The 72,089-nt window shown below is 35.1% G+C and overlaps 2 protein-coding genes and 1 pseudogene across 3 annotated transcripts; 2 read left to right on the top strand and 1 right to left on the bottom strand.

Moving 5' to 3' along the window:
* The first annotated feature begins 28,364 nt into the window (after positions 1-28,364).
* LOC107867807 (5'-3' exonuclease) lies at positions 28,365-35,408 on the top strand. 2 transcript variants are annotated; one of them, XM_016714238.2, is made up of 6 exons: positions 28,410-28,920; positions 30,878-31,045; positions 32,160-32,394; positions 33,823-34,045; positions 34,161-34,324; positions 35,033-35,408. In XM_016714238.2, exons 1-5 carry the CDS (start codon positions 28,570-28,572, stop codon positions 34,300-34,302), a joined length of 1,119 nt encoding a protein of 372 aa, XP_016569724.1. In that variant the 5' UTR covers positions 28,410-28,569; the 3' UTR covers positions 34,303-34,324; positions 35,033-35,408. The 2 variants fall into 2 exon arrangements, with proteins under 2 accessions (XP_016569725.1, XP_016569724.1); XM_016714239.2 differs by lacking the exon at positions 30,878-31,045 and having other exon boundaries at positions 28,365-28,920.
* Positions 35,409-39,085: 3,677 nt separating this feature from the next.
* LOC107868857 lies at positions 39,086-40,664 on the bottom strand (annotated as a pseudogene).
* Positions 40,665-41,587: 923 nt separating this feature from the next.
* Positions 41,588-43,935, top strand: LOC124897962. Its single transcript, XM_047411588.1, has 5 exons — positions 41,588-41,780; positions 41,962-42,151; positions 42,303-42,606; positions 43,166-43,303; positions 43,480-43,935. Exons 1-5 carry the CDS (start codon positions 41,588-41,590, stop codon positions 43,933-43,935), a joined length of 1,281 nt encoding a protein of 426 aa, XP_047267544.1.
* Positions 43,936-72,089: the final 28,154 nt, after the last annotated feature.

Raw genomic sequence — 72,089 nt, 5'->3', positions numbered from 1 at the left:
AATTATGATAATGAATGATGAAGGACTTCGTAAAGGCTTTGATGACCATAAATTGAATTGAATTAAAAACTTAGGGGTTTGGTTGGCTCAGGGGTTCGAGTCCCATAGTGCCAGATTGATTTATGTTCCCTTTTGAACATTGCGTTTGAGTCCCAAACTGATGCAATATATGTCTTGGCATATTGTACGCTTGCAAGTGGGGTTGGTATGACGATACCAGCGGGATGCCTTTGGTAAGTAATTGGATTGATGACTATGATTGTGAAATAAATATTTAAATTAAGCTTTAAAACGAGATGTGTAGTCAGGCCGTGAAGGTAGTGGTCCTAAAGGACTAACACTGGACACCACACTAGCCGGTTTGGATGTCTAAATGACCGGGAGGTTTGAGTCCCCCGTATTAAATATATGAATGGGAGGTTTGAGTCCCCCGTATTAAATATATAAATGGGAGGTTTGAGTCCCCCATATTGTATACATGGGTGCTTAAGTCATCTTGACTATGCTGGGAGGTTCGAGTCCCTCATAAAGGCATGTATGGATATGGATATTCTTTGGTTTTATGATGGCTATTCTACATAACCCAGGTTAAGGTTTTCGAAGTTCATGCTAAACCTTGCTCCCTACCCCAGCATGTGGTATTGTATATGCATATGCATTTCATATGATATTAGGCATTGAATGCTGTGTTGGTTTTGAAATGTTATCATGACATTATTTTGTTCCTCTATTCCTAAGTTACATACTACTACTCCAACCGCTAATCGTCTTCAGACGTTGTATCCCCACGCAATGCAGGAACTGTCCATACTTCCACCTCTCCTGCTCAGTGACTTGAATTTGGGATCAGCTAGCGATTCTGATTGAAATTGTGATCTACATCCTTTGAAAAACCGCAGTTCATGTTGTGGTTTCATTTTTACATTTTGACTACCTTTGGATATTGGTTTTGGATATTATCGGAGGCAAGTCCCGATATTTTATTGACTTCGGTTTTGTAAAGGCTTTGTTGGACTACCGTGGACTTAGGTGGTTTGGTTGGTTTTTTGGTGACAGACGGTTGTCCGATTATCGGTGTTGGTATAGATTTATCATGAAATGTTATTATTTTTATTTTATGCTATCGTGTTATATGTTTGAAATTAATCTAATATTTGAGCATGTTGTGTTGGTTCGGTTAGGTGAAGGGGGTGAGCTTCGATCCACGTGGGACTTGAGATACCCGTCACGGCTAGGCCCTTGTTTGGGTTGTGACATTACCCCAAGGTAGGGCTTCTAGAACGAAGCCGAACTATACAAGTATGATAAATGTGGAAAGAAACATAATAATTCAACCATAACTCCCAAAACCAGGTGTCAACAGTATAAGAACGTATCTAGTACAACTCGAATCCAAATGAAATACATTAGATGTTCAAATTCAAAAGAAAACTTTGTCTTCGAAATGAAAGTAAAGACATAATTTATAAGAAATGAATTAGAATACAGCTGAATGCCTGAAGGTCAACCACTACCTTAAAAGTTCCAAATCTCACCCGAATCAGCCAAGTTTGAGAACATTGAACTAGGACCTGCACTGAGAGGGTGTAGGCATGAGTACGGTCCATTTGTACTCAGTAGGTATCATAGGCCGACCGATCAAAGTCGAAAATAAAGCATACAAAATACACACTAAGGGCACGCCATCGAAAATCAGAAAATATTCCACAATGGTAGTCTACACTGCTTGAACTAATAGTTCTAATATATATAGCACATATATTGCAACAACACACTGATGTACATCAAAGTGATGCTACTTCAAGAAGGCCCTCCACAAGAAGTCAAGTTAAGGACCTTCAAGTATATCAAGCTTTATGGATGAAGATGGAATCTTTGAAAGGATCCAATATGGATGACATAAAGATATTTAATATATCAAGCTTGATGGATGAAGATGGAATCTTTGGAAGGATCCAATATGGATTACATAAAGATATTTAATATACTAAGTGTGTCTACCATTTAACTTATCTTGTAATTTAAATGAAGAGCAATTTGGTCTTTCCTTACTTCTTTTAACCCTTAGTATAAATAGTTAGGTATTAGGGTTGAGCCACTAGTTTTTGGATATTGATATTTGTGCGTCCTTTGAGAGCTTGAAAACCCCTTGTTGAGTTTTCAATAATTGTCCTAGGATTTGCAAGTAGGTTGCTACCTTCTTGAGGATTCTAATAGATTAGGTGCTTTTGGTTCCCAATTAAAGGGTGTTTTGGTTAGTTTCACCATTACATCTTTTGATTGTTTGAATCTAATTGTGCCTATCTTTCTTTATTTTCTATCTTTAATTACTATCTTGCTACTGTAATCTTGTTTCACATCACACACAAAGATAGAACACAAGTATACATTATATCATATATAAGAAGACAAGGGAGACATATTTATACAAGTTCATCAATTACACACAAAGGAATATAGGAAAATTAGAGGGATAGCACGTCAATATAGCACTACAAGCATAACATAAACATAACATACCAAGTGTAATGTATATGACGATGATGATGATGCACGAGATCGTCGAACAACCTCTGAAATCATTGCACAATCCCCGTGTACTCCAACAGAAGCAAGCCTCTCAATGTAGGACCCATAAGGGACCCTTCCACCCATATACAATCCATACATCAATATCTCCTCCTCGAAACATGCCTCGGGGAGGGCTTATAAAACCCAATGTTCTCAGTGTTTCTATAATTTTCAGTATTTCTATTGTTTTCGGAGCACATAAGACACAAATAAAAAATGACAAATAACAACAAGTATATACAAAACATACAAAAAAACAAGTGAAATTATGTGTATTTTGCCATGTGGATGTAATGCTCACAACCAATCACAATGATACAAGTCTAAATCATCCGCATGATGTATTTCAATAACCAATCATAATAATGCAGTTCCACAACCACGTGAGCCAATAAACACTCATTATTTCTATTTATCCATGAAATTCCCACATATTTCACGTGTTAATAAGTTTGAATATATCCCAAAACACCAATGGTACCACAATAGGTATCTATAACAACAAAATATAATTATTCACATGTATTCAAGGCTATCAACATCACATAGCACCCCACACGATCACACATATCACATAATACCTCAATTTCACCAATTATATCACATATAGGCCCCCTCATGGGCACAACACATAAATAGACATTTTTCATAATTAGTTTCTACCCTTAACATGCATTTTGTACCAACATTTACTACTCAACCCAGTCTAAAAGAGTTAAGCCATAATCTATATAGAATGTTGAAATCGGTTTGCTACACCTCAAACCCACGATCTCACTTCTCATGAAACGTCATGAAATCAACTAAAACCAAGAAATATAAAATCTATTCTTCAAAACAAAGCCAATAATACCCATATTACCTACTTTTAGTTCGGGATCAAAACGAACTCTTGAAATGGATTTTCAAAAAAGAGGGCAAAATCGTAACTTTACTTCAAAAACATGTTTCCCATATTTTTAAAAATCAACACCTGAAAACCCAAATAAAATCGAGTAAAAAACGAGGTTCAATTTGAAGAAAAACCATTTTTAAGCTTTACCAGGTAAAATCTTTGAAATTTGTTAAAAATTCAAGAATCGATGATGGTATGAAGATGAAATCGAGAAAAAACAAGTAATTACAGGATTAGGGATGTTATTCAAGAAAAATGGAATAAAATTTGGGGATAAATCAAGTAATAATAAGGTTTTGAACATTTAAATCAAGAATTAAAGTAAGAAGAGGATGAAATCTTACCTTAAATCCGTAAAAGAATCAAAAAATAGATGTTAATCTAGCTTCCCAAGCACCCACAAGATTCACTTTTAAGCTCTCACATTATTTTAGGGTTTAAACTTCAAAAGGCAAGGTGAAAAATGAGCTAAAATCGGGTTAAAAGGGTTCTTTTATACTGCACTAGGTAAACTGACACAAAAAGGGCATAAATCGCAGTTTCCCAATGAGTTTTACCCTTTAAGACATAAAACACATTTACCAAGTGTGTTTTACCCTTTGTGCACCAATTATCCTGGTGCACCAAATTTTTAGGTCCCAGATGGACTTCAACAAGTGCTCGAGATTCGTTCAAAGTCTAATCTACGTAAATGAACTGTGCATCCCCACTAAATTAAATGTTACGAACGCATTGGTGAATTTGAATTTTTGAAAAGACATTTTAACAGAGTTGACCCCTGAAATTCAAAATCATAATTTTCTAAACCGGGGATCGAAATGAGATTTAGAAGTCGTAAAATCAAACCAAATATGTTACCACTCTAAAATCGATGTTCTGGCACAGTCCATTCAGCCATCCATCTCATAGATCAAAAGATAACCACATAAGTCCATAATAAGGTTCCCGAAGCCGCCAAAACCCACAATATCGTATAAATGTACCAAGATCATCGAGAATCATGTCAATCATCCCCACACTCAAAAAATACCATAATACGACTACAGAGAGGGGTAAAATAGTCTAATTACACAGAAACACACATTTCACATATTTCATAAAAAAGTTTGTCGTTAATCATCCACCACTAAAAATCTAGTTCATCCTTGAACTAAGGCAAAGAAATACCTGAATCAACGAAGAGCTGGGGATAAGAAGCATATCAGACTTGACCTCCTAAGTAGCCTCATCTATAGGTCAATGTTGTCACTGAACCTTAATAACAGGGATAAAACTAGAATGCAATCGTCTAACATCCCTATCCAAAATAGAGATCAGCTCCTCAACAAAGGACAGCCACTTATCTAACAGAACCATCTCCCAACGGATGACATAAGACTCATCAGGAATAAAGATGCGAATCATAGAAACATGAAAAACTAGAAGAAAAACTAATAGATTAGGAGGCAAATCCAACTCATAGACCACATCACCAACAGTCTGAAGAATCTCAAATGGACCAATATACTTGGGGACCAATATACTTGGGGCTAATCTTACCCCTCTTATCAAACCTCATCACACCCTTTATGGGTGATACTCAAAGGAAAACATGATCACCAAGACTAAACATCAAGGCACGAAGTCTACGATCACCATAACACTTCTGCCAACTCTGAGCCGCTTTAAGTCTATCTTGAATATTTTGGACTCTGTCCTAAGACTTACGAAGCAAGTTCATACCTCTAGGCCTAACCTTAAAAATATTAAACTAACCCACTCGGCAGTAATAATGCCTTAAAAGGATCCATGTCGATACTAGAATTGTTGTTATTATTGTATGCAAACTCTGCTAAAGCCAAATGCTTCTTCCACTGGCCACCAAAATCTATCATATAAGCACAGAGTATATCGTCCAAAACCTGAATAGTCCGCTCTGACTGACCATCAGTCTGGGGTGAAATATCATACTAAGATCAACTCGAGTACCCAACTCATGCAGAAAAGTCTTTCAAAAGTAAGATGAGCACACAAAACCTCGATCTAAAAAAATGGACACCAGCACACCATGTAGATGCACAATCTCACAAACATAGATACACACCAATATCTTGGCACTAAATGAAACCTGAACTGGAATAAAATAAAATAACTTTGTTAATTGATCCATGATGAACCACACACTATCAGAACCACGAGATATATAAGGCAAATCGGCAACAATGTCCATGGTGAACCGTTTCCACTTTCACTCGAGAATGGGTAACCTTTGAAGAAAACCCCCAAGTCTCATATACTCGATCATTACCTGCTAACAATATAGGCAATAAGCCATAAAATCTACTATATCTTATCTCGTACCACCCCACCAGTAGTGTTATCTCAAATCATGATACATTTTACTTACGCTGGATGGATGGAATATATGGAATAATGGACCTCCTCCAAGATCAACCTAATTCAATCACCCACTCTCAACACACAAACTTGGCCCCCAATCCTCAAAATTTCATCCGAATCAAGCAAGACTTCTTTCACCTTGACACTCAACACTTTATCTCAAATCAATCTTAATATAACATCATCAAACTATTGAGCTCAAATCTGCTCCATTAAAGAAGATCTATCCTCTAAAAATGCTAAAACATGCCCAGGAATAGAAATATCAAGCCTAACCAAGGTCTCTCCTAGGTCAAAAGATGCGCCAAGCTATTCATGCTAGTCAACTTTTGGCTCAAGGTATCCGCAACCATATTAGCTTTACTCGAATAGTAGAGAATAGTCCATTCATAGTCCTTAAGAAACTAAAACTAACACCACTGCCTAATATTAAGATCTCGCTGGGTGAAGAAGTACTGAAGGGTACGATGATCTGAGAAGATCTTGCAACGGACTTCATATAAGTAGTGGCTCTATAACTTTAAAACAAACATAACTGAGCATAACTCCAAATCATTGGTAGGATAATTCCTCTTATGAGGCTTCAACTAACGAGATGCATAAGAAATCACTTTGCCCTCCTACATCAACAAAGCAGCCAATCCAACACCTAAAGCATTACAAAACACTATAAAACCCATGCCCTCCTTGGGTAAAGTCAAGATAGGGGTAAAAGTCAATAAATCCTTGAGCTTTTGAAAGCTAGCCTCACAAGTGTTGGACCACTAAAACGAAATCTTCTTCTGAGTCAACTTGGTCAACGAAGCTACAATGGATTAAAAACCCTCAACAAAACACCGATAATAACCTGCTAAGCTAAAAAAACTCTGAATTTTGATGAATAAAATAGGTCTAGACCAATCATGGACCACGATAATCTTGGATGGATCAACCAAAATACCCTCCTTAGTTACCACGTGACCCAAGAAAGAAACACACTCCAATCAAAACTAGCACTTGGAGAACTTTTGATATAACTTTATATCCCTCAAACACTGAAGCACAATCCGCATACTCTTCATGCTCAAATTTACTCTTGGAATACACCAAGATATCATCTATAAATACAATAATCAAGAAATCAAGATACGATCGAAACACCCAGTTCATCAACTCCATGAACGCAACAAGGGCATTGGTCAACACAAAGGATATGACCAATGTCATACCCAATTTTTACCTAAGGTCAAAATGAGCATACCATTATGGACTCAAAAGAATTAATTTGCTACAGAGTCGCCACCTAATTTTTAAGGAAAAATAGGGAACCAACTTATTTATTAACAAGTATGACTTTATTCCAATCTATGAAACCAAAATTAGATTCTAAATAAGGGTTCAAATTATTTTGAAGGGAAGGGGTTAGGCATCCTTCAGAATCCATAACTGTGGTTCTCGACCAGACTTAGGGTATTATTAAATGAGGAGAAGAAAAATCAATATCTCTAAATGTGTATTAAAATAACATAAACAATCTAGCTATAAAGAACGTGTAAATTACATATGCTATCGTAAAAATGTGTATAAGAAGTGTACGAAGATAAACGGAAGTACATGAGAATATGTTAAAAAAATGAAAAAATTGCATAAAGAAACTTTTTTATTTTAAAGGAAAGATTAAGCGAGCAATATTTTAATGTAAAAAAAGTGTGAATTTATTTGATTAAATATCTAAATCAATTTAATTCTTTTATGTGGATATTAACGGCCTAAATTTCCCTAAGCGCGTGATGAATGTTGTGTAAGTTAAAGCATTCCTGCCCTACACCCAAAAAATAAAGTTTTCACTATGATAATATTTGTACAAATATTAGAATATAAAAATACAACGTAAAATTTAAAATCTTTCTTGAATGTCATTTTCGATGAATTTTTCCAATAACTTGTATAAACACTTGTAATAAAAATATTAGTAACAAATAAATAATTATAAAAAAATGAAAAGATCTGTGTGCATATAATTATAAAATGTAGAATTTTTCAGTAAAAAGTGTGGGCTCGAATTAGATTTTAGGTACCCCATGGCTAGGAAGTGGTTGCTCAATTTATTAGCCATCCTAAATCGTATTGCCAAGATACGAATCATAAAACTTGTGCATTGTTATAAAAAAATTTTGTAATCGCCCGAATTTATTCATTTTATTACGTACTTATATACATAATATCCGTCTTTTATTTGTGAAGGCCTCGAAAATCAATGAAAAAATTGTTCATTGGCCAAGCCAGTAACTAACATTCCTTGTCAATGTAAAAGTGTCAAAAGTAATCAATAAAATAGCTATTAACAAAGTAACAATGAATATTCAACAAAAACATTGATAACAAACAATAAAAAATAATTACATTAATAATGTCACCATGAATATATAAATAAATTAAAATAATACAAATAAATTAGAATAATAAAACTAGCACCATTAGCATAGTAAGATAGAATAATCAAGTAATAATCTATAATAAATAAAAGTAACAAAATAGCAACATAAAAAATGTAACAAAGAACAATTAAAGTAACATCACTAAAATGTTATAAGAATAGTAAAACCTGTAACATTAATATAATAACAAAAAATAATCAAGGCAGCATTAATAAAATTTGCAAAAAAACTTGATCACACTGATGAATGAGATTGTTTAAGAGACAAAATATAAACATAACATGGACACAAATAATAACGAACTGCAAAAATAACCAAATAACACAAAGGAAAGATCTAAGCTTTACCATCACTAACAATACATTTGGAGTTTTAATATGTCAAGAACAAATAGTAACGTTACCAGAGAAGATGAAAAGTTATCAGAGAAAATCATTCCAGCCAGATTCATGAGCTAACAGGTTTCAAAAGAGAAAATATTTCTCGGCTAGATTTGGTTGCAACAATGGGGAAGGGGAGGTGTCATTTCCATGGATTTTACCGAAGCAACGCTGAAAAACATAGGGATTTCACTAGATATGTCCCGTATTTGATGTAGTTAAGTGTTTCGTTAATAGAGGGGAAAGAGTACGGTAGGGGAGAAGAGGGGTTTGCTGATGGTGATGGTAGTTTTGAGGGGCTGGCGATGGCGCGGCTGGAGTTTGTCAGAGTTTGACCGAAGCTCGCTCGTCAGTGATCAAATTCGTTATAGTGCAGCGAATAGGAGGAAGGAGAGAGAAGAAAAATAAAAAAATAGGACAGAGAGCTGCCAGAGTGACTTTGGCAGTGGATAAATGTAACGCCCTGAAAGTACACCCTACGCGCCACTTGGTACTTACAGTCCCGAGGGACTACAAGCTAACCCATGAGCTGGTACCTGCTGTGAGCACCGAGTAAAATTGATAACAAAAGGTCATATGCAGAATAAAATAGAGGAATTCCACAAGGTTTTAAGTAATAAATATGATAAAATCTATAAACAAAACTGATAATACTAATAAAATATCTGACAATGACAACCAAAATATTAGAACTGAGTAACTGTCTGAAATGTTCGAAAGCCTCTAAATTGATTGGATGAGAGTTGATAGGACAGTCCCCAACTAACTCCAACTAACTACTGAACTAAGGACATGAAAATACATATAGTTTGTCCTCGAAGTATGAGGACTCACCACTGCTACGACAGATAATCTCAAAGGTCTATGCGTGATCTAGGAATTGAGCATCCGACCCTATGAGATAATGCATCATAGCGCAAGAAAAGAGTATGCGATCAGTACTTTGAATGTACTGGTATGCTAAATAAGGTAGGCTAATATGCATGGTTTTATGTGCATGAATAATAACTGCCTAAATATATATAGCATGACATACTGAATGAAACACATTGAAACTGTAAGTGCTGAAGATGCATGACCAAACATAAAACATATTCTAAATATAATATAAAATCTAAAATACTGAATACTGATAACTGAATAACTGATATCTGTATGCTATAGCTAAGACAATCTGAAATTAAATCACTAAACTGATGAATGGACTGAGACTATGGGAGATATCATCTAACCTACATGCCTCAATGAGCAAATTTGGGGTCCAACCTATGACCCCAATTGGAAGGGTGTCAATACCGTGCCATGGGTACTAACACTGGCTATGTGGATCCACTAAAGTGTTTTCCCAAAGGACTAAGGGTCACTCTTGTATGGCAGGGCCCTAATGAGATCAATCCTCAACTGGCAGGTTAATATCCCAAATTACGCTGGCTATGTAGTTTTGGAAAACAGGGACTGTTACTAAAGGTCGCACCCTCAATTGGCAGGAAAGCCCCCATCCCTAGGTTTGCTCAGTGCTAAGTCCTACTCCCAACTGAGCTGACTCAAAATACTGAACCGTTCTGAGATTATCTGATTATGATAACTGACTAAACTGATAATGCTCATAACACATTCTGAAACTATTTTGAACATATTAAGACTAAGTAAATACCAATGGTTTCGGGTATTCATAACCTCCAAGACTCGATAGTAGTAATGTTGATACGAGTACAATCATGATTGTGGACCAATATGTAAAGAACTCGTGCTCGAGTGGCTGCCCAACTAATGGAACAAGATTTAAAGTGTAGAGAACAAGTCCCAACACTCCAAAGCCATCCATATAGACACTCCAAGGCTGCCCCTTTGCCATGGCTCATTAAGGGTTTAGTTATTTTGTAATAAGTTGTAACCTAGGCTATAAATAGAACATATTAGGTTATTTTCTCATAATTTTGATGATATATTTTGAGATTTCTAGAGAGAGAGTCTTGCAAGGTAAATTCTTTGTAAACAAGTGTGGATATCACTTATGTTGGTGCTAGTTTTGAAACTTTGGTTGCTTGGGAATCCCGTTCCCTTGAGGTCATCGTAGATCTTGCTATTACTTGTATGAATTCTTGGGTCTTTGTGTTCAGTATACACTTAGATTCATAGTGTTTGTACATTCGTATGTCAAGTTACCTATCTATCAATCTATTTCATTGTTGTTGTTGTTCATTCTTGGGTTTGGTGTCTCAAAATTGAGACTTTGTGTTCTCCTTGTTCTTGTGCTTGTGTTGTTAATATAGTTTGTTGACTCACTGATTTAGAGGTGTTGAACACCTTAATATCTTGTTGTTATTATGTTTTCATTGTTGTTGTCGTGAATCTGAGAGTGGTCGCCAAAGGGGTCCTCAATTCTTCAAACTTGTGGACTTTTTTGGTGTTTGTTTTGTGTCTTCCATAGAATGTCTTGTATCATTTGGTATTAGAGCCATCTTTGATTTTATTTTAACAAGATAAATCTTGGGGTTGAGAGTTGAAAAAAAAAGTGAAGTGTTCTTGAGATTATTCTTGGTTGAAAGTTGGGTCTTGTTGTTGTCTTAGCCGAGACATGTTTCTTTGTGACTAGATCTTGTAGTCTTTTATTTTGTTAGATTGTTTCTAGTGTTAGTTTCTTTCTCACCAACACTAAAGTGTCTAGATATAAAGGTTTAAGCTTTTATTGTTAGCCTTGTTATTGTAAATTTAAAGTTGGCCGTGTGGTACAATTATTGTGAACTTGGAGATGAATATTGGTGGATTTGTTGTTGTTCTTGAGAAATTGTTGTTGTGATCTTGTTTCTATTGAAATGACTTGACCAATATAAAGTATAACATATATCCAAAAAAGTTTTAGATAAAGTTGAAAAGTTGTTGGTGAAGAGACTTGAACACATCACTTCTAAGACTTGTCAAGAACTTTTCCATATTTCAAGGACCTTGTTTCGTGGGAATAGTACAAGTCAAGTCTCACCTTTTTGAGTGAATTTGAAAAAGTTTCTAAGACTGGAATTTTTCCACCAAAAGGCAAACTCTTTCATTCCAAATTGTATCAAGACAAAAGCTTCAAGTTGCTGATTAAAATTATGTGGGACCGTGACCAATTATGTGGCTACCACATCATCATATTTTACTATTCACACAATATTATTTAGCTCAAATTTTTGATTTCTTAGTTTCTAATCTTTGCCTCTTAGTTTCATTTTGTTGATTCTATTACTAATTAACAAAATAGTAATTCTCTGCTAGGTTATAAGTTAGTTTTGGGTCCGTTTATTCGTGTCTACGTATCTTTGTGTGCTTTTATCTTTTTAAAATTCGTTGTAGTTTTTTTATTCAAGTCCGTACGCATTTTTTTGAGTTGTTTCTAAAGAGAATCTATTCCGACCTCGAGACCCAATTGGTACCAAGCAATCTCCTTAGAGTATAAACGAGATACCAACACTTGTGAGACCATTGAGTGATACTTGACAAAGTGTGAGCTTGAGAGTTTGTGAGTGTGAATTTTTTTTCTAACCTTTAACTTTTTATTGTTTGTGTTTTATTTAGCCTTTCTTATTAGGTACAATGGCTTCAGGTGAAGGTATTCCAAGGGCCTCGAGAGAGGTAACCATGGATGCTTTGTTGGCGGCCATAATGAGTGTGAAACATGATCTTAGTGGTCGAATGGAGGGGGTGGAGGGAAGGATGGATGGGATGGAGGGTTATTTTTAAAGGAGAATTGATAAATAGGAAGTTCATTAAGATTCCACCCATTCAAGTCCCAAACACTACCATGCCTGGACTAGTGGACATGCTACCACCCCGAATACACTTCACCAATTTCTCAATCCACCTAGACTAGGCCATAAACCCATCCACCAAGTCCCTAATTATCTAAACAACCGAAGTCAAGTCATTTAAGAAGCTCCTCAAATCCAAAAACCCCTTGATATGCCGAGAGCACCACTAAACCAAAACTAACCAATCCAAATTGATGATGTAGAGGGTGAGGGGTTAGATGAAGCAACTCTCTTTACAGAATTTCTATACAATAGAAGAGGAGCTAATGACGGGGGACATAGAGGCTGACAGGGAAGAGTTGGACCGACTCCTCATGGTAGGGGTAACTTGGGACACCGACCTTATGTTCAAGAAGTTTTAGTGGACCAAGGAGGCAATGTGGATAGAGACACGGGCCTAAATTCCATTAAGATCACTCTTCCTTCTTTCAAGGGGACTAGTGATCCATCTCTCTATCTTGATTGGGAATTATAATGTAATCGAATTTTCCAACTCAATTAGTTAACTTCCCTAAAGAAAGCCGCACATGCCATTGCTCAATTTAAAGGTTATGCCTCTACTTGGTGGGAGACAAACCAGTTGCAACGAGTAAGGAATGGTAATCTTGACCTCCCATATTGGGATGAATTGAAAGCTTTTATGAGGGAGATATGTGTCACGAAAAGGTACAAACAAGAGAAACTAACAAAGCTCTACAACCTGCGGCAAGGATATAGAAGTGTGTAGAAATATTATGATGAGTTCCAAAACTTGATCCTACATCTTGATATTGTCGAACCTCTAAATCATTGCCTAGCTCGGTTCAAGGGTGGCTTATGCTATGATGTTGTTTCTTAATTAGTTGTCCACAAGTTTGATCGAATTGAGGACCTTGTAGAAGCGACCATTAAAGTTGAAAGGAACAATCATGCTAAGAAGACCTTCGGGTGGGACAAGTCCTACAAGCCCTTAGAGAAGAAGCCATTTGATAAAATAATCCAAATGTATCTACGAATTGAAGGTACTAATTCTTCCACTCCTAATCCTAAGGGTATCGTTTGTTTTAAATTGAAGGTTGGGGTCACAAAGCTAGCGAGTGCCCAAATCGAAGGAACATTGTACTGGTGGAGGGTGATCTTTATTTTGTTGACCAAAATTGATGTTAGTGAGGGAACCTCTCAAGAAGATGATGGAGATGATGGTGAACCCAAGAGGGTGGTGGAAGAAGGGGAAGTTAATATGCCTTACGGATTGATGATGAGAACACCTCATGATGATGCTTGGCCCGATGAAGGTAAGGTCTTGATTCCACTTTGACCTCTTGATGATGAATAACCCGATAGTACATTATGGTCCTTGCTCCAAGGAAGTACATTTTTCTTTTATCTTATTTCTTGTCACACTTAGGTGGATAGACAAGTATTTCTTTTGGTTCTTAGAAGGGTGTCCTATTCCCTAAGTTCCCACAGCATATGTAGAATGTACACTCATGGTTGGATATTTTTTTTGTTGATTATGCTAACATTAACCCTCATGTCATGAGGAATATGTGTTTTTTTGTCTCTTCTACCATTTTGAAGGTTCGGATTTGAGGTCGAATCCTTTTTCAAGAAGGGGAGGATGATACGAGTACGATTGTGATTATGGACCAAGACGTAAAAAACTCAGGCTCGAGTGGCTTCCCAACTAATGGAAAAAGCTTTGAAGTGTAGAGAACAAGTCCCAACACTCTAAAGTCGTCCATATGGACACTCCAAGGCTGCCCCTTTTCTATGGCATTTTAGTCATTTTGTAATAAGTTGTAACCTAGTCTATAAATAGAATATATTAGGTCATTTTTTCATTTGATGATATATTTTCAGAGCTCTAGAGGGAGAGTTTTGCAAGGTGAATTCCTTGTAAGCAAGTGTGGATATCACTTGTGTTGGTGCTAGTTTTGAAACGTTGGTTTCTTAGGAATCCCTTTCCCTTGAGGTCACCGTAGAGCTTGGTGTTACTTGTATGAATTCTTGGGTCTTTGTCTTCAATATACACTTAGATTCATAGTGTGTGTACATTCATATGTCAAGTTACCTATCTATCTATCTATTTATCTATCTAGTTCATTGTTGTTGTTGTTCATTCTCGGATTTGGTGTCCTAAAATCGAGACTTTGTGTTCTTCTTATTCTTGTGCTTGTGTTGTTAATCTAATTTGTTGGCTCACTGATTTAGAGGTGTTGGACACCTTAATATCTTGTTGTTATTGTGTTTTCATTATTGTTGTAGTGAATTCAAGAGTGGTCACCAAAGGGTTCCTCGATTCTTCAAACTTGTGGACTGTTTTGGTGTTTGTTTTGTGTCTTCCATAGCATGTCTTGTATCTCATAGTAAAATAGTACTGAACTTTGGGGACATAATATGAAATCATTTATTCCAAATTCACTCTTGTAGGCATTTCATCAAACACTTGGTATTTAAAGTTTAAGCTAACCATGAGAATAGTATAAAACTTAGAGTAATAGTATAGTAACATCAATAATACTTAACAATGATTTAAATCAATGAATAACAACATTAAAATATGTGGGGTTTGATAAACAACAACAATTTCATGTAACATGGTATAGAATTACAATTCATGGGGGTTCATGGTTAAAATCATAATTTAAAATCATAATAACTTGTAAAGATCACAATTTTAAATTCAAATGTGGATACTTGGACTCCATGGGTGAAAGAGACCCATGAATGAACACTTAACATACCGTGGTTTATAAATTTATGAGGATTGATGGTGAATTCTTGAGATTTGACCTTGAATCTTGAGGGCTAAGGTTTGTTCTTGAAAGAGACTACTTTTGATTTGGGAGAAATTGAATAAAAATAATGACCTAATAGGATATTGGGGCTTTAATCCCATGTTTTTTACGGATTGGGATCATGGGAAAAAGACCAAACTGCCCCTGGGAGAATTTTAATTATCATCACTGAAAATCCCAATTTTGACCATTACCGCGACGCGATGCTAACGCGGTGAGTGATTGAAAAATGGATGATCGTGAAATTGCACCTTGGCGCGATGTGGCGCCATCGCGGTGCTTTGCTGGAAAGAGGATAAACGTAAACTGGAACTCCACCGTGACGCGAACTAATTGCGGTGCTACACTGGAAATCGAACAATTGCGAATTTGTCCTACACCAGCGACAGTGAGGTCGGCAATGGATAAAGGGGATGAAGGAAAGGGAAGAGAGAGTAAGATTAGGTAGAGAGAGTAAGAGAAGAAGAAAGAGGCAACTGATTTTGTGTGTGTATATGTTTAGTTTGTGCGACGGTGTGTATAAAAAATATACCCCTTCCCCTTTTTTATAATACAAAACAAAACTCCTTTTTACCCAAAAAATTAAAAACTAACCAATCTTCTTTATTCAAAAAAATAAAAAAAATATCTCTTTTAACCATTTAATAATATATATTGATCAAAGGGTAAAAGATCTAATCAGTCATCTCAATTGTCATCTTTAAAAAGTTGGACATGATTTGACTTGATTGATTCGTTGCTCTGCGTATTAAATAATTAAATCAACTTACATTTGTAGGTCGTATTAAATATACAAAAATATGAATCCCAATGTATAATTATAGAAAAATATAAACAATAAATATAAAATATATTTATCTTGAAAAAATGTATTATGCTATAAATAAATAAAATTATACTACGCGGTAAAGAATTGCAGTGCTATGTTGTGTACGTATGCTTATGACTGTGCAAAAATTTAAAATAATAATAAACTGATAAAAATCCTAAAATTTATCAAATTAAGGATAATTATCAATAAATTATACACAATTAAAATATGACAATAAATTGACAAAACATCTTAAAATAGTAATGATTATCAATAATTTGTTAAAAATTGTAAAAATGTATGAAAATATATATTTTATGCATTTTAACGATCAGGAAGCTCGAATGCGCTAATTTTAAGCATGGAGAGATAAAATTGGGTGTCAACAGTTTGCCCCTTTTCGTTTGAAGATAATGTAGAAGTCTTCAAACGAAAATGTTGACGTGTAGCCAATTTTGCTCGACAAATATTATTTTTGATAAAGAATCCGAGCAAACTCTAATTTAGAGTTGCTTACATATTTTGAGTTGCATAGGGATCAAGTCGGGCATAGTTCAAAAGCTATCCCAACAGGTTCTATTTTGGGTTAGACAAACCCAATGCGTCCTCAAATTCTATGCCTGCTAAATTTATAAAACTGAAAAACAGTAGACAAACAAGTAACTAAGCTTCATTTTTTTTGTTTTCAAAAAATTCAAAAAAATGACATGTAGTGCTTAACTAAATTAAAGATAAATAAATAAATAAAGGCATTGCAAGATTTTAACTAAAGACAAACAAAATATTCAATTAAGACAGACATGCATAAAAGGCCTTATTAAGGGGCAGACTGACCCAAAATATCTTATTTTATGGTGGACGTACCCAATTTATCCACAAATTATATGATTGCTACTACTCAATAAAATACGATTAAAAATTAAGCTTGATTTTTTTTAGAAATTAAAGATAGCATACAGTGCTTAACTAATTAAGAAAAAATGGTACAAACAAAGATAGCATCCAGTGCTTAAATGGTAAATAAGTACATTGCGATATGTGTAGGTAAAGACAAAGAATGCAGTGCTTAACTAACAAAATAAATGCATTGCGATGTAAAGATGACATGCAATACTTTATAAAAAATGCATTGTGATATGTGCAAGGAAATAACAAGATGACATGCAGTGCTTAAATGATAAAACAAATGCGTTGTGATATTTGTGAGGCGCGTAGTGCCTAAATGATAAAATAAATGCATTGCGATATGTGCGTACAATGCTTAAACAATAAAATAAATGCATTACGGTATGCGCCAACAAAGGAAAAGATGACATGCAGTGCTTAAATGATGAAATAAATGCATTGCGATATTTGCAAGACATACAGTGCCTAAATAACAAAATGCATTGCGATATGTGCATGTAGTGTTTAAATAATAAAAACAAATAATTGCGATATGTGTAAGGATAGGTCAAGATGACATGCAGTGCTTAAATGATAAAACAAATGCATTGCAATATTTGCGAGACGTGCAATTCCTAAATGATCAAATGAATGAATTGCGATATGTGCGTGCAGTAAATGATAAAATACATTGCGATATTGTGCATACAGTGCTTAAATGCATAACAATATGCGCCAATAAAGGTAAATATGACATGCGATGCTTAAATGGTAAAATAAATGCATTGTGATGCGTACAAGTAGAGGCAAAGATAGCATGCCGTGCTTAAATGATAAAATAAATAATTGCATTGCGATGCGTACAAGTAGAGGCAAAGATAGACTGTAGTGCTTAAACTATAAAATAAATGCATTGCAGTGCGTGCAAGTAAAGGCAAAGATAAAATATGATACTTAAAGGATAAAATAAATGCATTGTGATGCGTGCAAATAAAGACAAAGATAAAATATAGTGCTTAAATGATAAAATAAATACATTACGATATGTACATGCAAAATGAAATGCTAGTGCTTCAATAATAAAATAAATGCATTGTGAGATATGCAAATAAAGGCAAGGAAAGCATATGGTGCTTAAATAATAAATGATAAAATAAATACATTGCAATACGTGCAAGTAAAGACAAAGATAGCATGCGGTGTAAAAATAAACAAATACAGTGTAATATGTGCAAGTAAAGACAAGCAAAGATAAATATTTAATTGAAAAAAAATATGCATAGTTGTCTTATTGGAGGGCAGACTGACCCAATTGTCCTATTTTAGGGTGGACAAACCCATGTAGAAAAATGAATATTGAGTAAAGAATTATTTGGGAAAGAAAGTGTTCTTATATTTTCGATGTTTCTTTCAAAATTGCCCAGTATCGAGCTGTGAGATGCTGGGGAATACAAGATTATGTACTTGTTGGGGAGAAAGAATAATATGAACTTGTGATGACTGAATTCTGCATAGAGCTTCCTACATATCTCGAATGTCACGAGAATCAGGTCAAAGTTCAAAATAAGAAAATAGAATAAATTTTGAGGCAGTTCTTAAAATTTGCCCCAGTGTATGATTTATGCTGACATTGTCTCCTTTGAAAGGAGCTTTTAAAAAATATCTTGTTATTAAAAAAATACATGATGTCTTTAATTATTTATGAGGACTTAAAAATAAATGACGTCTTAGATTGTCTACGAAGACTGATGTTGGAGACTAATATTTATTGTCGTCTTCGATTGCCTACGAAGACAGAGGCCCTCAATTAGTGAGATGATTGAAATCTAATAGCCCTCTCTATTGGCGGGGCTAGTGAAATGTAAAAGGATCCAGATTGACAAAATAAATGTAATAACCTCTCGACTGGCAAGACTATAAAAAAATGTAAAACTACTCAAGATGGGTGCTTGACAAAAGAATAAAATATTGGTATTTAAAGGTATGTGCTTGAAAGAAAATATCAAATACCCGTATTTGAAAATTAGGCTCCTTGAATGAATCGTAAAAATACACTTATGTGAAAGTGGACACCATGAATGAAGGTAAAAAAATGCCCGTATATGAAAGTGGACGTCTTGGAAAAAAGAAAGAAACTTTTGTATTTTTTGGTAAAAAGTACTGAAAGATAAAGAAGACACGATCGTGTTTTGACTTCAGTTGGTACCAATAATTAGTAGTGTGCATAAGAATTCCCCCATCTCCTTTCCAGCTAACCTAGATTGACTTCAGGGTAACTCTTATAGTTTTAAGTGGTACCTCAGACACGCCTAAGTATCTGTAACACCCCGAAATCTCATCCCGAGACGTCACACGATGCTAAGGCTACAAGTAGCCCTAAGCTAACCCTTTGAGCCTACTACTACTCCTAACGCTTACTTTAGGATGAATAAACCACTCAATAATACTATATCATGCCAAATTTGAACTAAAATAACTGAAAACAAATATGGATAACAAAATACTGATAATCTGGAACTCCACTAACAGTACGACAAGCCTCTACTTACTAAGGGACTAAAGAGTCATTGGAAAAAACCCCTAACTGACTCAAACTGAAATGAAAACAATATACAACTTCTATCAAGACTAAAATCAGGAAAATAGGTCCTCGAACTATAAGGACTCACCAACTGCGAAAGTGTAGATAAGGTACTCAGAGATCACTGTCATTGCTGAGACTGAGCACCTGAACCTACATTATGAGACAATGCAACACATACACGTATATGTGGATCAGTACTTTGAGGATGTACTGAGTATATGGGGGTGTATGCATTTAAGTAAACAATATCATTACTCTTTACAAAACCATCCATGCAAATATAAATGACTCACATAGCTTGAACAAGTCTGAAATATAAGTCTCATAAATCATGAATAACGACACATGTAGTATAAATCTCGTGAGTCACTACACTTAGTTCTAAAACCTGTACCCCTCTTATCCTCAAAGCTTGTAAACAAAAGGAAACTTAAACAATAGCTTTCAAAGCATATACTTTTATCTTAAGGAGAATAAAGAATTTCTTTTGAAACTTAGGGACTCAAAGACTTGGAATTATGGAACTTTGTAGCTCTTTGGAAACTTGGGAGTTTCTTCTAACCGACATAAACTATGTCAGTTGACATGGAGTCCAATGTCTTGTCTACGTTGGGGAAAGTTGTTCTAACCTTGCCATCGGAGTAGAACCTTAACTTTAGTGATCACTATCTTAACCCACTTAGGGTAAATTATAATCCTATGGCGGCTCGTAGTTCTGGGGCATGAAACCTTGGAATCAAGCCCAACTCAATGCTAAATACTACTCTCATACCTAGGCTCAGAACTTTTAGGAAAATCCACCTTAAATAATACAACAATGTGAAAAGGAAGCCAACTAAGCTTCGCTCTACTTTAAATCATCACTGTATAGTTATTGTGGATTCCTATCTTTGCTTGGTTCAAATCTTTATCAAAACATAAGAATAGCTAATCATGGAACGCTTAAAATCATGATCATTCTTTGAAATATCAAAACTATACCTTAGGTATTTACACCCATGCTTCAAATTCATATCAAACACCACACAGTTCATGCTTTATAACACAATTATTCTTAATTCAACTTAAAATCTGGAAAATATAATCATGTGCATAAATATTCAAAAGTAGACATGTAGTTAAATATTCAAATCACTCAAAATCTTAAAATCATGCAATTAGTAACATGGGGTATAAACCCTAACTTAACTTTTATGGAAATCATAATCAAAATTCAGAAATTCATAACTTAAAGAAAGTTTTTGGGCACAAGAACGAAAGGATTGTTCTTGGTCAAACCCCACATACCTTATTTGGTTTGATTCGATGGAACAAGGAGACTTTTGAAGCCTTGAGAATGTTCTTGGAGGCTTTTCTTGCAGGTTCTTGAATGGGGATGCTTTGATTCTTGAGTTTCTTGAAGAAGGATTTGGATCTTGCTCTTGAGGGTTAATCTTGAAAGAAATCCTAATTTTGATACTTTGGATGAATATGAAGTTTTGTCCTTTGATCTGATATAATTAGATGTTAAAGGGTGGAAAAAAACCCAAAAGCCTCTTTAAAAATGGTTTTGATTTGCTGAACGGAAGTGTGAGATGGTCTAGGCGAGGTCCGTCGCTGGCTCGATGGTCTGTCGACTTTCCCGTTGTACGCTGGCCAGAAAATGGACTTTCTGCCTTAGTTGCGACGGTTTTGGTGATGGTCCATCGCTAGCTCGATGGTCCGTCGACCTTTCCGTCGCACTTAGATAGAAAATAGGTTCACTGCCTCAGCTGCGATGGTTTAGGCGATGGTCCGTCGACCTTCCCATCGCACCTGGGCAGTTCAGACAGCTCTCTGTAAAATGGCTATAACATTTTCCTTCGATGTCAGATTTTGGCGAAATTGGTATCGTTGGAAAGCTAATTCAATTTTCTACACGATAAAAAGTCAAAATTAGGAAAATTATATATGATTTAAACATTACTCACTTTGGAAGTCACCCCTTAATCTTCTAGAGATGAATTAGGCTCGAAGAAAGTTCGGGGTATTACAGTATCGACAAGACTTGCTCGTCTTGCTTCAAAAAAATATTTCAAGTTATGCCTATCGTCATGCTTCAGGTGCCATCTCTATAAATAAAGTCTCATTTCGCACATATTTGAGTAATTTTTCTTTTTGAATTTGGAGACATCTAGAGAAATACACTCACACTCAGAAATAAATTCAATGCATGCAATTGTGATACCATAGGCTTGACCTTATGTAAGTATCCACTAATGTGAGAACACTTGAAATAGGATATCGTAGGACTTGCTATCGTCTTGTAATGTAGGCTTGGTGACAAGTAGGATAATATTGGCATGGAAGTGACTGATCCCTCAATAAGCACTACACTGTATTTATGCTTTCGATATTTATTGCGCTTTGACGCGTGATCTTCTTAATTGTGTTTGTTGTCCCTCGATTTGCATTTGCTTCAACTTCATCTGAAATTTGTGCTATAGCCCCCCCCCCCCTTTTTCAAGAAACTATATATTTTTTTTATTCGTTTTTTTCTTTTCCTTTTTTATGGGGGTTTTTGCTTCTTTTGGAGTCATTTTTTATTTTTGTTCATCTGTAATAATATATCATTTGCATCTTTGATCTTCAATCTCCATCCGCAATTTGCACGTATTTAGTGCACTCAAAGAGGTAGGACTAAGACAGGAAAAATGCATGTAAGCACTTAAAAAAGGTATAGGCTCAGATGCGGTTGTCCAAAGAAAAGATTTTAGGCTTAAAAGAGGGAATGCTAGGGATTAATATCATTTGGTGGGCTATGAAAGGCTCAGTCGGGTCAAAGAAGGTCTATGATCCTTTCCTAAACCAAGGGTGACTTAGCATTTTGCCTCAACAAATATTTAGGCCAAGTTCTAGATCAACAATACAATAAATTAAACTAAAGCTCACCAAACAATTTACTTGAAACGACGAGGTTGGATTCGCTTTTGTCTTAAATGTATGCAAGGGAATTTTTTTCAAGCGTTACTCAGGTGTGATAAAAGGTACCAAAAAAATCTATGGTTTATCATGAAGTCGGTCCTTTCCAGCATAACAAGTTATTTTTTCTTGTTCACACTTCTAACTGTATTTGTACCAACCAAATCAAAATTTTATTTTTTATTTAAAAAAGAATGGGACCGAACCCTAACAAGGATTGCCTACATATCTTGTGAAAACAAGAATCAGGTCTGCGTCATTCAGGAAAATTTGTAAATTCGTATGTGCAATGTATGATTGTAAAAAAGTTATGGTCATCCTTGAAAATAATATGAAAAATGATCAGAAAAAGAACTACTTTTAACATCAAATTATTCTGATCAAATGATCGAGAGAATGAATGTCAAGCATGGGGAGAGCTTTGACACGACTTCAGTATGCTAACAAGATTGAAAAAGTCAGACATTGAAGAAATTATGACATTACTTTGCCGCAGTTGCAGAATTATTATAACTGAAAAAATATTGAACTCTTACTTTTGAAAGTGAGGATCGATACGCCATAAATTTAATGGTTTACGACGTTTGAAAGAGGAAGTTAGGTATTCTCAAATCAAAATCGGGTGAGAATCTGCAGGTAGGCCAGATAAGCACTAATGCAATTAAAATTTGGATTTGAGGAGCTATCGATTTGTGCTCTTGAAGAATTTGAAGAGCATTTCTGAACTGTTCCAGAAAATTGCTCTAGTTTAGAATACCGAAGAAATTATTCTGAGATAGTGAAGAGACTGAACCCTAATACAGGATTGCCTACGTATCTTGTCAAGACAAAAATTAGGTCAAAATATAGTTCAAACCCATACGCAGCTAATGGCAATGTTGGTAAGGTGTATCTTTTTATTGATTAACCATGCAAAATAAAGATTAGATTACACCTTCCCACAAAAGAATAAACAATTTAGAATAAATAAATATGTACAGACACAATAATCCTTCAAATATGTACAAAGACTATAGTAATGTGTCACGTGAGTTGTGAACCCTTCGAACATAAAGTTGAGTAATGATGCATGCGCCTAAAAAGGTGTTGTTTTAGCTCTATCCTATGTTCGACTAAGAGTGATTTGCTAGACTTGTGGTTCTCGAGTGGACTATTCGAGTGAGAAGGCTATACGGGCATATAGAAAAAGATACGAACACTCCACGCATACGCCAACTCTCCTAAAATTTAGGATTTTAAAAGAAATTTATAGGTGGCAAAACACACCTCACTTGTGTATGTGATTGTGTCAGCTTTTTCAAATGGAAGAACTATGAATGCGATGACAGTTTATATAAAGCAATAAACAAATAAATAAGCTATACAAAATAAATAACAATTTATGCCACACAAACAAGATAAATCAAGACAATTAGAAAGAAACAAATAATAATGTAGAAGAATATAAATATTTACCTATATCTGTAATGGTTCTAGATAAGAGTTCAAATTATTTCGAAGGGAAGGGGTTAGGCATCCTTCAGAATCCACAACTGTGGTTCCTGGCCAGACTTAGGTTATTATTAAATGAGAGAAAGAAAAATCAATATCTCTAAATGTGTATTAAAATAACATAAACAATCGATATATAAAGAATGCGTAAATTACATTTGCTATCATAAAAATGTGTATAAGAAGTATATGAAGATAAACGGAAGTACATGAGAATATATACAAAAAAAAATGAAAAGATTGCATAAAGAAACTTTTTTTATTTTAAAGGAAAAGATTAGGCAACCAATATTTTAATATAAAAAAGTGTGAATTTATTTGATTAAATATCTAAATCAATTTAATTCTTTTATGTGGATATTAACAGCCTAAATTTGCCTAAGTGCATGATGAATGTTGTATAAGTTAAAGCATTTCTGCCCAACGCCCCAAAAATAAAGTTTTCACTATGATAATATTTGTACAAATATAAGAATATAAAAATACAATGCAAAATTTAAAATCTTCCTTGAATACCATTACCAATGAATTTTTCCAATAACTTGTATAAACATTTGTAATAAAAATATTAGTAATAAATAAATAATTATCAAAAAATAAGAAGTTGTGTGTGCATATATGTATAAAAAATAAAAATTTTCAGTAAAAAGTGTGGGCTCGGATCAGATTTTAGGTACACCATGGCTACAAAGTGGTTGCTCATTTTATTAGTTTTCCTAAATCGTCTTGCCAAGATACAAATCATAAAACTTTTGTGTTGTTATAAAAATTTCATCATCGCCCGAATTTATTCATTTTATTACGTACTTATATACGTAATATCCATCTTTTATTTGTGAAGGCCTCAAAAATCGACGAAAAATTTCTTTATTGGCCAAGCCAGTAACTAACATTCCTTGTCAATGTAAAAGTGTCAAAAGTAATCACTAAAATAGCTATTAACAAAGTAACAGTGAGTATTCAACAAAAACATTGATAACAAACAATAAAAATTAATTACATTAACAATGTCACAATGAATATACAAATAAATGAGAATAATAAAACTAGCATCATTAGCATAGTATGATAGAATAATCAAGTCATAATAGATAATAAGTAAAAGTAACAAAATAGCAACATCGAAAAAGTAACAAAGAACAATTAAAGTAACATCAATAAAATGTTATAAAAATAGTAAAACTTGTAATATTAATATAATAATAAAAAATAATCAAGGCAACATTAATACAATTTGCAAAAAAACTTTATCACACTGATGAATGAGATTGTTTAAGAGACAACATATAAACATAGCATAAACACAAATATGTATAATAACGACGAACTGCAAAAATCACCAAATAACACAAAGGAAAGATCTAAGCTTTACCATCACTAACAATACATTTGGAGTTTTAATATATCAAGAAGAAATAGTAACTTTACCGAAGAAGATGAAAAATTATCGGAGAAAATCTTTCCAGCCAAATTCATGATCTAACAGATTTCAATAGAGAAAAATATTTCTCGGCTAGATCTGGTTGCAACAATGGGGAAAGAAAGTTGTCACTTCCACGGATTTCACCGGAGCAACGCCGAAAAACATGGGGATCCAACTAAATTTGTCTCATATTTGATGTAGTTAAGTGTTTAGTTAATGGAGGGAAAAAATAGAACGGTGGGGAGAAGAGGGGTTCACCGACAGTGATGGTGGTTTTGCGGGGCTGGTAGCGGCGTGGCTGGAGTTCGCCATAGTTAGGCCGAAGCTCGCCCACTGGTGATCAACTCCGGCGTGGTGCGGCAGAATATGAGGAGGGAGAGAGAAGAAAAAGTGAGAAGGGAGGAGAGAGAGCCGCTGGAGCGGCAGTGGATAAGGGGGAGGAGGGAAAAGGAAGAGAGAGTGAGAGAAGAAGAAAGAGGCGACTGACTTTGTGTGTGTGTAAATGTTTTATTTGTGCGTCGGTGTGTATAAAAAAATATACCTTTTTCCTTTTTTTTATAATACAAAACAAAACTCTTTTTTACCCAAAAAATTTTAAACTAACCCCTCTTTTTTATTCAAAAAAAAAAAAAATCTTTTAACCATTTAATAATATATATTGACCAAAGGATAAAAGATCTAATCAGTCATCTCAATTGTCATCTTTAAAAAAGTTGACATGTTTGACTTGATTGATTCATTGCTCTGCGTATTAAAATAATTAAATCAACTTACATTTGCAGGTCGTATTAAATAATATACAAAATTATGAATCCCAATAATTAAAATATAAACAAAAAATAAAAATATAATTATCTTTAAAAAATTTATTATGCTATAAATAATTAAAATTATACTGTGCGGTAAAGAATTGCACTGCTATGTTGTGTACGTATGCAGATGACTGTGCAAAAATTTAAAATAATAATAAACTGATAAAAATCCTAACATTTACAAAATTAAAGATAATTATGAATAAATTATGCACAATTAAAATATGACAACAAATTGATAAAATATCCTAAAATAATAATGATTATCAATAATTTGTTAAAAATTATAAAAATGTATGAGAAATTACAATTTATGCATTTTAACGATCAGGAAGTCCGAATGCACTAATTTTAAGAATGGAGAGCCAAAATTTTGTGTCAACAACCAAGAACACATAATGACCATACAGAGTTTGAAATGTTGTCTTTGAAATATCCAAAGCTCTAATTCTCAACTGGTGATAATCGAATCTCAAATCAATCTTCGAAAACACCGCAACACCCTGAAGATGATCAAATAAATCATTAATGTGAGGAAGAGGATACTTATTCATAACCGTTACCTTGTTCAATTGTAGATAATCAATACATATACGCATAGATCCATCCTTCTTATTCACAAGAAATACAGGGCCTAGAGACGGATATAGAATTTCAAACTTGTGGGTTTCCAATAAAATAAATTACTCCCTCCGTTTCAAATTACCCGTTTCAAATTGAGATGACACATTGATTAAGAAAAATAAAAATAACATGGCTAGTTTACCATAGTACCTCTATTAATTGATGCTCACATTTTAATTTAAAGAAAAAGTAATTAATGCAAAGGATAAAACATGAAATTTTTTTTATCTCTTCTTGATTAATGAAAAAAGACAAGTAAAATGGAAAATCAAATTAGAAAATTTGGGATGGGTAATTTGGGACGAAGGGAGTAATATGTAAAAATATAATAAAAAAGACAACTCCCAGCAGGGATCGATCCCATGGTAATGGGAACAAGCAATTCAAGAGTCCATTCCATGCCATCAAGCAAAATTTCTTTTTTGTTTATGGATTCTGATCTATAATATTATATTTACTTATTCTATTTTTTAATATATTTACTGGATCTACGATAGCGAGTGGGGGTTCCTCGGAACCCCCACCCAATATTGTAGATCCGCCACTGAAAGTAACTATAACTATATTATAGTAAGATAATAAAAAAAAATACTCATGAATTTGAAAATGTGTTTTTCTATCAAACACAATGAACGATTCCTCCATAATTTCAAAAGTTCACATGATACATATCATTACAAAGATTTGCACTATATTTAATTTATGAAAACAAAATTATTTACTCAGCACCTATTAAAATTAATTTAAACAACATATTTATGTAATATTAACTATCTCATGTTAAATTACCACGATATATATCATGTTAAGTTTTGTTAATTCTTTTGATTCTCTTTATTTGAGGGATGTAAATTTCCTCATCAGGAAGACAAATCACTTACTACATTAAATTGATCTCCTATTTTTAACGTATATAAGACAAGACATAAAGACAATCCTTTAACATTATGATTCATTAAAATGTTCATCCAGTAAATCCTTATTCTCGTTTGTTAAACACCCATAAAACGAATCTAAATATATTTAAAATCAATTTATGTATGGATTAGGATCCCTTATTGTTTCGTATGATTCTATATAAAATGTTAATAAATAGATATTTATAATTTTAATCTATTCTCTTGTATAATTTTTAAATAAAGTAGAAAAAGAACAACATTACAATTAGTTGTTTAATCTAAGAGAATATGTTTGACCCGATGTTAAAATAAGTATTAGGCTATATGATATTTTAATCTTAATTATGAAACCTTAAATAAGTTATAAGATATTATTTGATTTTGTAAAATAAGAAGTTATATTTTATTATATAATGTGATTTTTACTTACACTTCCTATTGTGTTTATTCAAAAATATTAATAATTATTTTCTTAAAAAAATTAATTAAATAGATATAAATATATTTAAATTTATAATATTGAGACCGTAAACAGACTCAACATATCTAGTTATAGATTATAAATTGTAAATATAAATTAGAGATATAGATATAGATTATAAATATTCTCATATAATATCACACAAACATAACAACTAAAAGTTCCTTTATCCACAAACTCATTATCCCAACATTAATTCACCCCCCTTTTATCTCAAATAATAATAATATTACTATTACTCAATCTATATGCCCATTTGCCCTTTTTACTTTTTTTTCTTGAAACTATATGCTTATAACAATAGTGTACTTGTAGTTCATTTGGTTGTACATTGGATGGATCAACACCACTTTACCGTATCATCCTAAATTCCTAATCAGTCCATTAGAGGTTTAGCAATTTAACAAGCATGGAGATTCAAAAAGCTCGCTCTACCATGACTCCTCGCCATTTCCACTCAATTCCAAACTATACCCACCACTTAGTTCTTGTTTGTCCACAACATACACTCATACAGCAAAGAAATTTGCGCCCTCTTTTTTGTTCTCATAGTGTTCAACCAGTTGTACAAGATCCAGTTATGCAAGAATCATTTGGGAAAGAGAGCCATTATTACAAGAATACAAGAAGAAAAAAGAGGGTGTTTTTGTTGGATGTTAATCCGATTTGTTATAAAGGAAATGTCCCCTCTTTGCAATCTTTTGCTCATTGGATATCCCTTTTCTTCTCTCAAGTTAGCCTCACTGATCCTGTTATTGCTGTAAGCTCTCTCACACACACTAATGGATGTGTCTCTGTCTATTTGTTGAGTTGTTTTAAAAAGTGTTAAAAATATATCTGAACTGAACTATTAAGAAAAGATTGTATTAAAGTTTCGATGGTTAATAACATGGTAATTGCTCCTGCCAGTATCGAAAGTGATAATTAAAGTGGGAATGATGTTACTAGAACGAACCACACAAATAAAATGAAGCAAAAATATCATTAGATATTATTTTGACTCAAAAATACCCCTCATTTAAATTTTTGGCTCAAACATAATTCTCTCTCCAACGTAGTGACACTAAGCATGACACATGGTAAAAAAACCCACATGCCAGTTCAGATCAGCATCCCTGTGGAAAATCACTCCATTTATCAGCTTATTTCTTGTTTATTTAAAACCCGATCATCAAGCTTGATTCTCATGTCATCAGATTAAGCAACAACAATTATACCCTTTAAGAATTAGAAAAACACCCCAAGAACAAAAGAACAAAAAAGCAAAAAAAAAAAAAAAGCTTTCTTTTGAACAAACCAACCTCAAAATAAGCAGCAGCACTTAGAATTGAAATAGATAAATCAGTATCCTTGTTTAACACAACTTCTGCTCTTAAAAAGTAGAGAAAATCCGAAGAACAAAAAGAGCGTAAAATAACATTCTTTGAACAATGAAAGCTCGTCAAAGTAAGCAGAAATTTAGTATACATGATTCAGTAATAGAAACTCAAAAGTAAAAAACAAGAAAGAACACACAAATTTTAAATTTCTACCATGAAAGGGTGCTGAGCAATGAAGTTTGGGAGGAGTACTGAGGAAATGGCATAGATACATTCTTGAAATTGATCTTAAATATTGTAATAAAAGAGTATGATGCCTTTGACCTTGTTGTCTCTTCAGAAACTAACACTGCCGGGAGCAATCAACTTTTGTGGAAAACATTGATTCAATGTGCCTATTCACATTTACAGTAAAGTCCAATAAAACCCCATAAATTTCTCTTTTAACAATGAAACCTCATTAAAGTAACTATGAGCAATTTAGTGTCCTTGATTCACTCAAGTTATGGTTTTATGAATTAGATAAAACCCCAAGAACAACTAAAGCTAAAGGAAGCCCCGTGCACTGAAGCAAGGGTCGACCATTTGAATCGGACATGAAAATCGACCTTGATGATTGGGTTTTAAATGGACAAAAAATGGGCAGATAAATGGGGTGATTTTCCACGTGGATTGGCCATATGACCTTTTTTTGTCCACGTGGCGAGCTTGGTGTCATTCTGTTAGAGAAAGGGGTATTTTTGAGCCAAAAATTTAACGGAGTGATATTTTTGAGCCAAAAAACTAACGGAGAGTATTTTTGCTCCATTTCGGATAGTTTAGGGGTATTTTTGGCCCTGTTCCGTTTTGCCTATTTTGTGGAGTGCAGGATAAAAGAAGCACCTAAAATGTCTTAGTTTTTTGAGTTTCATACCTCAACTATCGTATGTGAGTTTCCTATTTGAACTATCAACAACGATTTATGAAAATGCTCCTTGACTATTAATTGTTTGAATTTCATACCTGAACTTTCAGGTAGGAAAAGTGAACAATTAATAGTTGAATTGTGTTTTGATAAGTACTTGGTAATAGTTCAGATAGGAAATTCGAACACATGATAGTTCAGGTATGAATCTCAAAAAAAGAAATACTTTAGGTGTGTTTTTGACTATAAACTCTATTTTTTGTGTTAGTAGTTTCGGAAAGACAAATCATAGCCCATCTTAGTTAATGGGTTCACAGCTAAATTTTTGTACGTGTTTGATGGATTTCCTAATACAAATACAAAGTCTAAGAAAAAGCTTTTGGGTTCGTTTGAACTAGTACCGGATACTCTATCTATGACCCTGCTTGGAAGGTGAAGATGGTATCTGAAAGCACCATGAACTACACTTTGTTTGAAATAGGTTTGTTTTACAGGTTATTGATGGGGAAAGAGGTAATGAGTATAGAAGACAGTTGTTACCTTCTTACAAAGCAAAACGGAGGAAATATTGGCATCAGTTTCCAGATGCAGGAAAATCAAGGAGTACATTTGAAAAGTCACATAGACTCATTTTGGATATTCTTCAGAACTGCAATGTTCCTGTGAGTGAACATTTTCTTGTCAATACTTGTAGTTTCGGTATTGATGCAACCTTGAAATCTGTGTACTTTAGTAGTCTGAAGTTGACGGCTATCTTTACTAGAAATTGAGAAAGGTATTTTCTCTTTGTGCATAGAGAGGGTAGTTTACTGATATTAACTACAATGTTATTTCTAACTGGAGATACTAAGAAGCATGAACCATGAGATAGATTTAATTTTCCTTTTTGTTGGAGAAATTTTGCTTCCACAAAGTGAGTTGCTTATGGTGAAATGTGGCAAGCAAACACTCTGGAGATGCATATCTAGCAAAAGTTGAGTGGAGAAAGAAAGAATATTGGACCACATAAATAAATTCATGAACGTTAAATGGAATGATTAATACGAGCAAGTTTTCCCTCAAGAGAACAGTTTATGAGGTCTATTAATGTCATTTCAGCTGTAAGTTTGGGTGGGAACACATACAAAAACACAATGTCTTAGTAACAAAGAACATTATTATTAGAAAGCAAGTTTACAGATCCAGTACTCCCTTATGCTATTTTTGATCTTAGTGTTTTACTGCTACCTTGTGCATCTCCTGCCTCAGGTTTGACAATGATTGTTGTAGTTATAAGCTATGTTGCTCGGACTCTTTAGAAATGTTGCCGGGTTCATATCGGATCTTCCAAAAAAGTGCATTTTGGAGGATCTTGCATGGGCCTGGCAGCAGTTTTGGAGAGTCCGAGCGACATAGGTTATAATTACAGACTTGTAGATATAAATCTTGTTTAGAAGCTTTTTTCTGTGGGTTGCTCATATATTTTTTCTGTACCGGTTTACGGAAAATTGAGTATGCACTCAAACTTCAAGTTCTCAATTGGTAGCCCCTCCATTCCCTGTAGAGGTGAATATGTTTATTTGTTTTAGCTATAATTTCGACTTGGAGCCCTTCAATTACTAGTTATCCTGCATTTCACTTCTTGTTTCTACAATTTCTTCTGCATTGCAATTAGTAATGCACTTGGCAAAAATGCATAGCATTTAGTGGACTGTGTTTTTCTTTTTGCCATGGTTTTGCATAATGAGAAGGCAGATAAGAGTTGATTACTAGCTTTTGACTAGGTGTAGTATGCAGGTTGTTAAGATCGAATCACATGAAGCAGATGATGTCATTGCCACACTTGTAGAACAAGTTCTACAAAGGGGACATCGAGTTGTCGTTGCCTCTCCTGACAAAGACTTCAAACAGCTGATATCTGATGATGTTCAAATTGTCATGCCAGTACCAGAGTTCAATAGGTGGTCCTTTTACACCCTAAAACATTATGTGGCACAGTACAATTGTGATCCGATGTCTGATTTAAGCCTAAGTAAGTATGTCCCACTCCTTTTAGGTGTAGTTTCATCTTAATCTTAAGTGGCTTATATTTAAGTTACTGGTTCATGTACTTGTTGAAGCTAATAATATCTTATTCATAGCTGCAAATTAAAAGTCATTATTCTACTTTCTTGTTGGGCACAATTGGGGTGAGATTTGAAGAACTCTAGTTTAAGTGATTCCCTATTTTATATTAAAAGGTAAATATGGAGTCGTGAAATGAAATGGTCCTGAATAGAGCAGACCGAATGTAGAGGATTGATGTCACCGAAGTTTAGCCGTGTGTGATATGAAAGTTAAGAGAGGTGAAAGTAGGGAGTGGTTCTTTCCAGGAAGAAGGGTAAAATGGAAGGCCAGTGGGCGAATTTAATCTTGGGTAACACATCTTTTTCTTCAAATATTTACTATATCTACTGAACATTTTTCATAGCAAATAATTTTGAAAAGATCTTCCCTTGATATTAATATATGTTCAACACAGCTGTAACTCTTTATTATTCTCTTTTATCTCTACTTTCAGAAAATATTTCTTTACAATTTTATTGGCAACTAGGAATAAAGTGGGTGGGATAAGATGTGATAAAATTTCGTAACTTCCCATGGTCAATTCGTCATACAATTTCAGGATTCTTTAGATAATAGACTTACAATTATGGACTACAACAGGCCAAGACAGCTGTTTCTCCTTTCACTTGTCTGTTTCTTGCTATGGCTTGGGAAGCTGTGTTTTCTGATTGTTGTGTTTTCTGTAATCAAAATAGAAGCTTAATGAAGAAAATGGCTTACCTTTTATATAGAAATTTCTCTATCAGTCCTTTTCCATATATCACCTTCTGGGAATATCCTCTTGATCAATAATTTTCTCCTCGGAATACCTATTAAATTTTCCACAAAATGTCTCATAATTTAGACATATAAATAACTCTATTTTTAGCTATTTGAATTGTTTTTAGCCGAATCCTCGCCTCCTATCCGTACCTGGATCCTCTATCCCTACTCTTAAAATTTAGATCATGAAGGATCCGACCTCTAGATCCGCACCCGTATCGGACACGCGCACTCGAGCTCGAGCAACTTAGGCCAGGAACATCATGGAAATTGCCTTAGCATTGTGAAGAAAGGGGCATTATGATGCAGGCGGTATCTTGGTAGAAGGAAGAGCAAAAGCCTCTTTTGTCGCCATATAGCTTCGTGTGTTTCATGCTATCCTTTTCCCCTTGTAAGGCTTTAGCTTTTTTCCATGTCTGCATCTGTATACTGCAGTTCTAGGCTCTACCCAATATGGGCTAGCTACTGGAGGGGATGGGTGGATTTTGGATGCTTCGGTGTCAATGCTGTCGAATCATCTAATCATCAGTTTTGTTCTCGAGTGTGTTATGTTATTATGTTGGCTGCTAAATTTTGTGGTTTCCTGGATAAGGGTGCTTACTAGGTGATGAAGTTGATGGTGTTCCTGGAATCCAGCATGTTGTTCCTGGTTTTGGTCGAAAGACTGCTTTGAAGCTTTTGAAAAAGCATGGCACACTGGAGAATTTGCTTAATACTGCTGCAGTGAGATCAGTGGGGAGGCAGTATGCACAAGATGCACTTATCAAGTATGCTGATTATTTACGCAGAAATTATGAAGTTCTTTCTCTTAAGAGGTAACATTTTCATTTTTCTTTCTCTTCCACCGATAACAGCAAAAGTGTTATTCAGTATCCAAGCCCGTTTACAGCTTTGTAATTCTAACTATTCCTAAACTGAATGTGCTAAAAGGGATGTCAGTGTCCATATTGAGGAGCAATGGCTTAATGAGAGGGATGCGCGTAATGACTCACTAGTTTTATCCAACTTCATCACTTCTATGAAGGATAGTCGGAATCTTAATTTTCAATGCAGACCTCATTCAAATGGTTGAAATTGCCAGACAAAAGCACCCTGTGAGTTTTCTCCTTTACTATCTCATTTGGTCCATCTTATTCTTCATCTTCGACGAAGCGAAATATGAAGTATCTTCTGGATAACAAAGGCGCTAAAAAATGCTAGTTGAAAGGACTCTTAGCCTGTCATTGCACATACAATTATAGGTTCAAAATTATTGAAATTTTGGTAAACTGTGCATGTATATCTAAGCTCTGCATTAAAATTACTGGATTCACTTGAACCCATAGTTTGTTGGCTACATCCACCTCTGGTTGAAATGACAATATAATCGACACAATATTTTGCTCCTAACTTCATCGTTTCAAGTGGCAACTGGCAACTTTTTTATTGATGTTAAAATCAGCACTAAGTAGGTGCTGTATTTACACCAAGAAGATTACAAGTAAAACCAGAAAAAGTTCCCAGAATGCCTAACAAAAGATTCTAATGAACTGTTTTAGTGTTTCAGCATCATTTACCCATTCTAATCTACACCAAAAAGCTATCAACATAATCAATTTTGTTCCCAGCTTTAGGTAGTTTCTACATATTTAGTATTTCTGTAATAATTTCGTTTAGATTCTGATTTTAGTTACCACATTGAAAAGATTACTTTGTTGAGAAGCAAACAATGGAGAGAAATGGTCCCCCTGAAAAGGAACGGAAAATGAAATGAATGTCATGTTATTCAAATACTCAAGTGTTTAGTGTTCTGGTCTATGCAGTGCTTAAGCTGATGTAGTCTCTGAAATCTGAAGAACGGTGATCTTGATGCTTCAGCAGAACTATCAAACTAAACAAATAGAAGATTGCCAAATCTTGCCAGAAGATTTGACCAGATGGCCCGTGGCTGAATTGGAATATCCAAATTCACAGTGATTATAGATTTATACTCACTGTTTCATGTTTGCATGTTTATTGGTTCATAAAACACAACTTCAGTTTTCCTCATGTGGAAGGAAGAAACATACCGTAGAAAACTTAACGCAAAATGACTCAGTGGGTGCTGTACTAGGTCGGTTTTGTAAGTTGGACGCTTCTACTTACATGTTTATCATCTGGATCCTTGAACCCACTAAAAAACTATATTTTAAACCCTTTGACCGTTGACTTTGCCTATGTGGCATCAATTGGCTAACTAGGACGAGGAGAGTGTAGTCACTCGCTTGGGTGCGAGTGGGGGTTAATTTTTGGTCAATTTTATATTAAAATAATTAAAAAAATCGTTCAACTACAACTTTTTAAATTTAAATATATGTTTAAAAGTTAAAAAATAATAAATTTTCAAAAAATAAAATAAAAAGGACCCTTCCCCCAACCCCTCCCCGTCCAGCACCCCCACCCCACCCTACCACCGTCCACTAGTCCCCCACCCCCATCGGCTGCCATGGCCATTGTAAAATCACAATTGCAATTGGAAAGTGCAACTTCTCAAGCCTAAAGTACAACAATTCACAACATAAAAACAAACAAATCAACACAATCGAATAAAACTTTGAGCAATTTTTTTCCAAACAAATTAACACAATCAACACAACCAACAAGAATCAGAATCAGAAGATGAAGAATCAACAAGAAACAAATAAACAAATGACGTGGTTTTCTTTCTTCTTCGATTCTCACTTCTCAATTTTTTCCAAACAAACAACAAGAATCAAATAACAAGAACCTTTTTTCTTCGATTCTCACTTCTCAATTTTTCCAAACAAACAAAAAGAATCTAATCACCAGTTGTAACAAATTGAGTAATCCTGAGATTATCATCATCTTCAACAACTAAAGCTCAAACACAGATAAACAGGTGAACGAAAAGCTTCAAGAACCGCCAGAAATTGTGCAACAAAAGAAAAAAAATAGTGCTTTTCAGGAATAATCTTCTTGCTGCTACCTCTCAGCTCTACAATGGCAATCATAATTGAAGAACCGGATTCACCAACACCAAAGAAACAATAAAAACCCCTTGAACCCACTTCAAGAACTCCTCAATTAACCACCTCAACCCCCACAAAATCTACCAAAACAACAAATGCAACAACTCCCTTTCCCATGGCCGATTTCTCAATTAATTTTTTTTTTTTAGAGTAGATCGAAGGAAAGAAGCAAAAACATGAAGCTTTTGTCAGTGGTGAACATCTCTTTCTTTAAGTTTTTGCTAAGGCGCCGCCGCTGGAGTTGTTGAAAATTTAAATTGGGTTGGGGATTTTGTTTATAATCCTACCAGCAATGCATTAACACAAAAAGCCCCAAATGATTTGTATCATAGTCCATCAAATTTGCAAATTAGGGTTCCTTATGAGCAACTTTTCGTCGACAACTGGAAGCCACCACTAGCAATAATGGCAACAGTCCCAAAGGCGTATCATTGGGAGGACTTTGTTTGTAGAGAAAGAATGGGGGAATTGAGAGGGATAGAGGGAATCGACGGAGAGATGGAGAGGCGAGAGAGGAGATGGAGAATGACGAGGGACGAGAGAGAGAAAGGGGAATCTGGTGAGGGTTCCTTTGTTTTTTTCTTTTTTTTTGAAATTTATATTTTTGGCTTACTTTTTAAAAAATGAATTTTTTTTATTTTTTTTTTAATTTATCATTTTATTTTTATTATTAATTAATAATTTTAAAAATTAATTAATGAAGATATTATGAGATGGAATTTAATGAAGCATTTAAAATGACGTGGAAATGATTTGGAAGCTGACGTGGGAACAATTGTATTACACACCGAAAATAGGGCTTAAAATGTTGCTTTTAGTGGGTTCAAGGGTCCCGATGACAAACATGTAAGTAGAAGTTTCCACATTACACAACGGACATAGTACAAGGGTCCACTGAGTCATTTTGCCAAAACTTAGCTGTCCTTTGTGGATGAATCACAAAAGAAGAGACTTCTGAGATCTAAAATATACAGAAGTTTGAGATTCTTTTAGTAGTGCTACTAGAATAGATTCGTGTTATTATTATATGCACCACGAACAAAATGTGAGGTCCGGTATAGCTTGAAAACCAATGTCAAAGCATCTTCAATGCTATCTGTTGTGATGAAAGGACATGGCAAAGACCCAATTTTTATTTATATTTTAATGAGAAAATACCCTATTACCCCCTGAACTATACCAAAAACGGCTGTGACACACCTCAACTTAAAGAGATCCTATTATCCTGAACTAATTAAAAGTGTAATTTTGACACTCTTAGTGCTTGTGCCACGTATGTGCCACGTAGGCACTAAGGGTATCAAAGTTATACTTTTAATTAGTTCAGGTAATAGAACCCCTTTAAGTTGAGGTGTCTCTGCCGTTTTAGGTATAGTTCAAGGGTAATTAATGTCAAGATAACTCCTATTTGGACCCTACATTCGTTCCCATTTTTCCCTGTTTTCACCTAATCTCATGCTAATATACAAAATACCACAGTAGACATTTGCCTTTCCCAATTACTTTTCTTCTTGAACTTCGTATTTCATATGGATTTCTCCAAACGTAATTCTCTGATTTTCATTTTTATTGATTTTGCTGCCATACCTGTTTGGTCGGATTTTTCATTGAGTTTGGGAGAATTATCAGAAATTCTCATTAGTTTCCTCAAGTTTGGTATGAAACCTGAGGTTTTCAATTGGTAGGGGCAGATGCACGAGTAAAGCTGTGTTACGCTACACAACTTTAGTGGAAAATTTTACTAAAAGATATACAACAACAACAACAACAAACTCAGTGTATTCCTACAAAGTGGGGTTTGGGGAGGGTAAAATATACGCAGTCCATACCGCTACCTCCAAAGAAGTAGAGAGATTGTTTTCGATAGACCCCCGGCTCCAGGTAGTGAATAGTAATCAAAGCGTAGTGAAGCATGATGGATGACATAACATAAAAAGGAATAAGACATACTAAAATAAAAATAAAATAAAGTATAAATCCGAGCAATACTAAATAAGATAAATAGGCGCAATGAATAAGAGATAAGCGATAGGGCATCCAGAATACGACACCCCCTAGTAGTAACAAACATTCACAGACCAGGGACACATGGACCTTCCTGACTAGTGGCTCCTACCTACTTGCTACAACTCACGCACTCATCCTAGCCTTCTACCCTTATTCGCAACCTCCACGTCTTTCTATCTAGGGTCATGTCCTCGGTAAGCTGTAACTGCTCCATATCGTGTCTAATCACTTTCCTCCAGTACTTCTTCGGCCTACCTCTCCTCCTACTGAAACCCTCCAGCACTATCCTCTCACACCTGCGGACTACGGAATCCGTACCCCTCCACATCACATGCCCAAACCATCTCAACCTTCCTTCCCGCATTTTATCCTCCACGGAAGCTACTCCCACCTTCTCTCGGACTGTCTCATTCTTAACTCTATCCCCTCTATTAAGATCACACATCCAATGCAACATTCTCATTTCCGCCACCTTCATTTTCTAAACATGAGAGTTCTTGACTGGCCAACACTCTGCTCCATATAGCATAGCTGGACGGACTGTCACTTTGTAGAATTTGCCTTTAAGCTTAAGTGGGACCTTCTTATCGCACAACACTCCCGAGGCGAGCCTCTACTTCATCAAACCTTCTCCAATACGGTTAGCGACATCCTTATCAATCTCGCCATTCCCCTGAATCATAGACCCAAGATACTTAAAACTATCCCTCTTACAAACATCCTGGGAATCCAACCTCACACCCATATCTTTCTCCTGCGTCAAGCCACTAAACTTGTATTCCATATACTCCGTCTTGGACCTACTCAACCTGAATCCCTTAGATTTCAGAGTTTGCTTCCAAACCTCTAATTTTTCATTCACACCTCCAAATATATTACTATTATTTGATAGATCTATAAAGAGAAATGACATAGTTCAAATTCCTCAAAAAAAAGAAAAAAAAAGAAAAAAGCGACATTGTTCAAGAAAGTGTATTTCATTCCCTACAAAAAAGAGACCACTTAATTTCAAACCTGTGCAAGCCAACCAGATGTTATCAATTCTTCTCCTCGAAATCAATACGAGTTCTTCTAGATATTTCATTGCGATCTTGTGTGGAGGTGAAGCCACTTACTTGGCCACCACTTCGTTCTTCATGCCTTAATTACTATTATTTGCTATATTATTTCTTGATGTTTGGCCAGAATTGGTCAAAACTAAATGGATCATCTTCCTTGGATTTGACAGGTGCATCTGTAGGATCAGCTCTTTCAGAAGTTCCAACAAGTGCCTTGTCAGGCTTAAAGCGGTCAGTCTTGATGATATTTTCTAGTTGCTACTCTCTTTAAGTATCAGAATCAACATCTTTCTTCGGTCTGTATACAGTAGACAGGGTACATTGAGTAGTAAATAAGCCTTTATCATAGAGGTTGTTGGCAGTGGCAAATCTAGAATCAATCCCTTTCTCCTGGTTGAACAATCTCTGGTCATATATCATGACCTCTGCACCTCTTGATGTAGAAGCCAATCCCAAGAGCCACCTTTTCGCTGATTTCACAGTCTCTAATTCTGGTGGTGATCTTTCTTCTCTTCTGACCGCCCATTGCTGCAACAACTTTTCTCCTCTCGCGACTTTTCTCCTCACTTATCTTTTCTCTCTGTAATCGACCCTCATAATCCACATGGTAGCTATCTTAGATCTTGCCTTGCGGGCAACTCCTGAAGTTCCATATCTTTCTTTTCCTTCTCTTTCATCATAATCTCTCTCTGAACCTTTGCCCTCATTGCAATTGCTACTCCAGCTGTCTCCTCTGTAACATACAGAGCCTCCGTAAGTTTTGCCAAATTATCATTGACCTGGACGTCCTGAAGTCCTCTACCATCAGCAGCAAGACGCTTATCAAGTGGGATTGTGTAACCTTTGGGGTTCTTCCAGTTTGATATACAAGACGGAATCTTCCAATCCTGCTGGTCTTTAATAGTAATAGGACTAGGAGGTGAATGCATAAGGGGCACGGGTGGTGAACCAGATGCCCTAGGAAAATTCTTGTGTTTGAACTTGCGTGGCTCCATAGGGTCCATCGACTTCTATTCTATCCTAATAATCCTCTCCTTCTTCGTGCCCCACTGAGAAGGCTTGTAGCTAATAAAGTTGGAGTCTCGAGAATGTGTAGGCTCTATAATCTTCTGAAGGGCAGCCTTGGTTTCCCGAATAGTCTCCTGAATCGGTCTTTTTTTTTCTTCCACATCCAAATGTTCATCATGATCCTTAACAAACTTTGTAACAAGGTCATTATAATGACGGTAAATGATTTTTTTTGTGTTTTCACCGTGCCTCACAATTACATCGTATCTAACTTGGTTGTGCTCGTCCACAGAAACAGGAAAAGTGTTTCCTCTAACTTTCTTTCTGCCCATATCGAGTGGGTACTAGGGATAATGGAGTTTGGGCAGGGGCGGAGCTACAGCTTGTGAAGGGTGGTCAGATGAACACGTTTCACCGGAATTTTTTTTTGGGTATATAGGTTAAATATAGATATATATGGTTATATACATACTATTGAACACCCTTGACAAGATAGAGGTGCACAACCTAGTGGTCAAGGGTGTGCAAATTTGCATTGGCAATGCGGGTTCGATTCCTATCAGATGCAGTTGCTTTTATTCTCCTTTTTAATTTGGAATAATTTTAAAGAAGGAACAGATCTGGGCATGAAGCCCAATTGCCCAACTAATGTGAAAGCCCACAAAATTTTTTATTCTCCTTTTTAATTTTAAAGAAGGAAAAAATTTGGGCATGAAGCCCAATTGCCAAATCAATGTGAAAGCATTGGCTATTGTTTTGCTGCTAAGCTGACTTTTTAAAAAAATAAAATTAAAGCACACTTTTTCAAATTTTAAAAAAAGGTCAAATTTAAGTTATAAAGTTAAACCCGTCCCTTTCTCTCCAGTTCATAACCCTTACACAGTTACACTTCTCTATTCCATCACCACAAATTCACAATCTTCTCCACCTTATTGTTAAAAAAAATAAATTAGAATTCGATGTTAAAGTCTTCAAGCTTCAATGGGCTATCATTATAATTTTTCTTCATCAACTATTGGAGTGTGAATTGTAAAAAGGTATTCTTCAATACTTCTTATCTTTTAGTTTAAGTTTTTCCCCCTTAAACTTGCTTTTGTGTATTTTTTTTGGTTTTGAACTAAGTAATTTAATATTCTAGTTTTATCTAGTAGATAACTTGCTAGTTAATATTATTTGGGAGGATGGGATAATGTTTCAAGTATTCATAATTTTTTTATTTGTGGAAATTGAATAATAAGTGTGATGCGCTTGATTTTTATTTTAGTTTGAGGTTTCAATGAGCTTGGAGAAGTATATTCGTAAAGTTTCAAAAATAAGTTCAACGTCTCAAAATCAATCCCGACGAGATGAAGATGTTGATCAAATAGAAATGCCATCTCATTCTTCTCAGAGACAAAAATATAATGTAAATGATCTGAAGGATGACCCTGCTGAAAGACCTCCGATTTTGAGTTATCCTCCAGACATTCGTGATGAGATAAGAATGGCATACATTCTAAAGCCAACCTCGAGATCATGAGTTTCCTCAAACAAACTTTTTTGGAACTCCACGTCGTTTTGTTTCTAAATGGTTTGATGAATATTCTGATTGGTTGGAATATAGTGTAAGTGCAGATACAACTTATTGTTTTCCTTGTTATTTATTTCAAGGAGAAAGCATTCATCAAGGTGGTGGTAATACATTTTCGATGAAGGGATTTATAAATTGCCACAGAAAAGATAGCTTTGCAACACACATTGGTCCTCCGAATAACATTCATAATCAATCAAAAAGGAAGTGTGAAGATCTTATGAGGGAAGAACAATCTATTGAGGCTGCATTACAAGTTCGACGAGAAAAGTAAGAATGAATATCGAGTTTGGTTAAATGCTTCAATCGATGTGGTCCAATTTTTTCTAAATCAAGGTTTAGCACTCCGCGGTCATGATGAAAGTGAATCATCCTTGAACAAAGGTAATTTTCTTGAAGAACTTTCTTGGCTTGCGGATAGATGTGATGACATTAAACCTTATGTGTTAGAAAAAGCTCCAAAAAATAATAAAATGATTTCTCATGATATTCAAAAAGATATTGTGACTGCGTGTAAGATTGAAACAATCAAAGTTATAATAAAGGATTTAGATGGTGACTACTTTGCTTTGTTGGTTGATGAATCAAGAGATATATCACGCAAAGAGCAAATGGCTTTTTGTTTACGATATGTTGATAAAAGGGAATTTGTGATGGAAGCATTTATTGGACTTGTTCATGTTAAAAATACTAGTGCTTTATCTCTAAAGAAAGCAATTGTGGATGTACTTGCTCACCATTCTTTAACTTTAGCTTATGTACGAGGTTAATGTTATGATGGGGAAAGCAATATGCAAGGTGAGTTAGGTGGTCTTAAAATATTAATTAGACAAAAAAGTAGATCGGCTCACTCGATTTATAATTTTGCTCATCAACTTCAATTGACTCTTGTTGTGGTTTCTTAAAGGTGTGTTCAAGTAGGAGAACTTGTATTATTGATTTCAAATATTTTGAATGTGTTAGGGGCTTCCTTTAAACGTGTGGATGAATTTTGAGAATCTCAAAAAGAAAAACTCCAAGAGGCATTAGATATGGGTGAGCTAGAAATGGGTAGAGGTTTGAATCAAGAACTTGGTCTTATTAAAGCCGGTGACACTCGTTGGGGATCTCACTATTAGTCATTTGCAAACTTTATTAGTAACTTTGCCTCTATTGTTGATGTACTTGATTCTCTTGTTGAAAATGCAAGTACTTCGGAAGAAAAAGCTAGCACATCGGGATTTCTCAGAAGTTGTCAAACTTTGGAGACTATTTTCTTGTTACATTTGATGAACTATGTTTTAGGAATCACAAATGATCTTAATGTGTCATTACAAAAAAAAGGAACAGGATATTGCTAATGCCATGATTCTTGTAAAAGTTTCTAAGAGAAGATTGCAAGCATTACGAGATAATGAATGGGATCCTATTTTAAAAAAGAATGTTGGTTGGGATTCACTCAAATAAAAGGTCAAGGAATTTTGAATAAGCATAGTATTCCATTACCCAATTATGATGAGCCATATGCTAACTCAAGGAGATCACGACGTAAAGTAGTTGATTATACTACTTTGCACCATTATTGTGTGGAAGTGTTTTATAAAATTATTGATTGGCAGCTACAAGAACTTAATGACCGTTTTAATGAGGTGAAAAGTGATTTGCTTAATGGTGCAGCTTGCTTGAATCCAATTGATACATTTTCTAGTTTTGACCTCCAAAAGATATTGGTGATGGCTAAATTATATCCTGATGACTTTGATAAGTTCAACATGAGGGTTCTTGAGAATCAACTTGTTAATTATATTATTGATGTTCGTGATATTGATAAAAGATTCTCCAATTTAGGCGGACTTGGGGAACTTTCAAGAAAGTTGGTTGAGACAAAAAAGCATTTAACCTATCCTCTTGTATTTCTTTTAGTGAAGTTTGCTTTGCTTCTACCCGTTGCCACAACATCAGTTGAAAGAGCTTTTTTCACAATGAAGTATATCAAGAATGATTTGCGGAATCGAATGGATGATGAATTCTTAGATGGTTGCATAGTGCCTTATGTAGAAAAAAAAGGTATTTAAGAATATTTCTAATGAGTGTATTATAGAAACATTTCAAGGGATGAAGCGTCGCTGAATGCACTTGTAGTTATATTTTCTAATCAAGATTTTATTAATAGAATTTGCTTTGTTGACTTTTCTATATTATATATTTCAACTTGTTATCCTATATGTTTTTTTATGATTAGTTTGGTTCAAAGATTCTTCTTCTTCAATATACGGTTTACAATATTTTTTACGACCCGCTTCTTTTTCTAAAAAAATGAACACCCTTAACCAAAATTCTGGCTTCACCACTAAGTTCGGGAAATGCTCCACCATCCCCAAAACCTTGTATTACAAGCCGTTTTGTCATATTGACTAGAAAAAAAAATCGATATTGCGACTGAATGAATATTGAATTGGAATGTTGGGATTTATATAAGGAAAATACACCATGTATAAACTGATACAGGAATAATCTCGGATATGGACTTAGGAGAGTGCGTGTTGGACCTAAGCCTTGGCATGTGCAATTGAAATGTAAAAGAGGCCCAAAATGCACCCAAATTAGCCCATAAATTACCTTAGATGGGTGGCCACTCTTTGAAGGGCCTTTTGGTCATTTCAAGTTATATTTTATAATAGTTATAAAAGGAACATTGTAGGGTTTTTAGATTTAGTTTTTGATGATATTTGTGAATCTTGAAAGACCAAAGAACACAAGTCCTCTCTCCTTGAGGCACCAAAACTGAAACTAGGATACAACAATAGGGTGGATTCTCTTTTGTTGTTGTTTGCTTGGAAACGTTGATGCTAGAGAGGTGCAATCCGATCTTATGTCATGTAAGAGATAGATTTATTGTTGTGTGTAGTGTTAAGGGTCCAAGAGTGTCTATTCTTGGGTTCTTAAGATTATACCTTCATGTGGTCTATCTATCTATCCCTTTACTTTCTTGTAATCGTGTTTAGTATTTGTGTTTTAATCTTGTGTTCTTGTTGTTATTGTTAAATCCGAATCTTGTGCCTTGTGTTCATCTTGTTCTTCACGTATTGTTGCTGTTTTGGTGTGAAATACACCTTGCTCACCTTGTATTCTTGTTGTATTTGTGAATCCGAGAGAGGTCTCCAATCGGTCCAAGGATCTTAGTAATTTGTGGACTGTTTTGGAGGGTTTTTGTGGATTGTTTTTGAGTGATTTCGTGCCTTTCAAGTTTTTATCGTATCATTTGGTATCAAATCATGGCTTGATCTTGTTCTCACAAGATCAATCTTGGGCTTGTTAGCGAAAAAATAATTAAAAAAAGTGTTCAAAACTGAAAAATTCCAGAAAAAATAGCAATCTGTCCGTGTTGTGTTCTTGGCCGAAAAGTGTGTTCTTGTTGTGTCTTGGCCAAGATTTTTACTTGTATTTGTTGTCTCTAAGTGTTAGTTTTGTTCCTCACTAACACATTGAGTCTTTATCTAGATTTGAGCTTTAAAAATTGACGTTGTTGTTGTGAACAAGAAGTGGCCGTGAGTTGAAGTTGTTGTTTTAACTTGGCTGTCTAGTGACCTTGTTGTTGGGCGTTGGTTGATGTTGTTTTTGATCTTCGTGGTTGTTGTTGTGTTCTTGTTGTTCATCACAACCTTCATTTAGTGTTAAAATCGAAAATACAACACCAAAGAAACTTGGCCATTTGTTGGTGGTTTTATTGTTGGTCTTGTTGTTGTGGAATTGGGCGTTGGAACTTGTTGTTGTTCTTGGGAGATTGTTGTTGGTTGTTTTTGTTATGGTTGTTGTGTTCTTGAAGTTCTTCACCATATTCATCACCTTGTTAATATAAAGTGAATGATAGATCCTAAAAAGTGAAGGAAAGAGGTGTAAGTAATTATTAGTCTTGAAAGACCCCTAACCACCAAAAGACTTTACATCACTTCTCAATTCCACTTTCCCATGAAATAAGGGTCAATGTTTTAAGGAGAAGTACAAGTCTAGTCAAAGACTTTTGAGTCTTGAAATTTGAATTTCAAAGACTAGTTTGTATTTTCCTCCATTGAACAATTTCCATCAAAGTCCAAATTATAGAATTGATCAAGACTTCCAAATTTAGAAAATAAAATTGTTGACCGAGGCCAATCAAGGATTGCCACATCACTAATTACTGTTCACTGATAAATTTTAAGCTCAAATTTTGATCTTTTAGTTTCATTTTGTATCTTTAGTTTCATTTGTTGATTCCCATACTAACTTACAAACTAGTGACTAATTACTAGATTGTGAGTTGGTTTGAAACCGTATTTTTTTTGTGTGTGTGTTTACGTTCCTTTGTGTGTTTTATTCTTTTGAGTCGTTGTACACACTTAATTCACCTCTAAACACCTCACGGAGTACAAGTAAGATTACAAGACTTGTGAGATTGAGTGTAAGGAATCCAAGAGACAAGAAATAAAAGAGAGAGTGAGGATGTTTTTGTACAACTAACGTGTTTTCTGTTTCGTAGGTAACTCCTTTGCCATAATGGACACCATTTTGGCCCACCTTGATACTATTACTTGAGAAATAGCTGAGGCGAATGCGGGTCTTGACAAATTGGGCTCGGATATGTCTACTATACTTGAGAGATTGGATCGAGTGGAGACCTGAAGGAACTCTCATATTTCTACTCCTGAAGCTTTTCCTCAAATGATCAACCCTCCAAAACCACCACTAAATGACATAGACATAAGCCATGCCAAAAAATGTCCTCAAACCCGAGACCTAAATGAGTCACTTCCCCTTCAATTCGATCAAGTCCAACAAGAGGGACTTGGAAGCCAATTTCCTCCCATCCAAGCTCCACAACCGAAGCTCTCCCTTACCAAATCATTCTTATCAACTGAAACTCTACTTCACCAAAACCAATATATCCATGTAGAGGAGTATGGTAGAAAGGAACATGAAGGATATGGAGACTACTACAATACTTGTATGATGGTAGGAAACTTATTTTGGATGAGATTGAAGACAAGGCTTAAGATGGAGAGGAAGTCAAGGTTCAAAATAAAGATGTTGGCCGAGACTTGTTGTTATTGAGTCCTCGGATTCTTCATGATTTTGTGGACTATTTTTTGACTTGTTTTTTGTGACTTGTTTTTGGATTGTTTTGAGTAGGTTTCCTTTGAAGTGACCAATTGAACGAGGTGAAGCCGTGAATTTGTGGATAAATTCCTCTCAAAATGGAGAGGATGATACGGAAATAATCTCGGATATGGACTTAGGAGAGTGCGTGTTGGACCTAAGCCTTGGCATGTGCAATTGAAGTGTAAAAGAGGCCCAAAATGCACCCAAATCCGCCCATAAATTACACTAGATGGGTGCCCACTCTTTGAAGGGCTTTTTTGGTCATTTTAAGTTATATTTTGTAATAGTTATAAAAGGAACATTGTAGGGTTTTTAGATTTAGTTTTTGATGATTTTTGTGAATCTTGAAAGACCAAAGAACACAAGTCCTCTATCCTTGAGGAACCAAAACTGAAACTAGGATACAACAATAGGGTGGATTCCCTTTTGTTGTTGCTTGCTTGGAAAAGTTGATGCTAGAGAGGTGCAATCTGATCTTGTGTCACGTAAGAGATAGGTTTATTGTTGTGTGTAGTGTTAAGGGTCCAAGAGTGTCCATTCTTGGGTTCTTAAGCTTATACCTTCATGTGGTCTATCTATCTATCCCTTTACTTTCTTGTAATCGTATTTAGTATTTGTGTTGTAATCTTGTGTTCTTGTTGTTATTGTTAAATCCAAATCTTGTTCCTTGTGTTCATCTTGTTCTTCACGTATTGTTGCTGTTTTAGTGTGAAATACACCTTGCTCACCTTGTATTCTTGTTGTATTTGTGAATCCGAGAGAGGTCTCCAATCGGTCCAAGGATCTTAGTGATTTGTGGACTGTTTTGAAGTGTGCTTGTGGGCTGTTTTTGAGTGATTTCATGCCTTTCAAGTTTTTATCGTATCATAAACCTAAATAGGAAAGGGATACTTCCTACTAGGAAAAGGAAGTAATTTCAATTCCTTGCCGGAAAGGAAAAAGGCACGGTAATGAAGGAAAATATTTTATTTTAAACTCAACTAAGTGTTCTTATATCTCTTCATTAGTCAATTAACCTTTTTTCCTATTATTTTTACTAGTATACATACCCGCGTGATGTGAGAAGAGAGTTCAAGAAGAAAATCTTAAAAAATATTTGTAGACATTGAAATTTCTTGGACTCTATAAAAAGAGTTCAATTTTTGTTAGAGTTCTTGGGGGCTAGTTTATCCTAAATCTAGCTTGGTGACTATTCTGCCTAAACCCTAAATTACGACTGTATAAAGGGGGCAAATATTCCTTTAAAGAGGCATCTCTAGTATCCCACAAATTCATGGGACATTCACAAAGAGGTCAACGATCTTGAAAATCCCAATAAACTCATGGGATATTCATAAAGAGATCAAAACCATCTCTTCTTGATAATCAAATACATGAAGAAGATTCACAAATCCTCCTTTCATGGAGATCAAACCCAAATATTCCTACATTCGAGAAATACGCTACTAACAGCCCTCGAATTACGGAGAAATGTATATCAAATTCTAATATTCCTACGTTCGAGAAATTCGCCACTAACGGCCCTCAAATTATGGAGAAATTCATATCAAGTCCAAATATGTCTGCGTTCGAGAAATACGCTACTAATGACCCTCGAGTTACAGAGAAAATCAAGAGAGAAAAATCAAGGGAGCAATAGATTTGTACCCATATTCTTGATCAATAAAATTATTGTTTCTTCATATTTTGTTTGTGGTTGAAATTTATTTTTCATGAATTAAATTATGTCGGAAATAAATTGGCACGCCTAGTGGGACCAAATCTGTCCTTCATCTCTTCTCTCCTAAATTAAATATGCAAATCTGTAGCCGTAGGATCGTAAAGATGGAAGCGGTACTTCAAGACTCGTCTTTGAGTTTCATCAAATCTACACTCCGACAAGCCTTGAAGTAGGGGGCATTTGTAGACATTGAAATTTCTTGGACTCTACAAAAAGAGTTCAATTTTTGTTAGAGTTCTTGGGGTTAATTTACCCTAAATCTAGCTTGATAGCTACTCTACCTAAATCTTAAATTACGCCTATATAAAGGGGGCAAATATCTCTTTAAAGAGGTATCTCCAGTATCCCACAAATTCACGGGATGTTCACAAAGAGGTCAACGATCTTGAAAATAAGATTCACAAATCCTCTTTTCATGGAGATCAAACCCAAATATTCCTACGTTCGAGAAATACTCTACTAACAGCCCTCGAATTACGGAGAAATTTATATCAAATTCAAATACTTCTACATTCGAGAAATATGCCACTAACGACCTTCGAATTATGGAGATATTCATATCAAGTCCAAATATATTTGCGTTCGAGAAATACACTACTAACGACCCTCGAATTACAGAGAAAATCAAGAGAGGAATAGATTTATACCCATATTCTTGATTAATAAAATTATTGTTACGTCATATTTTTGTTTGTGGTTGAAATTTATTTTCCATGAATTAAATTATGTTGGAAACAATATTATTTATTTTCTTGATTATATAAATTATTTATTCATTTATTATTAATTGTGAATTTAAATTATTTGATCGAAGACCATTTATAAGAAGACCCAGTATGGAAGAAAAGTTATTTCATTCATATAAAATTACCCTAAGATTTTGTGTTATGTACAATAAGATTCAAATTTTGTTGATGAACTCATAAAATTAATTATTTGGATAAAGAAAATTTTTGAATCCAAATTATTAATAGAAAGATATGAGGATTTTTGATTCTTAATTTCTTCTCACTATCATATTTATACTATGTTTTGAATAATATTAGCCATTTGTTATTGTAAAAAAAATATTTGAGCAACTTCTTAGATATTTTTTTAGGCAACATTGAGGTAGATTGCAAAATGATTTTGACAGTTTAATTGATGAAATCATATCATGAATATGACTTCTGTTAAATCAAGTAAAAATTCTAATTGAATTAAATTAGGGGATATACTACTTAAATTATGTTTATGGCCAAACCTGCTCAAAAGGAACAAAAATATTATTTGAAAAAAGTTAAGAGAAGATATTCTTCATAATATGTAATAACAACAACATAATGTTGTTCTATATTATTTTGCAGAAATTGGCAAGCTAGTTTCACAGTCCGATCATAGATTTAACGTAGTTATAGATTATTCTGCAGAATGTTAAGGCAAGGTAGTTTCACAGCTTGGTTATTGATTATCAAAAATGTATTTATAAAGGAAATGAATTTCATAGACTGATTGATAATAATTATTTTTATATGTCCACATAAATTTTTGATCTGAATTTACTTTCACAAAATGAAATATTTGTCAAAAAGTCTAGACTAATATTCAAGACTTTTCAAATAATATATCCCTTACTACATTACAAACATAACAATTAGGACCTTCAACCAATATATCCCAAATATTTAAGGTAGATATATTAGAAGCTAATTTTGTAAGAAAGGTTACATTTTTTGATATATGTTGAAACGTGGGGGGCTACACCACACTGTGGGGACCAGGTCCCTTAGAATCAGACACAAGCAATAAAACAGTAAAGCAAGAGGAAATAAAAACTTTGCTGGTAATTAAAGAATACAAAGATTTAATGTGGAAACCTCTTTGCTCAAGGGAGGAAAAATCACGGCTGACACTCACAAGCACTCAACAATCCACTATAATCAAACTCACGATTACAAACTCCATTGAAACTTAGCTCTAAGTACCACTAGTTTGCAATAATTTATTACAAACTCTCCTTGACAACTCTGTCAAGATCTCACCTCAATATTGATTAACTCTAACCAATATCAACTCAGGTAACTCTACCTAAGCACTCTAAAGACACAAGAAAAGCATTACTCTTATAAGACGAGTAATTCAGTTACATACCAAGACTTGACTTAAGAACAAACACTCTCTCAGCACAAACAAGATTGGAACTTGAGCAATATTTGAATTTTCATCGATTTTCTCTTTGCATAGCCAAATTGCAAAAACTATAAAATTGAGGAATGTTCTTTTCTATTTATAGTTGAATAATGATTAGGGTAATTTCAATTGGGCCATGTATCTTGACTGATACATAGCTCACCTGTGTAGTTTGTTACACTAACAGACAAAACTACGTAGGACAGTGACAGATGTATGTTTTCATGAATACCCAGGGACCTGGTCCCTTGTTGATACGGATGTAAGGAGCTCAAGGCCATTCAAAAGGAGTCTAGCTAAAGAGTTACAAGGCCTACAAGCCATGTTCATGTAGATGGAAGCTTGTGACTGTGTCATGAATTCACCTAAAGAAAGGCATATGCTAAAGTGTGAAGAGGGGCCTTGAAACTTTCCAAGGCCGCCTACTATTTGCACTCCAAAGGCGCCTATCTTTAGAGGCTCATAAAGGGAAATTTGGTCTTTGTATGTAATAGATATAAAGAGACATTTAGGCTTCTATTTCATTAGTTATTAAGGAATATTGAGTGAACTCTTTTGAGACTTTTCTTTCTTCTCTCTTGTGAGTAGAAACCGTAACTAGGGCATCCTTGAGTGTGGAAGCACTAAGGTTGCAAATTGGCTTAGAAACATTGGTGCTTTGGGGAGGTTTGAGTCCCTTTTGTGTCAACGTAAGAATGTGGTATTTCTATTACAAGCTTTAGTGGGTTTTAATGTTTGATACACACCTTGGTTCCTATTGTATTGTGATAGTTATGTCTCACTATCTATCTTTAATTCCATGTTCTTAGTTTGTATTTTTGTCTCTTAATCCGATTGTGTTTGCCTCTTGTGTTAGTGTTCTCGGATTTCATCTCTTTTTTTAGGCTTATTTTCATCTTTATAGATTAGATCTATATCATTTGGTATCAAGAGCCACATTTTAGGGTTGTTCCTATAACTCTCTATCTTGGATTATTGTTACCTTAAAGAAAATCTTCACAAAAAGAGTCAAAGTCCAAACAAATCACAAAAAAATGTTGAGTCATGTTAGGCCGTCCTAGATCTACTTATATCTACCTAGTTTTTGTGTGTTTTGATAGTTTCTAGTGCTAGATCCTTGCTTACTAGCACTAATAGAGTCTAGATCTAAGATTTGAGCTAGATCCAGATTATTTTAAGCATTCCACCATTGTTGAACTTGTGTTTGAAGCTTTTAGAGAGTGGATCTCGTGTGAGTTATTGTGATTGTGATGTTTTTGAAGTAATTTTGTGTTATTTGTGCTTGGCTTGGCAAAGGGACCTTAGATCTTCAAGAAAATTTAAATTTGGAGGTCATTTACCTTGTGGTCAAACTTGGTCAACTCTTGAATATTCTTGTTGTTCTTCCTCATCTTTATATCTTGTTGAAGAAAAATATTCAAAAGTGCTTGTTTGATCTTGAAAAAGGAGGAAAGAAAGTGTAGTAATTGTTTGAGGCAATTTCCAAGCACCTTCCTAGTCATCCAAAAGAAAGAAAACAACAAAAAGGAAGGAATAATCAAGTACAAGTGCAAGTACAAGGGGGGACCAATTCTATTCAAACTTATTTGGAGCTTGAAAAGGCTCCAAACCTTTCTTTCCCCCTCCCCCAAAGCCAATCCTCCTCTTCTTAGTTGAAGCTTTGGCCAAGACACAAAATTGAAGAGCAAAAAATTTGCAAAGTTGACTTCCAATCACAACGTGCCACGTCATCATTTTGTGGACAACCGAATTGTAGCTCAAACTTGGATTTCTTAGTTTTCATTCTTGTTTCCTTAGTTACATTTTGTTTATTTTATCACTACTTAGCAAACTAGTAACTATCTACTAGGTTGAGAATTAGTTTAGAGTCCCTTCTTTCGTGTTAATGTCCTTTGTGTGCTTTTTCTCTTTTGTGAATTCATTGTAATTTGTTGGTTCAAGACCAAAACAAGTTTTCTTTGAGTCAACTCAAACGAAAATCTATTCCGGGAAAAAAGTAGACTCATACCTCAATCACTCATGAAGTACAAAATGATTTCAACACTTGTGAAACCGAGTATGAGAGTGTGGTGAGGTTATTTTGAACTAACTTGTTTGTTCATTTTGTACGCTTGATTTGTTTAGGTACATTGTGACGGAAGCCGAGGCTACCACTTCCCAAACTTTGGAAATGATGTTGCTAGTGCAATCTTGGCTCAACTTGAGTCCATTAACTGTGATATGAAGATGATGCAAACATATATTGGATCAATGAAAGGGGATATGGCATCACTGAAGGGGGATATGTCAACATTGAGTGGGAGGATGGATCAAGTTGAGAGTCAAAGGAACTCCCGACCCTCCACTCCTCAACACTACCATGCGTCTTCGAGTGGACAAACTCAAAACACCTCTACTACCATCACACCTGAGACCCTCCATCAAATGCTCTATCCACTAAGACCTCCACAAAATCACATCCAAACCCCCACTTACTCACAAACTCAGAACCCTACAAGACCACTTGACCCTCAAGTCACTCAAGTCTAACAAGAAGAACTTGGAAACCAAATACCACTCCCAAACCCTAATTCCCCACTATAATACCCACTTAACCAAAGACCATTTCCCCCCACAAAATCCTATACCTCCCAACCAAGCTCAACTAGACCAAAGGCTATTCCCTCTACAAAATCCAATACCTCAATTCTAAGCCCCATTTAACCAAAGACCCCACCAAAAACCAAATCCAATACCTCCTTACCAAACTCTACTTAACCAAAATCAACCCATCCATGTAGAAGACTATGGTAGAATGGAACAAGAGGGTTATGGAGTCTACAATGATGACTACTTAATTGAAGAAGAGATGTGGGGTAGGTATGATCAAATAAGACCTCAAGGTAGATACCGAAGGCATGAGGGTAGACATGGTCATGAAATTCCACAAGGAACCCGACAGGTGGGCATCAATTCTATAAAGGTTGGAATTCTTATTTTCAAAGGTGAGAGTGATCCCGAGGTGTATCTTTCATGGGATTCTTCTTGTGAAAAGCTTTTCCAAGTTAATGATCTTTCCGAAGAGAAGAAAAGTTGCTATGCTATAGCTTACTTTGAAGGCTATGCAAATACTTGGTGGAATTACACAAAAATGCTTGGGAATGTGATGATTGGTGGTCAACCTCCTCCTTGGGAAATGTTGAAGAGGCTTATGAGGGAGAGATATATACCGGAGAATTATAGACATGAGCTTCTTGCCAAGCTATATAACTTGAGGCAAGGAAGAAAGAGTGTCATGACTTATTATAATGAGTTTCAACAATTGATTTTGAATCTTGATCACCGAGGAGAGTAAGTACATCATGACATCATACGCTTCAAAGTTGGGTTGAACAAGGACATATATTCACGTTTGACTCTTCACAAATTTGAAACCATTGATGGTATTTACCAAGAGGCTATGGAGATTTAAAAGGAAAACAAAGAGAGGTCGCCCTATTAGTCCAAAAGTCCACAAGGATCCGCGGATTGGTCTAGAAATAAAGAGGTAATTCAACCATCTTCAGGTTGGAACAAGAACAAAATTCCTTTATCTAATGCTCCATAAGCCATGACCAAGACTACTCAATACCAACCTCTAAGAATTGAAGGTAAGCCGAATCCAACTTCCAATTTTAAAGGGTTTAAATGCTTTAAGTGTCAAGGTTGAGGACATAGGGCAAGTGAGTGTCCAAACTAAAGAAATGTAATCCTAAGGGAGGGGAAGTTGTATTATATTGGAGAGGAGGTAGATTTAGAATCCAAGGAGAATTAGGCCAAGCCTCAAGATGAAGAGAAAATTGATGATGAGGTACAAGAAGAATGTCAAGTTCCAAACTTTGTGCTGAGAAGGGTCATGATGAGCAAGGCAATAAATGATCCAAGTCAAAGAGAGAACCTATTTCATACCAAGTGCCTTATCAAAGGTGGTATGTGTACCATGGTAATTGATAGTGGGAGTTGTACTAATGTTGCTAGTGCTACTATGGTAGACTTCTTAAAACTTCCCACTACTTCACATACAAGTCCCTACAAGCTTCAATGGCTAAATGATTGTGCTGAATTAAAGGTGACACGGCAATGTATGATTCGGTTCAAGGTAGGAAACTACCAAGATGGAGTGTATTGCGATGTTATTACCATGCAAGCTTGTCATTTGTTGTTGGGTATACCATGACAATTTGATAGGTCTACCAAACATAACGGAATAACCAATAGGTATTCACTTGAGCATGGTGGCCGAAAGTTCTCACTTCACCTACTCTCACTATCTCAAGTGAGTAAAATATATCAATAATTGAAGGAATTAACATAAAAGGTAAAAAAGGCAAGAACCCAAGATTAGTAAAGTTGTATAAGTCGAGGGGGTCTCAAATTCTAAGACTAAAGGACCTATGGTTATGTTGGCTAGGAAGAAGGATCTCTTTAAAGAGCATGATAACCAAACACCTACGCTTCTTCTAGCCCATGCTTTTACTACTAACTCTTCTTTTTGTTCTTCTATTCCCCTTTATATTTCCTTTATTTTGCAGGAATTTGATGATGTTTTTCCAAAGGAACTCCCACAAGGGTTGCCCCTACTTTGGGGTATTGAGCATCAAATAGATTTTGTGTTGGGTTCTCAATTGCCCAATAAATTAGCATATATAATTAACCCAACGGATACCAAAGAAATTCAAAAGAAAGTTGAGGAACTTCTCAATAAAGGATACATAAAAGAAAGCATGAGTCCATGTGTGGTATCGGTCTTGTTGGTGCCAAAGAAAGATGGAACATGGAACATGTGTGTGGACTGCCGGGCCATTAATAAGATCACAGTAAAGTATCACTATCCCATTAATCGATTAGATGATATGCTTGATGAGTTGAATGGCTCTTGTGTGCTCTAAAAAATTGATCTTAGGAGTGGCTATCACCAAATTAGAATGCAATCGGGTGATGAATGGAAAACCATCTTCAAGACCAAATTTGGTCTCTATGAATGGATGGTTATGCCATTCGGCCTCACTAATGATCCTAGTACTTTCATGTGGTTAATGAATTATGTGATGAAACTGTTCTTTGGAAATTTTGTTGTTGTGTACTTTGATGATGTCTTGGTTTACAGTAAGTCCCTTGAAGAACATGTGTTGCATTTGGAAAGTGTATTTGATGTCCTTAGAAAGGAGAAGTTATATGCTAATCTTGAGAAATGTTCTTTTGGCATTGATAAAGTTGTGTTCTTGGGATTTGTTGTACGTTCAAGTGTAGTTGAGGTGGATGAATCCTAGATAGATGCTATAAAAAATGGGCTGACCCCGAGATCTATTGGAGAAATCCGAAGTTTTCATAGGTTTGCAAGCTTTTATAGACGGTTATTCAAAGGGTTTAGCACCATTTTAGCCCCCTTAACCGATATTATTAGAAAGGACCAACCTTTCAGGTGGGGTGATGAGCAAGCTAAGTCCTTTGAAACCTTGAAAGTTTTGCTCATTTTCGCCCCTTTGTTGCAATTACCCAACTTTGATAAGATGTTTGAAGTCGAATATGATGCAAGTAAAGTAGGAATAAGTGCTGTCTTAATGCAAGATCTTAAACCTATTGCATATTTTAGTGAAAAGCTCAAGTGTGCGACTCTAAATTATTCCACTTATGATCTAGAGTTATATGCCTTGATTAGAGCTTTGGGTAATTGGCAACACTACTTGTGGCCCAAAGAGTTTGTGATCCAAACAGAACATGAATCCTTGAAATATCTTAGGACCCAAGACTAGTTGAACAAGCAGTATGCTAAGTGGATTGAATTCCTAGAAACCTTCCCTTATGTCATTCAATACAAAAAGTGAAAGGAAAATATGGTTGCCGATGCATTATCTAGGAAACACGTGCTTATTACTACCTAATCTTCCAAGTTGATGGGATTTGAGAGCCTAAGGTTGTTGTATCCCGAGGACCCCACATTTGTCCCTATCATACGGCTATGTGAAGAGTGGGGTAGGGAAAAGTGGCTCAAGGAAAGGGATTTTACTCCCTATTCTAAGTTTGATGGTTATTTGTTCAAAGGAAGACGGTTGTGTGTGCCTTCTAGTTCTTGGAGGGAGTTGTTTGTGATAAAGGCACATGATGGTGGACTAATGGGACACTTTAGGGTTGAGAAGACCCTTGGAATATTGGAGGAACAATTCTATTGGCCTAAAATGCGCAAAGATATTGCTAAGATTTGTGGCCAATGTATGGATTTTAGGAGTGCCAAATCTCGCCTCCTTCCCCAAGGGTTGTATACCCGGCTCTCCACTCCTCTTCGTCCTTTGATTGACATATCTATGGACTTTGTTTTGGGGCTTCCAAGGACAAGGAAAGAAAGTGATAGCATCTTTGTAATGGTTGACCGTTTCTCTAAAATGGACAACTTTATTCCATGTTCTAAGAGTGAGGATGCATCTAGTATTGCTTTGTTGTTTGTTGAAATTTTTGTTAAGCTACATGGGATCCCTCATAGCATTGTTAGTGATAGGGACTCCAAGTTTCTTAGTCACTTTTAGAAGTCGATGTGGGGTAGGCTTGGTACGAAGTTGCTATTCTCTACCTCTTGCCACTCACAAACCGATGGCCAAATGGAAGTAGTAAATATGATATTGGGTTCTATGCTATGTTCCATGGTTAAAGGTAAAATGGGTTCTTGGGAGGATCACTGACCCTTAGTCGAGTTTGCTTGTAATCGTGTTATTCATTCGACTACGGGTATGATTCTCTTTGAGTGTGTATATGGCATGAATCCCCTCACCCCTTTAGATCTCACCCCTTTGTCTAGTGATCTTTTGTTAAGCCTAGATGGAAGAAAAAGAGCCTAATCTATGAAAAAGTTACATGAGAAGGTGAGAAGCCAGCTTGAGAAGAAGAATCAATAAGTTGCTAAGAAGGAAAACTAGGGGAGAAGAAGACTTTTGCTTGAACTGGGTGATTGGGTGTGGGTGCACCTAAGGAAGGAGCAATTTCCAACACAAAGGAAAGCTAAGCTTATGTCGAGGGGTGATGGTCCTTTCCAAGTTCTTGAGAGGATCAATGACAACGCATACAAGATTGACCTCCCATCGGCTTACCAAGTACACAACACTTTCAATGTGAGTGATGTCTCACTCATAAACACAATTGAAGTTAAAGAACGCGTGAATTTAAGGCCAAATTTCTTTCAAGAGAGAGAGGATGATACGGGTGTAAGGAGCTCAAGGCCATTCACAAGGATTCAAGATAAAGAGTTACAAGATCTTCAAGCCATGTTCATAAAGATGGAAGCTTGTGAGTGTGTCATTAATTCACCTAAAGGAGTGCATATGCTAAAGTGTGAAGAGGGGCCTTGAAATACTCCAAGGCCGCCTACTATTTGCACTCCTAAGGAGCCTATCTTTGAAGGCTCATAAAGGGAAATTTGGTCTTTGTATGTAATAGATATAAAAAGACTTTTAGGCTTCTATTTTCATTAGTTATTGAGGAATATTGAGTGAACTCTTTTGAGACTTTTTTCTTCTCTCTTGTAATTAGAAACTGTAGCTAGGACATCCTTGAGTGTGGAAGCACTAGGGTTACAAATTGGCTTACAAACATTGGTGCTTTGGGGAGGTTTGAGTCCCTTTTGTGTCAACGCAAGAGTGTGGTGTTTCTATTGCAAGCTTTAGTGGGTTTTGGTGTTTGATACACACCTTGGTTCATATTGTATTGTGATAGTTATGTCTCACTATCTATCTTTAATTCCATGTTCTTAGTTTGTGTTTTTTGTCTCTGAATCCGATTGTGTTTGCCTCTTGTGTTAGTGTTCTCTGATTTCATCTATTTTCTTAGGCTTATTTTCATCTTTATAGATTAGATATATATCACTTGTTGTCAGCTGATCACCATCAAAACAAGATATAACAATTTTTTCCTTTTTCAATGATGACAAACCAACCACAAATTTTTTTACATCAAAGTTCATTCATCTCATTTAATCAGAGTGATCACCACTACTGTCAATGAATGTTCCCCCTATCACTATGCACCATGCTTCCCCCATCATCATGTACTATCATTACTTTCACCTGTCAGTATGCTATCATGTTTCACCAACATTCAACACATATGCATCTGGTCCCTGGTCCCTAACACATCATGCAACACACACCTATAACACACATTGGTCCCTGCCACATAAATTTAGTATTCCCCTTTTGGCTTCATTGAAAAGTGATAACAGTAAACTAAGAGTAAAATAAGAACTAGTTAGTTAACTCATTACCAATAGGGCAATACTAACATGAAGAACAACTTTTAAAGTAAAGAAGAGACAGATGAAACACACAAACAAAGGATTCACTTATATCAAATAGGTTCAGTACCATTACAACATTCCAAAAAAACATAAAACATCAAGTCCTAAATAAGACACATCAGAAATAACAATAGAAAACTGACACAGGGATAATAAAGGGACAGAGGTGATAGGACTTAGGTCGAGGAAGGCTTAGGGGAGAAGGATCTCCATTTTGGCACTCTCAGCAGCATGAGCATTTAGTAGCTTCTTAGTGAGGTCTTTAATTTCTGCATTCAACCCTTGATCCTCTGTTGTGAGTGCTGTAAATTTAGTCTGGAGTTCTGCATTTTCAGCTGTAAGATCCTTAACAACACCTGGTCTCTCTGAGGATAACTTCTGATTCTGTATCTTTAGGTGCAGAATTTCAGCATCCTTAGCAACCAAATTTACCCTCATTTTTTTTGTTTATTTTCTCAAGTTCTCCTGAACATCCAATAGCTCTGACACTTGGGACACAATCCCTATTTTTCCGTCTATACATTCATTTTCAGCCAAAGTTGTCAGACTGAACATTTGTTTCACTGTTCCTGGAATCCCTTTGGTCCCCATAATTCCAAAGTAATCAAAGATTTTGTTCAGTAAATACCCATATGACATACCATGTTTTCCTTCCTTCTCCTGGATTAACTTATACATGAGCTCTATCATTAAAGCAGACAGACTTATCAACTCAAATTTACTTAGGCATTCTATCATAAACAAATCAGCAATATAAGCTATAGTCTTTTTTACTGACCTTGGCAGAATGACCTTGTTGACAAATTCAAACACCAGTTGAAACTCACTTATGAGAAACTTCTTTATCATCCTAGCTACTACTGATGTATCTCTCACTTTTGAGGCATCAATCATAAACTCAGTTGAGGGTTGTTGCTTCAAAATAGTCCTCACATCTATAACATGTACACCCAGAATTTTTCCCAGTGCCTCTTCATCTAGTTTTATTTTCTTTTCTTGCACCTGGGCAGTCATGCTTAACCCATAATCTGAGAAGTCCATAGTATAATAGAATTCTATTAATTCATTTTCAAAAATCATGGGAGCTAGTTTCTCTATGAGGTATAACCATCCCTGGTGTCTTAAATACTACACCAACTCTACCATGCCAGGTTTCTTATAAATCCTGTGATCAAAAACTCTACCAGACAGTATAATATGAGTTTACAAAATTTCATTCCTTTGCTTTCTAGACCCATTCTTCTTTTCTTTCTCCTTTCTTCTTCTTTTGGAACCACTGGTTGATTCTTTTTCAATAATTTTTCTATTCTTGGTACCAGGTCCCTCAGAGATTTTTTTCTTATTAACAACAATGTGTTTCTATTTTTCCCAGCAGGGCTACTGGACTTTGAACTGGAGGAACTGGTCTTTCCTACAACATGAATTTCTTTTCTTCTTTTCTTAGTTACGACAGCAATATTCGGATCAATTTCCTCACCCTTTCCAACCTCTAAAACTTCAACATTCTTCCCCTTTACTACAACAACTTTCTTCAATCTTCATATCTTAGAGTAGAAAACTTGCTACCCTTCATAGCATCCACTAATAACTTCTTTTCAGATCCCCCAGTAGAATATGATCTAGTAACCTTTACATCATTATCAACCACTTTTTATTTGCCTTTGTGTCTCCTTTGATTTTGCACGGTCTGCCTCAGAAGTGGTTCAACCTCATCTGCCTCATCCTCTTCATTTGGAGGTAGCACAAATTCTCCATCTTTTGTCACATTGTCCTTTTCACCTATTGCTTGCTCTTCTACACCAAAGAAGCTTTACTTGGGATCATTTTCAAGAAGAAGTAAGTCTTTAGCTACCCAATTCACACTGCTACAATGGTTAGACCATTTTACTGGTATTTCTTCATCACATAGTTGAGCAAAAGTAGGGTTTGACTTTAAGGGAGTAGGGGAACCAGGTACTGGTAGGGTTTTTGAGAGAACTATTCTTTTTGGTTATTCAGAGGGAAAGGGGTTTTGAGACACTTCAGTTTTAATTGGAGAACCAAAACCTTGATTTATATCCTCTACTATGGTTGACCTAGTAAAGATTTTGATGGTTGAGAAAGTTTCATTGAGGACCGATTCATTTAGGGGTTTTGGAATTTCTAGAGAGGATTCAGAGGGTGGTGTTGACTCAGATTCTTATTGAGGATTTGAAGAGGGATTTTCAATTTTAGGTGTTAAAGGATTAGATTGTTTGATTTGGGGTTTTTCAGACTGACTTTTTGGGGTTTTTTCGACCTCTAGATCTTTAATGGGGCTTGAAGAAGTGGGAATGTCTGCACTTTCAATTTTTTTTGAGAGAGTGAGGGGATGAACACTTTGTTTTTGAGAGGATGTATGAGTGAGAAAGATGATTAGTAAGTTAATTTTAGAAGAGAAAAAAAGCAATGAATTTGGTTTAGTATTTAAGTGAGGTGATCATTGTCATTAAGAGGTTCCTTTTTGAATGAAATAACGTGTTTCTAATAGTGCGACCCTTCACCTTGCTAAAGAATTAATAACTTTTACTCAGAGAAGAAAAGACACATGGCTTTTTAGAAAAATTTTTATGATTTTTAAAGTACATTATTTTGGTACTAAACCGAGAGATGGGAACAAGTCCCTCTCTTTCTTGAGTGAATCCTCAATTTGTGTCTTCCTCAACTATTTTCTTCCAAAGCTATTCCCATGGGTGTATACCTGCAAAGGTATGGTACTAAGTTAGACTAATATGTACCTACTTTATCAAGGATACCTGTCTCCTGATCATAGCCAATTTTTGGGAGAAAATTAATTCATCTAGCAGGTTAGGTTATTTTGATCAACCCAGCCTCAACCTGTTCTTCATATTTTTGGATCAATTTAGGGAAAGATGTTGAGAATGTCATGAGATTTCTGGCTTGAGCTCTTATTTGGACTCTAGATTTCAAAGGTGTAGTCAGATTCTCAAGGGGGTAAGAGGATTTGTGCCTCCAGTTTGACCTTCTGAGATGAGTTCCACTGGGACCAGGTCTCTGATGAGTTTGATAGGACCCTTCTTGATGTTCTTCAACTGGAGAATCGATCTGTAACTGAGATCTTGGATCACTATCACCTTCATCATTCTCATCTGCATCATTTAGTCCTTGACTACTATCTTCAATAATGTCATCCCTTTGAACAGGAATGAGTTCTTAAATTTTTGAATCTTCACCATCACCTGGATTCATTACCTTTTCTGGCTCATCAGAGACCATATGCATACTTTCTTTAATACACAGAGTTCTTTTATTGAAAACTCTATATGACTTGCTTGTTGAGGAGTAGCCTACAAATGTTGCTTCATCACTTTTAGAGTCAAACTTTCCTAGATCATTCTTCCCATTATTTAAAGCAAAGCATTTGCACCCAAAATGTTTGAAGTAGTCAAACTTAGGCTTTCTATTGAACACAAACTTATATGGGGCCTTGTTCAAGAGTGATCTAATCAAGAATCTATTTTCCACATAGCAAGCGGTATTTATAGCTTCAACCTAAAAGTTCTTTGAAAGACCATTATCAATCATCATGGTCTTGGCAATCTCTATGAGGGTTCTGTTCTTTATTTCAACAACTTTATTTTGCTGAGGAGTCCTTGGGGTAGAGAAGTTATGACTATTTCCATTTTCAGCACAGAATCCTGCAACTTGGGAGTTCTCAAATTCAGTTCCATGATAAGATCTGAATTCAACAATCTTGCAATTCAACTTCATTTGAATTTACTTGGAAAAAGTAACCAGAACCTCATAGGTTTCATCCTTGGCTCTCATGAACCTTGTTCAGGTGATCCTAAAGTAGTCATCCATAATGACAAACACATACTTCTTTCCTCTTCTACTTTAGACTTTAATAGGTCCACATAAGTTTATATGCAGCATCTCAAGGGGTCTAGAAGAACTCACCTGTTTTTTCATCTTACACGAAGACCTGGTTTGCTTACCTTTAGCACAAGGATTACAAACCTTGTTGTCTGGAAATTTTAGATTTGGCATGTGCCACTGACCAGGTCCTTTGAACTCAACTTGTTCAGTAAAGAGGAACTTATATATCCCAACTTTCTGTGCCATAAATCGACATCTTCACTTTGAACGCTTAAACAAGTTAATTCCCCATTAGCCACAGACTCTAAATCATCCACATACATATTTTTGATCCTCTTGGATTTGAGAATAACTCACCCAGACTTCAAGCTTGACATAGTACATTCATCAGATGAGAATTTGACCTCATTACCTTTGTCATAGATTTGAGAAACACTTAGAAGACTGTACTTAAGGCAATTCACATAATACACATCTTCTATTGCTTGATCAGGTGATTTTCCAATCTTTCCCACACCATGAATATACTCTTTTTACAATTTCCAAAGAGACACCTCCACCTTAAAGTGTCTTGAAAGAAAGAAAGCAGCCATTCCTCCCAGTCATATGCTTTGAACATCCACTATCCATGAACCAATTTTGTCTGCATTTCGTTTCTCCTATCTGCAAACATAGTCATTTGTTAGATTTGGAAACCCACTTGAGTTTGAGTTACCAATAAGAAGACAAAGGTGTGATCAAATCTTTCTTGGCCTATCTAGGTAGAGAGTTTTTCTTCACATTTTTCAAGGGCATGGAACCCCTAGAATAATAATTCTCATTCTGGATGTATTTAGTATTGCTCATTCAATCTCTAAGCTAATACTAACAGTTTTTCTTCAAGTGTCAATCTCTTTCACAATGAGTACATAGAGGTTTGTGGACCCTGTTTATAATACCCAAGAGATTGGGTTTTATACTGATATCCAAGGCTTTTATCATTATTAACACCTTTACCAGTTAAATTACAAAGGATTTGAGAGGATGTGGTCTATTTTAGTGATTTGTTAAGTTCTTCCCTTATACGGACTAGGTCTTTTTCTTAGTCTTCATTCTTATGAAGTGTAGTTATACGATGCTTTTGAGAATCGCTCAAATTTTTTCAAGCTCAATTTGAAGCCTTGAGGCTTCTTTCTTCCCTTTACCATCAGAATCATTCACTTTTTTCAGTTGATTCATTAAACTCAGATTTTCATATTTCAACTTAGCAAACTGTTCCTCTATTTCAGATAATCGCAGAGTTAAAGAAATTAATTCAAGCTCTTGATTTTCTACTTTCTCTTCTAACATATTTTTTTCAGTAGTCAGTTCACACATAGAATCAATTAGCACATTTGTCAGTTTCTTTATCTTCCTAGCAGAGTAGTTATCTAAGTTTTCCTTAATGTGAGAAAGAGTTACCTCACTTTCATCTTCATCTTTTGTGTTTTCTATAAGATAAAATAAGGAATCATATATAACTTCACTATCTTCCACAACTAGCATAGACACATCTTTAGACTTCTCAGCTTCATCAGATTCACTGGAGGAATCTTCTAAGGCCTGCTTCACTGCATAATCAACTGCAACCTTTATTCTTGATTTTATAGGGACCTAGTCCCTAATATTTCCTTTGTCACTTTCAATCTTGAGATATTCTTGATAATCTATTTTGTGCATTGGACAGTCCTTAATAAAATACTCAGGACTTCCACATTTTTGACAAACTTCAACAGTGCCTCCCTTTTTTCTGCTACTTTTTTTTTTTTTTTGAAATTGATCACTTTTATTCATGGCTCTAACAATCTTTTTTGCCAAATAGGCAACATCAATGTCTTTTTCACTTGAATCAGATTTTGAAGCCTTCAATGTCAGAGATTTTTCTCTTTTTATTTCCTTCTTCTCTTGCCCTTGCTGCTTCTTGAGTTCATGAGTCTTCAGATTACCAATAAGTTCATCCGTTGTAAGTGTTTTCAAGTTTCTTGCCTCAGTGATAGCATCCACTTTGCTTTTCAAGGATTTAGAAAGAACACCTAGAATTTTTCTTACTTGTTTATACAAAGGAATAACTTCTCCTAAGCAGTGTAACTCATTGGTGATTGAAGTGAGTGTAGTATGCATCTTTTGGATAGTTTCTCCTTCTTTCATGGTGAAGTTCATATTGAGTAGTGAGCATATCAATTTTTGAATCCTTCACATCAGTGGTTCCTTTATAGGCAGTCCTCAAGCAATTCCAGATTTCCTTAGCATTTTCACAAGTAGAAATCCTATTATATTCATCAAGCCCTATGTCACAGACAAGCAGTTTCTTTGCCTTGTAATTCTTATCTACTTTCTTTCGATCGTCATCATCAAACTCTCACCTGGTTTTGACAACCATTCTTGTTATGTCTCCTTCTTTGACCTCTCTAACAGGCACATGTGAACCATCAAGTATTACATCTATCAACTCACTATCCTCAGTAATAATGAAGTCATACATCCTGATTTTCCACCACCCATAGTACTGCCCATTAAAGTAGGGTGGTCTAGTGGTGGATTGCTCTTCTTCCAGATTAGGTGGAGCAACCATGATCAATAAATCACTCTAGGTATGAACCTTTTAGAATGACCTTGCTCTTATACCAAATATTGAAACGTGGAGGGTTGCACTACACTGTGGGGGACCAGGTCCCTTAGAGTCAAACACAAGCAATAAAATAGTAAAGCGGTAGGAAACAAAAACTTTGCTGGAAAGTAAAGAACACAAAAATTTAACGTGGAAACCTCCTCGCTGAAGGGAGGAAAAACTAATGCTTTCCCTTACAAGCACTCAACAATCCACTATAATCGAACTCATGATTGCAAACTCCATTGAAACTTAGCTCTAAGCTCCACTAGTTTGCAATAACTGTATTACAAACTCTCCTTGATAATTCTGTCAAGATCTCATCTTAATATTGATTAACTCTAACCAATATCAATTCAGGTAACTCTACCTAAGCATTCTAACGACACAAGAAAAGTATTACTCTTATAAGATGAGTAATCTAGTTACAGACCAAGACTTGAATCAAGAACAAACACTCTCTCAACACACAAAAGCTTGAAACTTGAGCAATATTTGAGTTTTTACCGGTTTTCTTTTTGAATAGCCAAATTACAAAAAAAAAACTATAGAATTGAGGAAAATTCTTTTCTATTTATAGCAGGATGATGATTAGGGTAGAATTTTGATTGGGCCAGATGTCCTGATTGGTACACAACTCACTTGCACAGTTTGTTACACTAACAGACAAAATCGCGCAGGACAACAACAGTTGTATGTTTTCATGATGACTGAGGGACCTGGTCCTTTATTGTCTGCTGATAATCATCAAAACAAGATATAGCAATATATATTATACATGTTAAAAAAATGAAATGACCTTATCAATAAACAAAATAAAAGAATAAAAAGACCTGTAATATGATTGTAGTATCCAAATAATTAAAATGTAACACATGCAGAATTTTTTTTGTACTATTGAATGTTTTGTCGAAGTTAACTTCAATTAGTCGTATTTTTTATGCTGCTTATTTGGTGCAAAACTTAGTTGAAATTCTTATGTTGAAATGGGGTCATTGAAGTTCCACTCACAAAACTTAGATATTACTTTGTTCATCCATTTTCTGCGATATAAATTCGAAAGAAAGTCATTAATTTTCGTTTGAGAACCTGATCAAGAAGAGGAGGAATTTGTGGATGAGGTACAACACCAAAAAAATATAAATTTAAAGTTTATAACTCTTTATTTTTTTTAATGACAATAAATGACCGACAAATCACGTTGCAAGACCCAATGATATTTTGGCAATTCTAAATATTTTCTCTTAAATATTTTTTTTTTTTGAAAAATAATTTATGAAAAGAGACATATTTTTAACATACATAGTATACATACGTGAATACAATGGTTGGTTATTTTTAGTAAAACTTTCATATAATAGTAAAAATGTATAGAAAGAAAAGGTAATAAATGATGCTAAAATATTTGCTCAAACTCTTAGCCGGCCATATCTTAATTTTTCTCATCTATCATCAGATTAGTAATTTTAATAGTATGTTTTATATTATTTTATAAATATATATTATTTGTATTAATTAATTAATTCTCTTTTATTGATGTAGGTAAATATTATTAATTGACTCATGTTATTCAATAATGATTCATTATTTAGTTTTATTATTATAGTATTATTATATTAATATTTACTATTTTTAATGTATTTGTGTATATATAAATATTAATTAAAAATCTAATAATATGTATTTTTAATTAAATAAAATAAATATTTAGCTAAAATATTATAATAGATATTTAAAATAAATTCTCTATATAAAATGAATTTAGTAGAAAAGTATCTTTTTCAATACTTCTGTTAGACAATAAAATATTCGAGGCCAAAAAATAAATAATTTGAGACAAGAAAAATATTACAACAAATAATTTATTTATTTCAATATGTGAGTGTTACAATCTTTATGAATCATCTGATTCGTCTTTTTAAATATAAATTCAAGGGCTTGAAGCTTGATGTTGAATTTGGATTTGATTTGAATGATCTGAGGGACTTGATCTTGACTTATGCTTGAATTCAAGGGCTTTTGAGTTTGTTCTTGAATATTGCAGTCTTGATCTTGAATCTTGATGAACTTGATTTGTTGATTTGAGATTTTTAGAGAAATTATAGCGTTTGATCCACGAGCTTTCTCTTGCTACTTGTTAGAGTTCTGGGGTTCTTTCTAGATTATGAGATCCTTATTTATAGTTGTGAAAAGGGAAAGAGTCATGATGAAGATGGACTTCTTTTGACCAATCAGATTTGAGTGACGTGACACCTTTTATGGGCTTTGATTTAATGGGCCGCTGCATCATTTTGACATGTGGTATGATCATATTAGATCCTTCCCTTGACTTGGCATGCCATGTCATTTGGCACGTGACGCTTATTTGGGCCTCTAGAATATGAAAATATCTTGGGCTTAGTAATGTGGGCGCTCATTATTTGTAGCCCAAATTAATGGACTAGCTCAATAAAAATTAAACTTTAATTAAACCCATACATGTTTGAATTTAAATAATAAATTCAATTATATTAATCCGCAATATTTGTTTGGGACTAATCTAGTTTGAATTTAATATAATCCAAATTTCATACGGATTTAAATTTAATAAAATCCAAATTTCAACGTCCATGAATTTAGTTTTGTGTAATCCATACACACCCACTAACTGGTCACTTGTCTAAAAGAGATTAGCTCATTCTTCTTATTTGCCACTACCGTCATGCCTCTTTTCTTGGGCACACACTGCACAGGGCTTACCCATTTACTATAAAAAATTAGGTACACTACTCCAACATCCAACTATTTTATTATCTCCTTCTTTACTACTTCTTTCATTGGTGTATTTAGCCTACAAAGATGCTTAATAGTAGGAGTGCAGTTCTCTTCCAGCTAGATCTTATATGTAAAGGTTCCAGGTGGAATACCTAGAATGTCAGCAATCCTCCACCCAATAGCTCTCTTATAGCGCCGATACAAAAATGAGATCCTCAACCTGATGCTCCGCCAAATCCACTGCAATAATTACCAGCAAAGTGTTTCAATTACCTAGAAACATATACCATAGATGACCCGATAACTCCTTCAACTTCAACACTGGTGGCTCTTCAATAGAAGGCTTGGTAGGCAGTGTTGGATGATTTTTTAGGTCCTAGTACAGCTTCTTAGAGGCATATTAATATGACCCCATCCCATTCAAGGCACGCACAGTCTCATTGTAATCATCAATTTCTTCACTGTTAAATTCATTAAGACCACTACTAAGGTTTCCACAACAAACTTTTCCTCAACCGTCATACTTAGGTCATCTTTATAAGTAACATCAATAACTGAGACTACAGCCATTTCCCTTAGTTGCTTCATAGATTAACAAATGTCAAAGCTAACTTCTTCATTATTGAGCCTAAATTTCAGCTCATTTAGCTTCAGATCAAATAACACTCTCTCGGTTGCCAAAAATAGCCTACCTAATATTATGGGTACTTTAAAGTCCACTTTGCAATCAAGAATTAAGAAGTCTGCTGGAAATATAAAGCTAGCCACCTTCACAAGTATATCATATAAAATCCCCACCAATCTCATTACCGATCTGTTTGCCATCAAAAGTCGCATAGTCATAGGCTTAGGATCCCCTAATCCTAACTATTTGAAGATCGCTAATGGCATAAGATTGATGCTTATTCCAATATCACAAAGTGCTTTATCAAAGCTAAATGCTCTGATGGTAAAAAAGATAGTAAATGCTTTTGGGTCAGCTTTCTTCTGCACCATTGATCTAGTGGCAATTGCAATACAATGATGAAGGTTATCTATGGGCTCATAGCTTATTTTCTCTGTCACAAGGTGTTTCTTAAATTTAATGTATCCCGATATTTGCTCTAATGCCTCAACCAGAGGCACATTCACCGTTAACTACTTCAGCATAGTCATGAATTTGCTAAACTTACCCTTCTGCTTTCTTCTTCAATCTATGTGGAAATGGAGGTGGTGGCTTTGGTATTTTTGCTAGAGTAGCCTCAACCTCCTTTCCTTTGCTTTTCTCCACTTTATTAACCTTCTTCTACTCAGGTGACTTCTCCACCTCTACAGAGTAGATGTGCTTGGGCATGGACCAGATAATATCTTACCACTTCTAGTGGTAATAGCTATACATGAACTAACATTCCTTGGGTTCTGCACTGTGTCATTTGGTAAAGTCCCGCTCTTCCATTAGTTGAATGTTACTGATAATTGGCTCATCTACTGCTTCAACTGTTTAATAAATGTAGAGTGTGAGTAAACTAATTAACTCATGGTCGACAAGTCACTCTTCATTTCCCTTACTCCAGCATCTATTGACTCAACTTTTTAAAGCAATTTTTCCATCATATCCTCCATTGACATTTTCCAAAATTATTTGCAACATTGTCATTGCTCCCGGGTGGTATATATAATCCACCCCTATCATTTTTGTTCTTCCAACTTCCTTGGTCATGATCCCTATAACTATTTTTATCATAGTAATTCCGACCTTAATTTCCTTAGCTATTAGCCCAAAACCCCCTGGTTGTTCTACCTTCCTCGAGAGCAAATATTTTGTAAGTAAGTCCATTTGTGTCTTCATGTGTTCCATATCTCTGTAATATTTCTCTTCTCTCCTATATTGCTCTACTAATACCCCACTAGAATACGCATTGCTTGCTACCTCAAAATCCCTGGTATGGCAAACTCTACTTGTCTTGGTCATTTTCTCCAACATCTCTGAAGTTTCAATAAAAGTGAGTCCATGAAAGCTCCTCCTGCTGCATTAGCTATAATTGGCTTTGTAATTGAATTCAAAGCCCTATAGAATGAATGTTCCATAAGATGCTCTTCAGTCAGCTTATGGTTTGGACACTGTGTCATCTTATTTTTTTAATCTCATCGATGCTTCATGAATGGTCTCATATGGAAGTTGCCTAAAGTTGCTGATCTCATCCTACAACTGTAATATCTCAGAAGGCAGAAATTTTTTTTCTAGGAAATCTCTTTTTAGTTGCCTCCAATTTGTTATAGAATCTTGCACCATCTCATTCAATCATAGTGTTGCCTTCCCAGACAAAGACAAAGGAAATTACCATAGATGGATAACATTTTGGCCCACTATAGGATTGTCAAAAGACTTACAAATATTGATGAAGTTCACCAAATGCATATTTAGATCATCTCCAACTAGTCTACCAAGTAACCCTTTCAAGTTTAATAGTTGGATCATCGTGCTCGTGATGTTAAATTTCACCCCAAAAGCCAATGATGGTGGGATTATTGCTCCAGTAGCTCTAGCTCTATCCAAATCAGCATCGTTATCATTATCTATATTAAACTGCACCAAAGGCTGTTGGTGCACTATACCCTTGCTTACCGATTTTTATTTACCGGTGCTATATTTTTGGTCGATCGCCTGTTCTGAGGTTCAACCAACTCATCACCACTCAAGTCATCATCATCCACATTAGTTACATGCCTAGGATTGTTTACATTCTATTGGTTAACCTGTGTATTTGCCAAAGTGGATAGTCATTCAGTTTTTTGTTGCTCAGCTATGTTCCCTCTTTGTTGAGGTTTAGGATTGAAAGGTAGTAATAGATCTCTTGAATTTTGGGTTTGTGACATGCATAATTAATAGTCCGCAAGTATAAATAACAAGTAAAAGTAAAATTAAGAAACTTGACTAAAAGTCAATTGACACACATATACTTAAATGACAACCTTATTCCTTGGCAACAGTACCAAAATTTGATATGTCCAAATTATAACTCTCCTAAAAGAGTGTAAGTGGTCGTTGTAAAATCTATAACCCAACTAAGTTGGGGTTTAATCTCACAGGGATGATGGTGTTAACTAAGTTTTATGATTATTAATGGACTGTAAGTCATAAGTTTCTAGAAATGAAGGGGGTTTATGTTATCAAGAATATTATTTAAGTCTTTGCAAAATATAAAGCACCAGTGTTTCTATTGCAATGTATAACCAATGAGAAATAATAAACTAGGATTATGGTCACCAAAGTATTTCAATACTAAGGGTTGTGGGATATTACAGATCCATACTTCAGAATTTTAATTACAAGGTCAATTGCTTTATTAATTCTATCTAATTATTTTTCAACCTTCAAAGATGAATTCACTTTATTTCTTTCAAACTTGAAGTGATAGATTGGTTGTAATGACCCTTTAGGTCATTGTTCGCATTCTTGCATATTTTCGCCAATTGAGCTTCTCCATAGATGCCCCAAGTCTTTAGTGACTTACTGTAAATGATAGTTCGGTTACCTGGTGGTTCATTTGTTTTTTAAAACCACTTTCCCAATTTGAAGTCTTCGTTGGTTCTAATTAACCACCGGGCAAAAATATAGGAAAACGACCTTAAATGTGAAATCCGACTTCGCCAATGCATCCGGAACGCCAAAATCTATGTGGTTACA

Source organism: Capsicum annuum, chromosome 4, assembly GCF_002878395.1.
Source record: "Capsicum annuum cultivar UCD-10X-F1 chromosome 4, UCD10Xv1.1, whole genome shotgun sequence".
NCBI classification, from domain to species: Eukaryota; Viridiplantae; Streptophyta; class Magnoliopsida; order Solanales; family Solanaceae; genus Capsicum; species Capsicum annuum.
The sequence above is the reverse complement of the archived record's forward strand: the minus strand, read 5'-3'. Positions and strand labels throughout refer to the sequence as shown.

Coding starts and splice junctions, on each gene's coding strand:
- LOC107867807 (XM_016714238.2), top strand. CDS start 28,570: ATGGAGATTCAAAAAGCTCGCTCTACCATGACTCCTCGCCATTTCCAC. Junction 31,046..32,159: donor TTCAGAACTGCAATGTTCCT/GTGAGTGAACAT, acceptor TGTAGTATGCAG/GTTGTTAAGATCGAATCACA. Junction 32,395..33,822: donor GATGTCTGATTTAAGCCTAA/GTAAGTATGTCC, acceptor TTCCTGGATAAG/GGTGCTTACTAGGTGATGAA.
- LOC124897962 (XM_047411588.1), top strand. CDS start 41,588: ATGAGCTTGGAGAAGTATATTCGTAAAGTTTCAAAAATAAGTTCAACG. Junction 42,152..42,302: donor TTACAAGTTCGACGAGAAAA/GTAAGAATGAAT, acceptor GCTTGCGGATAG/ATGTGATGACATTAAACCTT. Junction 42,607..43,165: donor TAAAGAAAGCAATTGTGGAT/GTACTTGCTCAC, acceptor ACTATGTTTTAG/GAATCACAAATGATCTTAAT.